The sequence below is a fragment of the Saccostrea echinata genome, unplaced genomic scaffold (assembly GCF_033153115.1).
Source record: "Saccostrea echinata isolate AGI-Se365-2 ecotype Australia unplaced genomic scaffold, CSIRO_AGI_Sech_v1 ptg000060l, whole genome shotgun sequence".
Classification (NCBI taxonomy): Eukaryota; Metazoa; Mollusca; class Bivalvia; order Ostreida; family Ostreidae; genus Saccostrea; species Saccostrea echinata.
Genome location: NW_026889809.1, coordinates 3,069,544 through 3,141,632, shown reverse-complemented (window position 1 = coordinate 3,141,632; position 72,089 = coordinate 3,069,544). Strand labels below are relative to the sequence as shown.

Sequence of the window (72,089 nt, the reverse complement as noted above, 5' to 3'; positions counted from 1 at the left end):
ATTTTAACTTGGTGCATATCCTTAGTCTTGAGGAGTCTCAATACATGACTGCAATCTCTTGTTTTTCTCTATGTGCATATATTTTTTGCCCCATGAATTAATTTTCTGCTTTAAAAGATGCTTAATTAACTTTTGAAGTCAAGAAGGATTTCATTCATAAACAAACTATCTGTGACCTTGTTATTTGTTTCTCATCAGCCTGTCAATCCCCCGTTATCTCTCAATCTAAAGTGGTCCGATGTTTGAATTTCATAATATCCCACGAACGAGACATTGTGTTAAACGATGTTGACCCCATATTACATATGATTGAAACTCATGGACGAACATGGCGTGCAATATGCCTAGTACATATTTTTGTCAATTTTCATTAAAAATAAAATGCCTGGATTTAAGAAAAACTTCTTTCTAAAAATTTACGCATATGTTTGATTTATGTTTTGATTTTGATTGTATGTCCACTGCTATGATTTTTACTCTATTTTTTTTTCACTTGATATCATATGTTACTTTTTATACTTCTTTAACTCCATATCCATCAAGAAAAATATTTTGATCTGAATAGAATTGAAGAAACAAACTCTTACTCCAACAATCTGTAGGTTCTTGCTTTTCCGTTTTTCTTCAAAAGTAAATGACACTCGGACGGGATGCACATTGATTTACTTGCATGCGTGGTTATATGTTTTATCAGGAATTAATAACGATAGTTGTCAATCATGTTCTGTAGATTCGTGATAAGTTTTGGGAAACTCTCTGATCGAGTGTTTTGGTCACCTATCCCCTTGTTATCTTCTTATCTTAGATAGTGGGATGTTAACATCTTTTGTACAATAAAGGTAGATTTACAAGACACAGAGGATCGACATGTATGAGTTTTTGGAAATTGACCGGGCGTCGGGTCACCTATCACCTGTTATCTTATGTTGTTACGTGTTATTTACATTTGATTTTTGTAACAACTCACGGTAGATATAGTAAATACTAGTATATGAATGTAAAAAGAGGCAGAAAACAGGCACGCATCATGGGGAGAACAAAGAGATTTATACTTTTACTGTGGATATACCTAAAGAACATAGAGGTATAGACAAGATATGGCATATTCTTAAAGTACTAAAACGTGTGGGAAAAAAATTCATAAAAATGCGAATTTGATTAAGAAAAACGTTGTGTTAAAGTCATTTAGAAAAAGAAAGCATCTACAATTTGGACAATTTTTTTACAACTCTTTTGATTTACGTTTGAATAATTGATTTTCTAGAATTATGTGTATTAATACAAATTAAAGTCCAGACACTGAAAAGCAGATGAAAATAATCGAGATCTGTCCTTTTATATTTCTGTGAGAATTGAAAATAATTTTTTATTGGTTTATCCTTATGAAGTCTTTTTTATGCAACACAATTTGTGTGAAACACATGTCAAGCACAACATTTATTTATAATGAAAATTTAATGAAAATTACATTTATCAACATTACAGTACAAGATTTATTTTTATTCTTTTTTAAAGTTGATTAAACAATTTTTATTGTCATTATTTCGATAAAAGAAACAACAAATAACAAATAAAATCTACAAAAAGCACTATGTGCAAGGATAACATTATATCAATATTAATATTAAATGTGATGTGTAAAATTCTTTACATTATTTTATTTTACTATTGTGCCATAAAACTACACATGATTGCATAAATCGCCACATTGTATCAATAGATATTAATCCAACTGCATGTTGAAAAATGAAAACATTTGTATAATTTAGATCTTACACCTTACATCTCAGTGGGAAAAATGCACTATCACTATAATCAATACGATAAGAAACACCTTAGGTTAATTTTTTAATAGTATAAAAGTATTCTTTTAATAAAATTTCATGAATATTTTTATATTCATTATATAATTTTGTTTCATTGTAAATTCATTTGGATAAAGTATGAGTTACATGTCATACCAAGAAGCTTTTTTTTTTTCTTAAGCTTAGAATGATACTGACTCGATCTTACAGTTTGCTTTCGGAGACTATGAGGTGTCTGTGAAGCTACTGGAGTACAACAGAGACCCAGACAGGTGCTGTGATAAATTTTTATGGTCCTGTCGTGGCGAGTGTGATGTTTATTTCCAGATCTGTTTACAACCTTTATTACCAACACAAAAGTAAGACTCCCTCTCTTAATTTATCAGATTGAATTCGTTAGAGATTTAAAAAAAAAAAAAATTTAAATTATCTCAGTGATATTCTGAAATTTAAAGATTTTCGATACAATGTAATTGTCTGCCAGTAAAAATATTTTAATGAAAAATTACAAGGTTTTTAACTAATGTTAGATTTAGTTCAAATGATTCTCAGGGTTTTTTTCTACAGACAGATGTGCCAAGGGAAAGATGAAGACCAGCGAGTTGATGACACGCACAGGTTTTTATTTGCGAACGCTCTGAATAACGCTGATAACTACGCGTGGAGGAATATCAGGGGACAAGTAAATGCTTTTTGACTACATATATTGAAAGATCATAAATGATATTTAGCAGTCAAAAATATTATTTCTCATTTTACCCTCCTTGTTCATAGCCCTCATTTCAAATATCGGTGCACACCTATGACTACGATTCTCTCGATGGCAATGATGATCTTGGTGTGACAAGCTATGTGTACAGAGGAAATACAACTACAGGATTGATTGTCAAGACAACAACAGGAAAAAAACACTTATGGTGAGAAACAACGAAATGGATGAAATCTTTTTATTAAAAAATTAAGGGTTATCTACTCTGCATGGGTCAGTCTTTGAGTTTAACACATACTAGAAATTCTTTGTTTAATGAAGTAGCCTTGACTATACCATTTGATGATACATGTACACATCAGTTATATTATTTATCTGTTTACTGAGTGAAAAACCAAGTTACTTAAATTTGAAACCCATGGAAATTGGTACATCAGAAGTTACCATGTGATTTCCTTTTACGAAAATACTGTCCACCATTCCCCCCTTTCCATGTTTCCCATTATCATAACAGTTGATACACTTTATTCAGTCTTAGATCAATGATAAGATTAATTTGCATATCATGCAATGTAAAACACTGAATTATCCGAAATAAAATTGAATCTTTTAAATATTTAGTATGCTTGATAGATCAGTTTCCCATTATCTAGGATAAAACTACAACTGACAGTTTCATGCCCAGCAAATTATTTTGGTCCACGGTGTGATAAGAAAAGAACAACAACCACAACTCCGAAACCAACAACAACATCAAAACCAACAACAACAACAGCAACGGCTACTACACAAATATCAACAACAACAACCATTACACCAAAATCAACAACATCAAAACCAACAACAACATCAAAACCAACAACATCAAAACCAACAACAACATCAAAACCAACAACATCAAAACCAACAACATCAAAACCAACAACAACATCAAAACCAACAACAACATCAAAACCAACATCAAAACCAACAACAACATCAAAACCAACATCAAAACCAACAACAACATCAAAACCAACAACAACATCAAAACCAACATCAAAACCAACAACAACATCAAAACCAACAACAACATCAAAACCAACAACAACGACCATTGCACCAAAACCGACAGCAACGACTGCTATACAAAAATCGACAACAACAACCATTACACAAAAATCAACAACAGCCATTACACTAAAACCAAAAACAACGACTGCTAGGCATAAACCAACAACAACGACCATTACATCAAATTCAGCAAGAAGGACTACACCAACAACAACGATGACTACACCAAAATTAAAAACAACCAATACACCAGAACCAACAATATCGACTACTACACGAAAACCAGGAACGATTACTTCACCAAAACCAACAACAACGACTACTACACCAAAATCAACAATGATTCTACCAACAACAACTGCAGCAATAAAAACAACAACAACCATTTTACCAACAATAAGAACGACTACTACACCAACACCAAACCAAACGACAACTACCTTAATAACAACCACTACACCAATACTAACAACAACCACTTTATCAATAAGAACAATTACCCCAAAATCATTAACAACAACTGCACTAAAAAGAGGCACAACTATTTCACCAAACCCAACAAAAACTACTTCACCAAAACCAACCACAAACATTAAACCAAACCCAACGAAAATATCTACATCAACACTAAACCAAACAACAACTACACTAACGACGACAACTACAACAAAACCAACAACAACAACCATTACCCAAAATCCAACATTGACCACTGAACCAAAACTTACAACAACCACTACGCCAAAACCAACCACAACCATTACACCAAACAAAACAACTACTTCATCAAAACTAACAGCAATGACTACTTCACAAAAACCAACAAATACCACTTCACGAAAATCAACAGAAATGTCCACTTCAGCAAAAACAACGACTATTTCACCAAATCCAACAACAACAACACCAAAACCAACAACATCTACAACACCAAAATCAACAACAACGATTTCACCAACAACAACCATGACAAATACAACAATCACCACACCAAAATTAATTACAATCATTACACCACAACCAACAACTACTACACCAAAACTAAGAGCAACAGCTTCTACACCAAAACCAAAAACAACTGCAACTCCAAAATCAACAACGATTACACTATCAACAACAACAACTTCACCAAATTCAACATCGACCAGTGCACAAACAACAAACATTGTACCACCACCAACCACAACATCTAAATCAACAACGACAACGACCATAACATCAACTACAACCATAACACTAACAACAACCACTTCAACAACAATGACCAATACACAACCTACAAGTACGCCAAGTACACCAACACTATCTCAACCAACAACAATAACCACTAAACCAACATTTACTCAACCAACAATAGTGACAACTAAATCTAAATCAACAAAACCAACAACTACAACAGCTACACAAACATCAACTAAAGCTGCAAAAACGGCAACTTCACCAAAACAAACAAAATCAACCACCATAGCAACAACAACCATTACGCCAATAACAACAACCATACCAAAACCAACAAGAACTAGAAATGCATCAACGCCAACTAAGCTAACATCAATGACTTCTACACCAACATTTACAACAACGACTACTACACTAACAACGACGACAATTACACCACCACCAACTCAACCAAAAGTAACGACTTCTGCACCTAAAACAAAAGTACCAACTTCTTCACCAACACTTACAACAACGAATACATCAACAATAATGACCATTACACCAGCAACAACAGCCACTACGTCTTCAAAGATCATTACACAAATAATCAATGCATCAGCAACAGCAACAACCACTTCAAGAACATATACTACATTACCAAAAACCGTCACAAAACAAACAACATCAGCCATAACTATTTTACCAAAAATATCTGTATCAGCAAAATCAACCTCACCTTCACAACCAACAATTACACTGATGACAAACACATCATTAACAACAACCACTTTACCGAAAACATCACAAACCAGGACTGAATTATTTTATACACCTACTAGTATATCAACGACTACCAGACCAAAAACAATGACAACTCCATCAAGTACAGCGACCACACAAACGAAAAACACTATACCAACCACCACCACAATACAAGAGGCAACCAATGTAAATCCCCCTGGAGGAAGTAGAAAACAAACAATCCGGATACTTGGTCAAGTGTCAATGGACCAATTACAGCAACTCAAAAAGGAAATAATAAAGCATCTGCAGCAACTGAATCCTGATAAACAATCGTTACAGATTGAGTTTCAAGTTGAATTCATGTTCAGTACGAATAAGTAAGTAAAGAAGTATTTTTTATAAGAAATCAATTATGGTACTTTACAGAGTATTAATCAATATATGTCTTATTGAAAACAGGAACATCTCATGGGTTTGATTTTTCCTTTATCTAAAAAAAAAAAACAATACATTAACGTTCCATTTCTTCAGAAAATAAATACAACAAAATATATGTTTCTTTACTTAATACTTTTTGTTACCTTTTTCAGTGACCCAGTAACGGAGATTCTATACAACTACAACTGTTTACAATGTGACCTCGAGGATGATCAGTTTAAGAATGGTGTCCAGTCAGCTCTTCAGACAATGAAGCTTAAACAATACAACGGGGAGGTCAATCCCAAGAAGATAGTTCTGAATAAGAACAAGGTATAGTAAACCTTTATTTTGATTATAAATATTAAAGTTATAAAATACTGCATATGAGAATTTATCAGGAAGTCAACCCTAAAAAAGCACAATGTGTTGTAAACTTTTTTATAAGTCATATTTTTAATTATGAAGTATATAAATGATAAATTGTAACAATGAGGATTCCTTAACAACAAACGATATTTATTTAAAGTTACATCTTATTCTTTTGTAGTTTTAGAAGATTTACTATGTTCGTGTATTTGTGATTGTAAAAATTTGATTTCAAGAAAGAAAACAATTTAACATTTGTAAATCCACTGCTTATTGATTTGATTAATACATCTCCAAACACAATTACTGATGATGATTTTCTGAACTGTTTGTGGTAAAAACAAATCTCTGGCATTAAAATAATTTTCTCTTTAAAGGTTTAAGGTTTCCTTAACTAACAGAATGAAAGAGAGCGAAAATTGTTTTTATAACTTACCATTATATTAAATAATCAAGAGGCGCCATCTACATATTGTGAATTCAAGAGTTATGCTTCGCTCTGATATTGTAGAGTAACACTGGACTGGTTGCTGGGGTTGTTGTATCTGTTGTGTTGCTATTAATTATCGTCACAATCACAGTTACGTATAGAAGGTCAGTTTTTCATTTTTATTTTTTAAAATTACTCATGTATGATTATACTCATTAGTCACATACTGTATAATCATTTTATAGGGATCTTTGGTACATCAGGCATCATTGCTAGTGGTAGTAATTCACGGAGACACCGCCAAAATATGATCAATTTTATACTGTCGTTCATAATTTTTAAATCTGAAGTTGAAAACAACTACACTGATTTGTCATCAGTAAGATTATGAATAAGATTCAACTTCAGTTTGAAAATAATAAATTACAATGCACATACATGCTGAAAGCGCTAAAACATGTTTGCGCGAAATAGGATGTTGCCTACGAAAGCGTAAAATTATTAATATGGTAAATTATGTGGATGAAGAAATTTGTAGCAATTTGTTACGTATCAAATACAAACAATATTTTAAAAAACGTTCTCTGTGATAATTATAGGAAAAAGCAACAGAGATCCAGACGCAAGGAGAAGGAGTTGCACATGAACGGACATACTAACATGGCGTTAAATATACAAGATACAGAAGACGTTGCAACCTTTAAAATACCTACATCTGACACCAGTGACTTATGACCTTAAATTGAAATGATGTCAACAGGAGGCTAAGTCAGCGACGACCGAGGCACCATTAGGTCCGTCACAAAATGACTGCAGGGAATTAATATCGTGAACATATATGTGTGGCAAGTTTAATTATCGTGGTGGCATTTTTACCAGGCAGCATTGAAAAATTGTCTCATTGATATTGAAGTGCCATGTCTTTTTTGTATTGAACATACTCTATGGATTGTTTTACGATATTTTTTATGCCATGAAATATTTTATCACAAATTAATGGAGTAATGAAATGCTCCAATTCCAATATTATCGTGCCAATACCTTGTGTTATTTCATATACGATGTACAATATTCCTTCACTTGATTAATAATGATGACAAAATCGATTCAAGACACATTGTTGATCCTGAAATAACTTCTTACTTTTGAAAGGAAAAAACATAACAACATAGCATATTCGTGTATCTTTTGTGAGGCCTGTATGAACATTTCTGTGTGTGTTTGATACAGACAATAGTATCAACATGTTTATTATTTACTAATTTTTTTTCTGTAAATATTTGTTACTTATCAGTAGCACTGTTAAACAGTAAAATTGTTGAAAAAAGATCAAGAAATGTTGGAGAATAACTTGACAGAGATTTTATACATAATTAAATCATGCAATTGTGTTAATTATTAGTTAGGTTTTGTTGTGGTTCAATGTATAGAGTTATTTTAATTTCATATACATTTGTATCACTTGTTCAACAATTTAATTCAAAAATATGTAAATTAGCCCGACTTTTAATAGGGTCAATATATGATAGGGGAAGTTAGGGGTGTATAAGATACGCACTGAACCAAACAAAATTGGAAAATTTTTATACGAGGAGAGAGAGAATTTTTGCCATATTTTGGCGTTGAAAATAATTTTATCCAACCAGTTATTTATTCTATCCTTAAATTGCTCTCACAAAACGATTGTTGGATATGAATAAGGACAGCAACAACATGGAAGACTTTTCTATAATATATTTTATCGAGCATAATTTCACCATGTCCTTACGCAAAACAGTATTATATCATGAAAAGGAAGTGTGTTTATTGAAATATATATCAAGTGCTAAATTACTTTTATATTGTATTGCCGTCATTTCATTAAAAAATATTGAGGAATTCTACTCTTATTTTTTATGCTTAAATGTTCACTCACATTGTTTAATTGATAGGACATAAAAATAATGGAAAACAAATAAACGCGAATAAGAGATAAACCTGTGATGTAAATATAAACTTTCGGATATTCTCAATAAGCTACATCAAAGTTGATTTAAGTAATTTCTCAATCAACACAACACCACAACCATTGACTTAAATATTTGACTACAGTAATAAGGGATAATTATTCATTTTGCAGAAACATACAGTAAGGGCGAACTGTTCATTTTTTTTCATTATTAACCATGATAACAGAGATAAATGGTTCTTGGAGAATATCAATTTTAACTCGGTTGTATTGCTGAAGTAAATGCAGATTGCATATATTACGGTTAAACAAATAGTCATACATAAACCGTACCAGTGAGACTGATCGGCCACCGATCCCTTGTAATCAGCTGATACGATATGACCTGATGTTGTTTGAATTTTGTAACATCTCAGGTTATACTTGTAGATGTAAATGGGTGCATAATACAATTGCGCATCTTTGAATTTTGGATTGCTTGAATGTACAGGCGAACATCATTGTAAATAACGCTGTAAGATTTACTGAAGATATAAAAGGACAATTTTAATCGGCATTCTTTGTGGATTGCTTGGCATTTGTCTTTTATCTCTTTTATGATTACCCATATTTTTTCCCGATAAATTTCATTAAGGTTGACTTCAAAATTTTGTCTGATAATCGCCCTTTCCTTTTTTCTCTTAATTTCCCTCAGAGTTTATGATATAACGGTGAAAACAAAGAAAGGTGATTGATCATCTCATCAATCCAATAAGCAGTATGAATCGTTAAAAGGGCAAAACACGAACCCCTGTAAAAACCAGAGGTATGATCAGGTGCCTTGGGGGAGTAAGAATCCCTTCTCGACCGGTCAAAAAAGCTGTAAACCTTCTGTTTTAATCAGGTAAACGGAGTAATCAAAAGTAGTGTAAACGATTACCTTATAATGTTTGAAACATGTCATTTAAAAAACGATCCAATGTTGTATTTACAAACTAGGTGATTTTATCGACCATTGTGGCAACGCACTTTGAAAAAATTACGCCCTTTGAAGTTTTTTCAAAGTGCGTTAAATTTGGGACAAAAATCAATGCACTTTGAAAATGTTTTTCAAAGCGCATTGAGAGTGTAAATCGGTATTTTTTTTCCATGGAGACACTTAACGCGCTTTGAAAAAGTAAGTATAAAACAAAAATTCTTGACTTAGTTTTTAGTAATAGACAGTATTATTTTGTTATATTTCTTTCGAAAAACTGATGAATTGATCTACCATCAACGGAAAGGAGGAGAAGACAGGTAGGAGGTCCCTCAGCCAACTCTTTATCTTTCCCACCCAAATATATGTATTTACATAACTGGTATGACCTTGATATGCTGTTTGACATGTCTAGCCTTTTTATAATACCAAATTAAAGATTTAGAAGTAATCTGAGTAATACCTAAAATTTGCAAGAAAACTGACCAAGCAGTGCATATTTTTTTTCGTACTTTGAAGATTTTTTTTCAAAGTGCGTCCCAAATTTAACGCACTTTGAAAAAAAATTCAAAATGCTTAATTTTTCAAAGTGCGCTGTAACAGACTATAGAATTTGCGAAATGCTTACTTGGAAGCTCTGTATATGATAATTTGTCTGTATACTAACTCGATTTAAAGATTTATTGTACTCAGAACTTGCTCGAGGGAACTGAATCGGGTGAGAGACTTAACACCATATGCAGGTGATATTGGAATATTACCGCATAAATATGGGAGGTTTATGATGGAAAAGCTAAAGTCATCATCTCCATCATAAAGTTTATTTTTTAGTTGGCTATTAACGTATTTACTCAGAAAAGCATTTAAATATAAAACAGGTTTGGCAGACTCTGCGGTGTCTGTATTTCGAGTTTACTGGCATAAATATCGAGTCAGCATGTGAACGAAAATAACTTTTGTTAATTGATGCATTGTTGTCGATATATTAAATGTTCAATGAAGACCCCAGCAAGAGTTCTCTTTTCTTCTCATTTAGAGGGTCTATAATAAATTCAGAAGAATTTAAAAATAGGCCGGCTAACAAAGAAGAACAATTTGTGTCCGGTCTCAAAGATAGTAATTGTCAATGAGAAACTCACTTGTGTGCTGGATAAGAAAGATTTTTCAACAAAGTAATTTTGCAAATGATAAATCATAAGATTTGAAAATTTCTTAGTTCCATTTTTATTAAAGAGACAGCTGTCTGATAGTGTGTAAGTTGGTTTAATATTGATCCTTACAAATACAATGTTGTTACAAGATTTGTCAGCTGTAATCTTAACATATTTGAATTTATTCATTGTTATAAGTTTCTATACAAAAGTCTGTCTCATTGATTGTTGAATATTCCATTTGGTGACCTCTGACCATTAACAGAGATTATATCTGTACGTACAGATCATAATGGAAACAACCATCTCTGTGCATTTTGGACAGAAAATGATTGATGCAGAATTCTCCACAGACTTCACGGAATCATTTGATCCCATATATTTTATTGAATATTTCATGTTTCTATTTAAATCACATGCTTTATTATTTTTATATTGTAAAATTTTTGAAAGTATCTCATAACAATGAACATACCATATTTTCACTCTATGTAATAATTAAATTTATTTATCATCCCTCCGTGTCTTTCAATATGGTGGGCACTAGTGAACATGTGTATGACAGTAAAAAACTTTCTCTTCTCCTTCACCTCCCCTTCACATTACATAAATATAATTCTAAATCAATATTTATTAAGCTGATTTGTTCAATAGTAGTATTTAAGCCGTGCCCTTTGCCACAGTCATCCTTAAGACAACAGAAGATAACTTATCTGATCACAGAACAAATTATAAAAGCAAATATTTAATAAACGGCAATGTCCGTGTGAAGAAAAAACCCCGCTTAGCAAAATCATAAAGAGCTATATATATAAATGTTATGGTCACTTAAGAAATATGTTCCGATAGCCCCAATGACTTTTTGACATAGCTTTTAATTTGATTGAAACCCATTCAAAAAAAGTACAAGTGTCAAAATGGTCAATGCATCCTGACCTCATTAACGATCTTTATCTGTATATGTCCGGCATCTTTCAATGTTAAACTATTCCTTATCCCATATTATCAGTGGCCTGATGTCCAAATGTCTGGATGTCTCTACATCCTTTAATAGTGTCGCAAAAAGGGTGATGGCAAACAGGTGTAATTTATGTGAAAGTTTGAAGGGTTAACGGAAACACCATGAAAGGATGTACCTTTTATATTGTAGTGCTGTTGAATTACCTAAGAAATATACAGGTATATAAACAATCTATTGTGCATACATTAATCTGCTTAAACCCCTAAAACTGATTGAAATTTGAAGCAGACAATTGCGAAGAACGCGTTTAAATATTTTTCCCCGTTTCCGTTTTTTTTTTCTTTCTCTAGAACCATTTTATCAAAGTTTTACATGTACTGTAATTCTCTTTGAGAAAACGTCTACCATATGGTATTCAGTATGTTTTACTAGACATGTACAGTAATGATTGTATTTAGGAATAATTTTTTTCCTATACACAGCATTAAATCCCTTAACTTGTAGTTTTTCTTAATTTTCAATGTCTGTCTGTGTTTTTGAAGCAAAATTTTTTCACCCAGATACATTTATTTGTCTCACCAAAGTATCTGTGCCAACAATATATCACGTCGTATTTTGAAACATTTTCTACTTCCTCACAAGAACTACTCGACAATGGCAAACTTGTCTCAAATCGTAGAATAGTAAGGTAGGTTAAATTGCATCAAATGCAGGACTACACTCCTTTACAAAAAGAGAGAGATAGGGGAGAGAGTCATTGAAAAGATAATGTCTAAATATCTGCCAAATACCTCATTGATATCTCAATTCACAAAAAAAGTTATGCCCAAAAAATTATGCTAAAATATCAGGAGTGCAACACCTTTATGTGACATTTTGAAAATTCAATATTTTTTGAAGATCTGTGAAATAAATGATCATGGTTTATGCTGGAAATAAAGACTTCCCTGATAATATTTAAAGCATTGAGCTTTAAATATAGACTGTAGCAACTTTTGTTTGACCAAGTTGTGGTCATGGCTGTTGTTGAAAAAAATGTTATACCATGTCAGGAGTGTAATAGAAAAATGTAGTGTTTTCAAAAAAACATCGATCTTAAAAATCTGAGAGACAATTCATAACTGATATGCAAAACTTTAAAATGTTATATAAATCACAAGCATCGTTAATGAGAGTCAAGGATCTGTGCATACCCAATAATGTCAGGAGTGCAACTTTTGATTTTTTGCTCCCCAGCATGAAAAAAAATTTTATCAGTATATGATTCTCTGATTTTTATTTTGGAAAATAAAGACACAAAGAATATTTTTATCAAATAGATTTATCAATAAGAGGGTCTGTCTGTGTTTCAGATCTAAATTTTTATGGTCAGGAGTGCAACACATTTTTTTAAAGATTCAAGTTATATGATGAGACTTTTATTCATGCTAAGAATTTTTTTTAATTAATAATGATCTATTATAATAATAATTTAGTGCTAAATTATTGAGAGTTTAATTATTAAAATCCTTCTCTTTTTCAATTTTATCAATTCAGATGTGTTTTTATCTTTTCTTTGATTTTTTATGAATGTAAAAAATAAAGACACTGAAAAATTGTTATAAAATTCAAGTAATTCCACCTCAACTTCACTGACACAACGGAACAAGTTCTGATATAATTTTCACTTCACAATTCTACTTTAAAGACTCCCATGCTTTTGGTCAGAAGTGCAACAAATATGTTTGAATTATTGGTGATGAATAAATACAAAGACAAAATTGATGAGTAGAATGTTTCTTGTTGACCTCAGTTGCTTACAGTGTTTGTCCCCTGAAGGAAAATATACTATAAAATATATTTTATCTTCACTTAGCTGGTTTTTTGACATAAATAGGGAATAATTCAGGATATAAAGACAAGTTTAAATACTTTCACGTGTTTAATTATGAAGTGTTGCACAATTTCGTTACCACTTGATGTTGCCAACACTATGAATTCTAGTGTTCTGTGGTTTTATTTTTACTGTAGTCAGGAGTGCAACAAAGCTGTTTTATGATTATTAATGATCTTCATCTATTTTAACGTTTACTAAAAATTAAATTAAAAAAAATGTTTGATACTATTTGATGTTCAAAACATTATGTCTATAAACTAATTACAGACATTTTACAGTCAAGTTTACAGTTAAGAGAATAGTTTTCTTCACTTAACACATATTTAAATATGTTGTATATGTATTACACATTACAAATAATCATATTTTGAAGCCCTCAAAATATGAAAAAAAAACTTGCCGTATATGATAAAAAATATCAAAACGATGAACTGATTTACAAATTAAGAATAGGTTATTTTGAGTTTTAATTTTTAAAACAATGTTAAATGAAATACATATCAGGTGTCAGGAGTGCAACACAATAATGTAAAAATAGGGTCACTTTAAAATCTAGTATTTTGTAAGAAAGCTTGTATGTCAAAAAAAAAATTTGGCTTAGATTTAAAGAATTAACTTTAATGGACAAAAAATGATTTGGGGGAATTTTGCTGTTTCATATTTCTTTCACATTAAAACTTTTCGACCCAGAATTGAAAAAATATTGTAAAATAACAATCAAAAAGCCTTTTCTTTCACATATACAAGAGAAGAAACTCAAGGTTTAGTTCTAATCATTTATATCCCTGATGCCATTTTGAAGCATATAAAAACTATAATTTCTTTTGATTATGTATTTTAGACAGTCTCTTAGGATGTAGTGATATTTTCTTTTTCAAATAAAGTTTAACTATAAAAATTCTTTGTTTTATTGTTTGTCTGTTATTTGTTTTATTCAATTGTCTTTTTCTATTGCAACATCAGGAATTTTTACTAGAATGCATGTACAATTCGATGATATACTTGAAAAATATGTTATAGTTAATTGGATTTTTTTTCAAAAAATTTCCATTTGGTGGTCATTATTTTTTGAGTTCACCCTTATTCAGTAATGATATTATTCATTATATAAAATATGTTGCACAGAACTAGGGAAAAGACAAGAATATTATTTACCCATGAATACGTTATCTATAGTAAAAATGACTTCACATCCAAAGATAGTAATCCATCAAAAGGTCTTGGGAACCGATTCGAAGTTAATATTTTCTAAAATTTTCAGTATATCATGATTTATGATGTTGCTAGAGCATTTTACACCAAAATAATATAAAGGCGTGTTTAGAAACTTTTTACCTGGAAATTATCAAATATACAAATTTAGGGACTCGTTTGATTGGCACACATCCTTGCACTTTCACTAAGTAATCTTATCCCTAATATCTAAGAAAAAATTATAGTATATTAATGAAAAATATTAATACTTTAATACAGAAAATTCAGAGTAGAAAGAAAGCAAAACCAATTCACCAGTATTGTCAGTCCGTTCTAAGTGAAGTGTGCAGAGTGAACAATGCAAATTGAACAACCCCGGTGGAACGTAAAATTAACAATAACAGAGCTAAGTTTACAAACACAGATGTTTGACGTAATGTTATGAAGAATTTTTTTGTCATTGATTCCTAAGAATTCTTGTAAGTTCAATTCAATAAAACTGAAGTTATTTTTTTTTAATTAATATAAAAATCTTAAATTGTAAACAAAACAGCAATGCAACTGTGCCCAGGCTCCTTTAATGATAAAGAGCAGCTTTGATATTTGCAGTGAATTTGCTAAAAAGAAAAAAAACACTATTACTTTTAGAAATTTTTAATTAACTCATATTTATTTATTTATTTTACTAACATAATATATTTATTTCACCACAAAAAAGTATGAAAGAGACAAAAGTCAACATCCCAAAGTTGCTATTAAAATTTGATGAATTTATGGCAAGGAATGAATTTACTAATTTAAATCAATCTCATATGCCCTTAAATGGTACAAACAGTGCATTTTTTAACAATTCAAAGAAATATATTAAAGATAAAGGCTCAAACTGCTATAGATTATATTTATTTATCGAAGCGGCTTTCAAGGAATTGGGAATACACAAATGACCTTATGATGTAATAAACTTTTTACCAAGTCCACCCGTCTAAATGATTATCATAGTGTCAAACGGTTGTCAAAAAAAAAAAAAAAAATAAATAAATAAATAAATAAAATTATTAATCGGCTGATGGAATACACCAATGCTTTCTTGTCCTCACAGTTGGTAGTTGGCGACTATGACGTGTCGGTGAAGCTACTAGAGTACAATAGAGACTCGGACCATTGCTGTGATGGTTTTTTAGGGTTTGGCTGCAGCGAGTGTGATGTTTTCTTCCAAATATGTCTGCATCCTTTGCAGGGGTAAACTCTCTCTCTCTCTCTCTCTCTCTCTCTCTCTCTCTCTCGTAAGAAAATCTCAAAGAAATACACATACGTTATAATTTTGGCAAAGATTGATGAACGTATTTATGCATTATCCCTTTCTTATTTTGAAGGATTGAGTCCTGATGATTAAATAGATTCTTAACTGTATTTATTCCATGTGGTAATTTTTTCATCTTTAGACTTCAGATTCTGAACTGCAAAGGAAAAAATACAGATCAGCGAGCTGATGACAAAAATCATTTTTTATTCCCCGATATTCCTGCATTGAGAGACCATGCTGTTTACACCTGGAAGAACATCACGAGTCAAGTAAATGCTCCACATTTATTAACAATATTGTTTAACAGTCAGTGATGTATTTTGTTTAACAAATAATGTTTATTTATTTTTTATCATTCTACTATAGCCTAATTTCCAAATATCAATAAACGTCTTTGAATATGACTCGAGAAGTTACTATAATGATATTGGAGTGACAAACTACACCTACAATGGAAATAATGCTACAGTACAAACTATCACAACGAATCCTGGAAAGAAAAACGTACGGTAAGCTGCAATGAATAAATTTTCCCATGACATATGTTAACTAAATATTTTCTTTTCCACTTTCAATGGTCTTTTAAGCTTGTTTACTATTCGTTATCGTCATATAATTTAATATCGCCATACATTTAAGACCATGTCATATCTTCCAGCTAACACATATTGTTTATAAATGATGATAAATATGGACATTTTTCATTTATTTTCTTAAATGCTGCTTTCCCGGAGACTTTTTTATATAGTCCCCCCCTTTTTTTCCTTCTCTAATATTCCATCCTAATTTGGTATGTAGCATTTATAGTGAAATATGGAGATAACGAACATTGTTCAAGCTCAAAAGTCCATTCAAACAATACAAATCAGGAGCAGAGCAAACACGGACCTCTAAGACATCAGCGGTGGGATCAGGTGACAATTCAGAGTGAAAATAATGGCCAACAATTACTATGAAAAACGTTAGTCAGCATTTGACTTAATGTTAGATTGTATTTGATGACAAGGTCATTGTATCGACCAGAGGAGACACCCCAACAAATGTTATTGTGATCTAAATTCATGACACGTGGTCTTGGTTGACCCATTCAAAAGTTATAGAACAGAACCGTTTTTATAAATAAAATTCGCTGTAAATAGGACATGTCTATAGTCTGTTTGCTTGAATTAAAAATACAATGCCCAGGAAGCCTGTTTCAGTATATATATTTTTTCTAAAATTCAGGATAAAACTACAATTTACGGTGTCGTGTTCGCTACATTTTCTGGGTCCACAATGTGATCAGAAAAACACTATAGCCATGAATTCAACGACTTCAACAGCATTGACAGACACACCATCAAAACCTTCTTCATTTGCAATGACTACTTTAATTAAAACCACTGCACTATCCAAATCAACATCTGCCAAACCAACAACAACACGACCTAAAATATCTATTTCATCATCAACAAAAACAATACTATCGAATACAACAACCTTTAAAGTGACATCAATACCAACACCAGTAATTACAATCAAAGCAAAGACCACATCAACAAAAGTTACTAAACTAACTGCAACCATACCGACAACAATCAACAAACATATAGGTCCGTCAACAACAATTGCAATACCAACAACCAATAAATCAATAGTGACAACAAAAAGACAACAAACAAAAACAACAAAATCAACTACTTCCATGTCAACAACCATCATACCACCAACGACCAGACCAACAACAACAGCTACAAAACACAAAAACACCACACTGACAGCAATCGCACCAACTACGACCGCAGCTCCGTCAAAATCAACCACAACGAAAACAGACTATAAACCAACAACCACGACTATAATCACTAATACACCATCAACAATCACTGAACGAAAAGCCACAATAACAACCCATATCCAAATAACAACATCTACACCAAAAACAATCACAAACTCATCTAGAATAGACACAATTTCAACATCGACTAGCCAAGAAAAAAGGTCAATAAATCCTAAAGCGACAACTAATAAACCAAAAACTGCAAACACAACAACTACAATAAGAACAGCTTTACCAACAACAACGAGTAAACCAAGAATTACAATTGCTCATCAAACAACAACGAAACCAACAACAATAACTACCCCAACAACAAAATCAACAACAATCACAACACAAACATACACTTCCCCATCAGTAACAACAACACCATTAGCAACCACATCATCAATAACTACACCAACATTCAGTAAACCATCATCCATTGCAACACTAACCATACAACCAACAATAATCGTAGAATCAACGGTAGCCACCATGCTACCACCAGTAACAAAGCCAACATCACCAACATCAACCACATCATCAGCAACTACTACACTTAAAGCAACACCAAAAACAGCAAGAACATCGACAACATCTTCTTCATCAACAAACACAACACAAACAACGACACCGACGACATACACACAACCCATAACAACTGCACATTCAACAGCAGCCACCATTCTTCAGAAAATAACAACGACAAAAACAACTCCAACAAAAGCCAATTCACTAACAACATATGAATCAACAATAACACCTATAACAACCAGACAACTAGCAACAACAGTACAGCCCTCAGCAACCACCATTCCATCACCAATAACAACTACTGCAACAAAAATTTCTACACCCACAACTACTACACCAACGAAAACAAAGTCAAAAGCAACGCCCACTACACAAATTACAACAATCACTTCACCTTCGCCAACAAGCACTACCTCTGCAACCACAATACAACTAACAACAAAAGTTACAAAATCAACCACTCCTTCAACAGTATCAACAACTAACAATGTACCAACATCTACTTCAAGGAAAACAACAATTATGCAAAAAACCTCAACAAGACCAAAGTCTTCGATTTTAACACCAAAGAAAACAAAAAATTTATCAGTATTAGCGACTGCAACATTAGCGACTCCATCAAAAGCTATTGTAACTTCAACAAAACTTATCAAATCCCCAAACACTCTAACCCCTTTATTAAGTACTACGGCACAAATAAGAAATTCCATGTTTTCGAAATCAGTAACAGTAACTAAACAATTAGTATCATCAACAAATGTAAATAAAACTCCCAAACAAGCAAAGAAAAGCACAACGCCTTTAACAACAACTACAAGAACAATTTCGTCAACTCCGACAACAATGACTGTGACAAGTGAAATATTAACAGTTCCCAAAGAGAAAATTACACCACACAGCACTGGAGATCAAAAGCAAACTATAAGGATATTTGGCAAAGTGTCAAAGGAACAACTTCTACAACTGAAAGACAAAATACAAATATATTTGAAACAACTTGATCAAAGAGACATTTCATCTTTGCATATAGCATTTAGAGCTGAACTGGTGTTTAGTGAAAACAAGTGAGTCAGAAATATAAATGCAAAAACATTATTTCACTACAGCATTTAATGAAGTTTAATATAGTTATGATTCAGTCCATCCGTGGAAAACTAATACTTTATTGAACTTTGAGTAAAAGAAGCAAGTAGATATTCTATATTATTCTGTTTAACTTCTTCAGTGACCCAGTGACGGAAGTACTGTATACGTACAACTGCCTACATTGCGACCTTCAGGAAGAACAGTTCAAGGACGGTATTCGATCAGCTCTTCAGACATTAAAGCTAAAACAATATCAGGGGGAGGTCAATCCAAAGAAGAAAATCCTGAATAACAAGGTTTGACATAAAGCTTCGTTCTGATCTGCATTATTCTTTTGTAAACACAGCGATTTCCTGATGCAAGTTTCCCTTTGTTTATAGTAGCATTTATTCTTATGTAAAAAAAAAAAAAAAAAAAAAAAAAAAAAACAGCTATCGTCATTTTAATTCTTTTTCAACTAAGAACCTTTCTATTACGAAAAGATGAAGAAAACAAAATTCAAAACACTGACATTTTATTAAAATTAGCGTCGATTTATGAACTCTGAAGCAATATTACTTTTTTTCTTTCTTTCTACCTTATTTATGATTTATCACTGTTAATACCAATTATATTTGTAGAGTCACACCGGCCTGGTTGCTGGAGTTGCTGTATCGGTAGTGTTGCTTTTAATCATCGTCATAGGAATCATAGTCATGTATAGAAGGCAAGTTTTTTTTTTACCTTTGTTCTTCACATGTAGCTATGCATAGTGTTCAAAAGACCTGAATTAAAAGGCCATCACACTCAGATTCCTTTATTATTTAAACCAAAGCTTGTCATAATGACAATGTAGGTGTAGAAAACATTGTGTTTTTATAACTTTGCGATATACGTTTTGTTCAACAACATTTTTTAAAAATGTATTCAAACGTATAATCGATATATCCCTGTGACCTTTAAATAAGACACTACAAAGTCTGCCACTTAAGTTTTATAATTGTTTATTATACTAACTGTAGACGCCAATGGCCGACTAACAACCATACTATATGAAGAAGAAAAATGGCTTCATTTTGTCCATCGTCAACTTCCCCTATTTATGTAGTAATACTCCACTATCACTTGCATAAAGTATGTCTCCCAAATGATTTCGTATGTAAGAACATGCTCTGAGTATGATCACCTTTTAAACCGAGGCAGTGTACCAACAAATAAGTTGATATTACGAGGCTTTCAACATTTGAAAGTAAGCTCTTCACAAATTCTATGGCCCTTTTAATGACTGTCTGCAACTACAGCGTATGGTTGGGTCGTACTTTGACTGAAATGTTTCCCGTCATTTATTAGGTCATTGTTTTATACAAATTGTGACTTCTGATTACTACTTTTACCTCACAGCGGGTGTGACCGGTCGTCAGGGGATTGGTCACTGTTTGATTTCTTCATCTTTTCTAATATTTTGAGTTTCAGGTTATAGTAAGTATAGAAAATATGAAATAATTAAATTTAAAAAAAATCAATATATGTTTTATTTTGTGGATTATATGGCTATTCTTCATCATAAATTTACAATTTCAATGAATATGGAATACGTTCATCTTAGAAATTCAAGAAAATGACCTCCTATAAATTACTTAAAGTGTACAGTAGTGGGAGTCTGGTAGGTAACTGAAATCGAAATTGTATATGATATCTGGTTCAGGGCATATATTTTCAACTCAAATCAAAGACACTTTGTATTATTTAAACAGGAAGAAGCAACAAAGGTCCAGAACCAAGAATCAAGATTTACAAATGAATGGACACAGTAACACGACGTTAGATATTAATGATACAGAAGACATTGCAACCTTCAAGAAAGCCACGTCAGAAACAAATGACCTCTGATCTTAAGTTTAACATGAACACATGAAATAAAGTTCAGTGAAAATCAAATCGAGGCGCCTTCAGATCCAGCCCAGAATGACAGCAGAGACTTAACAGCTTTCACAAACTTGTTTATTCCCGCTTTGTTTACCATTGCAATGTTGTGTTTTATTGAGTAATACTCTTTATATTCTTATACTCAGATACAAGTATAATCAAGTTCAGTATTTCCGATATGCGTCATATTACAGTTTGATGATGTAGTTAAAATATTTTAAACTAGAAAATATCAGTTTACTATTCCCTGTAAGTTGTCAATTACCAGGTATATAATTTCCTTGTGAAATATATTTTTCATACTAATTGTTAGGCCATTATTTATACATTGAACTGTCTACGGATTTTTCCGGGTTTTTTCGATCATGACAAGGAGTACACTGCGGTTGTGACTGGTCGGCAGGGGATGATCACTCTTCCATGGCACCTGATCCCACCTCTAAATTTTGAGGTCCGTGTTTGCTCTGCTCCAAATATGTATCGTTTCATTGGACTTTCGAGATTGAATACTGTTCGTTATCTTCATATTTCATGAGTTCAAATACGGTAATTTCTGTATTTTTGAATAATCTAGATTTCTTAATACAAAATAAGTATTCTGTGTCATTAAATGACATTTATAATATCTATATATATGCAGTAATGTGATTTCCTTTAAGAATTATCACTAGCAACCTATTTCTTAGAATGTAGGAGAGCTAGCCTTTTACGTAGAAATAGCAGTGTTTGCATTTTTTAATAATTGAGGTCCTCGTAAAACATCTAGCCTTTATGCATATGATTATTAGTTTAATAGGTCAGCACAAAGTCTGCATCAGATGTGTTTTGTATGAATGATTATTTTTCACATAATTTGTCTATTTTTTAAAAAAAATTTATGCCTCCTTTTTTCACCAAGTCAATTAATAATGTTACATGTAAACAATAAATTCATAAAAATCCTTACAAACAAGATACACTGTCGGCTATAGCAAAGCAAGCCCCTATCTTTACTCCTCACAAAAATATTAACTGCTGTGAAGGAGAAAATTCAGACAGACTGTGCTTGCATATTCTAGAAGTGGTGTAAATCAAATGTGGATTGTCAAAAATTCTACAGATCTTTTAGAAAATTTAAAATCATTAAATATTTCAGAAGTCAGTAACATCAAAACGTATTACTTTTCTACACATTATACAATCATCCCTCGCGGTAATTATAAACTATACAAATGCTTCTTCAAAAATGGAACACGGAAGTTGATATTAAAAGGATGCTGGAGTTCCTCACTGGCAACATCTAACTGTTGAAACTCCTCCTTTATTAACGGACCTGTTTTTATGTTCCTATTATGCAAAATTTATCAAAAACTTTTACAGGAGAAGAAGAAAAATATTTGTTGTTGCCTTCATCTCGACATTGAGATATATCGACGACGTTTTATCAGTTAACAATAGTTACTTCCATCCACATGTCGACTCGATATATCCCAGTGATCTCGAAATAAGACATCTCAGAGTATGCCACGTGTTTCATACTTGGATGTTTTACTCTCTATAGATGATAACAGCCAACTAACTTGTATGACAAATGAGATGACTTCAGCTTTTCCATCGTCAACTTTATTTATATAGTAATATTCCGCTATCACCTGCATATGGTGATTACGTCTCCCAACGTATTCCATACTCAAGATTTAAACAGGCATGCTACTGACAGAGAAGTCAGTGGGTCTTAATTTGACTGACATATTTCATACCAATTGTAAGGCCTTTGTTTTTACATTAATTCTGACTACAGAATATTCCATCTACGTGATCAGTACATAGGGCTTAAAAATTAAATTTAAAAAATTAAAAAATAAGGACTACAATTTGCATGATTGCTGTATACAGAAACGCTTTAATATGAGGATTACAGCTTGTTTAAACTTCTACCTCAGTGAAAACGTATCTTAATAATTGGGAATTTTTAGCAATGCAGTGGTAATATATACTTTCTATCATCCTTTAGTATATGTACCATTTCCTATTGCTGTCAGTTTTCGTCCGTAGTTGTGCGTCGTTCGTTAACATTTGAACATTTTCAGCGTCTTCTCTGGAACCGCTGAACCAATTTCGACCAATTTTGGGCATACGGTATCTATGTGTGAAGAGGAACATGCCAACCCCCCTACCCTCCACCCCACGGGCCTGAGGGATAGGTCGAAAACTATCAAAATTAATGCAATCTTTAAAAAATCTTCTTCTTGACTCCTGGACATCATAGAAAATCTTCTCTTCTCTTGGTTACCCAGGAGGCAAACATATTACAATGTTGTAATGAGCAAGGCTGTTTTTACCGGATTTGTAAAATTTTGGACCTCTGGGTCGTGTTCCGGTGCCGGGTAGAGCTCAATTGATATTGTAGGGAAATTTGTACTCTACTGAGAAAAGTTATTCCCCTTTGCTATTCAGCTGTGATAATTAATACCTTCAAATAATTAATTAATAGGTCAAATGGAATAAAAGAAATTATTTAGTATATAACAAAAAAAAGTACATTCGAAACTTTTTTTAGGTCAGGTAGACTTGTCAATAATAAATAAATAAAACAGAGACAAAAAGACCTACATTATATATTCTTTAAAGAACAAGGGAGGCTACTGTGTGAGGGATTGCTAAGGGTTCACTTCACATTCCTAAGCTACTGTATTGTTTAGTTTGCATAACAATAGTAAACAAATGGGAGTGTATTGAAATAAATCTACTTTCTGATCTATTTCTGACTACTAGGCTAACTATTTTGTTGATCCCTGATCATCGTTTTTCTCTTGATTTGGGGCAACATATCTTCACCTCTCAGTTTATTTTATTTCATACTTCAGTGGATCCTTTACAGTGTTGTATTATACTTAGGTAACTGGCCCTTGTGCCTCTTGTTTGGATGGTAGATGTTAAGAATCTTCAGTATGTTGTCTATAATGATATTATCCATTTGAAAAGAAAGTAATTCATGGGAAACAAAAAAAAATACTTTGTGAAACATTATGCAGGTTCCTTTATAAAAATCTAAATCTAAGGAAAGAAAATGGTATATATGATGCAATGTAATATTTTACATATTGTATTTTGATCATTTCGTTGTCATACATGTATCAAATGTAAACTACAACCATAATTGTTTGTCTTGAATAAATACAATGTATATTATTAAAATGATGATATCAATTTGTTGTATCTTTTTAACATACATATGTAATATATCCTTCATCTTTTTTGCTAAACAATTAAATTCTGTACTAAATGACTAAACCACTGCTCTGTTTTATGAGACACGTTTTATTACTGGTACATTCTTCTAAAATGATATATGTTCAATTGCATCCATGTGTTTGTGAGTATCAAATGCATCGGACCTTTAAAATTAATAAATGACTTTATGAAGGAAACAAACATTTTTGAATTTTGTCCCTGAATCATCTAAATGTTCATACATGTACATGTATCATGTGTTTACAACTTTGAATCTTTGAATATATTGCATCAAGCAGATAACATGGCACCATTCAAATGAATAGCAGAGCACCACACAAATCCAACAGGTCTTATTACTGTCAGTATTTAACATACAACAACAATAACATGATGATGGAAAACTTGATAGTAGTGTACAATTACAGCCATAATAATTAATCTCATAAAAAAACATGAGTAATGCATCAGAGTCAAGGAAGTTACTTTAACAGTGGAGTAAGACAGACTTTCAATGCTACTAATGTCAAACTTCCAAATTTTTTCAGATTCTGACTATACATTTAGACTTGAAGAACATTGACAAACACAACCCATACAATGCAAAAATAGAAAAATAATTAAATCACTAGTTATTCTGCAGTATGCACACCAACAACTAACTTGACCTAAAAATATAATAAATCTCATCTCACTTCAATATATCAAGGTCCATGTACATGTATCTCTCTTGAATCATGATTAATTTCTGATAACAATGGAGTTTTTATTTTAGTTTTTGCATCACATAAAAATTTAGATAGACAGACAATGAAAAAAAGTGATTACAACATGTTATATGGCACCTATATTTGACTGGGGGAGGGGGAAGATTCTCCAGACAAAACATCAGTCCTCTTAAAACACAAGATTCTGTAAACTTGCATTGGGTCTAAGATCAAATACAGTGTATTTATCCTCGAGTCTTTGATGTGATATGTATCCAACACCCTGACATATATATATGTTTCAAACACGAAACATTTCCTATTCATTTGAGTACATTCTTGATTATATATAGCTATCTACATACAGTAACAGAAAACCTGTTTTATATAAATACTGCAGGCAATGTAGAGTAGCTTTGGCAAAATTTTCGTATAGTTGAATATGAACAAAAATAAATGAGATACATGAAAATCATTTACAATTCATGCGCAAAATGTTCACTCTTCAATGTTTATCATAATGAATCAGTCACTCACTCTATGATGATGAAAGAAAGGGTTTCATTATAAACTGTAACCTAATCATGAACAGGTTTCCATCAGCAATGTGTGAACAAAAAAATATCATGAATAATACTTGTACTTGTCTGATAGTTGTCAAACAATGAAACCCAAATGCTGGACCTGAGGTTGATATGATAATGGCAAATTTGAACATCATTCCATAATTTATAATAAGTTTTTTTTAAATACCTTTTTTTCAATAGAAAGTTACACATGTTATAAAAGAAATATGTAAGCAAATTTGTGTATGCATAGAGCATAAATGAATAGGGATTTAACTTGATTACCTCATAATTTTTTGGTAAATTGATCATAGCAGTAGCTTAAAAGTAAATTATTTTATAAAAATTTGGTCTTGTATACTTTAAAGTGAAGTTTACAACCAATTTGATAAAAATAAGTTTCATAGCAATCAACCTCTAGAAATAATTAAAACAACAAAAAAATTAATAACTAAAATTAAGCAATATTCATTTTAAAATTATGGATGATCCATCAAATCAAAATATACTGATACTATTCATTTTATTTAAATAACCAAATGTAAAATTAATATAAATAAATAGGGAACTTCTTATCATTTCTTTACTACTTCTTTCATAAAAAAAATTGGAAAAAAATTAACTTCATTCCAACATATGGAAACACACTGCTAACTCTGGATAAAAAGTTTAAGTATATTAGTTAGAATGTTAAAAAATACAATTCCTTATACTAATGAAATTAATGGAGTTAGTCTTTTCTTTGTGTTTGGTATGTTTCCATCCACAGTTGAACAATAATTCTCTTGACTGTGTTTTATTACAGCTCCTCATGCTTTTTACTGTCTTGATTTGGGTTTCTACACATCTTATGGAAGTCACACTTGTCTACCTGACTTTTGTAGAAATCCCTGACTTGGTCATATGGACAGACTTTCTTTCCACATGCTGGAATGTCTACTGGCTTCTCATTCACGTAAAATTTGACCACATACACCGAGTCATCAGTTGTGTCATCCTGATCATCTACAGAGTCACACTGAAACAGAGCCACTGCAAAATTACCAGAAAACGGCAGCACTTTACTGGCTCGGAACTTTCTGTTGTTTTGATGGATTTTGAAATTGTCTGCCTTTAGTTGTGGATCATCCTTAAAGAGACCAAGTGCTGCATAAAGCGGAGCTAAAGTCTCTGCATGTCCAAAGCCAAATACAGCAGCCTCAAAACTGGTAAAAAAAAATATAAAAGAAAACTCTTTCATTCAAGTAAAATTTCTTCATAATTTAAATAAGTTTATCACATACAAATATTATTATAAAGAACAATTAAAGTGTCCAAATTTAGCACTCAATGTTAATTTCACATCTAGGAAGGAAAATATTTATGAATAACAAAGAACAAGTTTTCCTCATAAAGTATTTGGTACGATTTTATATTTCAGTAAACAAGGGGCCAAGACTTCTCAATGACAACATTTCAGTAAATAAGGAGCCCAGATTTCTCATTGACAACATTTCAGTAAACAAGGAGCCCTGATTTCTCAATAAAAATATTTCAATAAACATGCACCACTGTTTTCACTGTCACATTTCAGTAATTATGGGCTCAGATTCATTTCAGTAAACATGGCCTCAAATTTCTCACCATCAACATTTCAGTTAAAATTTCTGTAAACATGAAGGATTTTCTCACCTGCAATATTTTAGTGAACATGGTCTTAGATTTCAACATTAATTAAAAAAAAAATTCTTACTCCTCATCAGCGTTGTTGGCTTGTATGACTTTGTCCAAAGTTGTGAATATGCTGCTCACAAGTGGACAACTCATGGCTGATGAAATATCATGTCCATACATTTTCTTCCAGTATTGCTGCCAAAAATAAAATTCTTAATTTCTAAGTCTTCAAAAATAAATCAACAAAGACTCAGATTAACATGATGTCTCCATGCAGAACTTACTTTGGTACACTTATTCTTTATAAAAAAAAAAATTCAAAAGTTATCATGTTATGATTATTAATTTTTAGGCATGGTATTCTATCGAGCTATACTGACCTTGAGGTCATTCATATACTGAATGACCTCTAGGTTTTCCTCATCAAGAAATTGGCACCACTGAGACCCTGATTCTGTTAGGGCCTCCTCAAAAGCACACAACTGATGTATTGTATTTAAGTCATCTGGAAAGAAATATTAATGCTGTTTTAAAATTTGATGTCACACAAAAAAATTCAATTAAAAAAAAGCATGAATTGGTGCATACTGGCAAAAAAATTCTAAATGACTATCCCAATTATTTCTAATTTTACTATCAAGTCATGTAAACTGTATGTGTTTACTGTCTCTCATTTGACACAGAACTGTCATTTGCACAAATTATTTTTTTTTTTCAATTTAGAATGTAGACTTTAATGCATTTTCCTTCACCAATGATCCAACCAAGATTCAGAACCCCTAGGATAATTGTCTATTAAAAGGATGTACCTGGCGTTACACCTGCTTCTTCAGGTAAACCTAAAACGACACTTAGTTTTTTTGCAATAAGAGCCACCTCAGGTCCATACTTGAATTTAGAGTATTCACTAGTAGCTGTTTTGTTATTGTCAACTGTTTCACTGAAATGAACACAATTGTCATGAAATCGCATTGCAATATCATTAATTTCTGGTTCCATTGTCTTGTCCACTTCCCCAAGAACTGTCCGAGAAAGTCCAGAGTAAAATGCAAGACTGCTGGCATGGCTTCTCTGTTTACTGGAGGACACAACATGAACACTGTCCATATCTTCATCAAACAACAGATTAAATCTACGAGCGAATCTCTCCCCCAGCAGTTCTTGCTCTTGCTGCCCAAGTTCTGCAATAATCTTATCACTCTCCTCTGGAAAAGGATTCGACCAAGATCTCAAGAATGGAAAGCGTTCATCAACACCATTTTCTATTAATTTTTTATGCAATGCTGACATTCTCTTGATCCATTTGAGACTGGGATACCTGGCACCGTGACGTAATACCGCATTTAAATGAATGACTTGGCATGCTTTGTCACCATAGTCAAACCAGGTTTCAGAATCATCAGTGACAATTTCTTTTTCATTGTAAAGCCAAAAATATGGAGTCTTTGTTGAGTAACTCGCTGTTTGAAACGAAGACAAAGAATAAATCACATGAACATACTCCAGGCATAGATACTCCAGGGAAATAATGAGAATCAGCTGCGTCCTTGTGAACGCTGACATCTTGGATCGCCGGTATAAGATAATACTTACGTAAACTGAGTCGAGAAAATATTTACTTATTTTGTTTGTAAGAAAGAAAATTTTTGAATATTTAGCTCTAACGACCAATTAAAGATACAAGGAAAATAATTGATAATATTTATGATTTTACGGTTTTTTTTTTGTTTTTTTTTTTGTTTTTTTGTTTTTTTTGTTTTGCTCCTCGAGGAATATTAATGAATAATATATAGAACAACTTAATCAAATGGAACATTTCACGATTTCCGGTTGTAAATGAAAGTGGTTGTTTGGTTTTCGTTTTGACGTTTTTCAAATCATAGTTTATCATTATGAGTGGAGATAAAGGGAAAGAGAAAAGTCTGCATGTAAGTAATTTCATTTCTTATCGAACAGGACTAGAATTCGCCGTCGTTTGGACTTCTTACAAATAAAAAAAAAAAAAAAAGCATGGACACTGGTCAGGTCTGGTACAGTCACTAGATTTAGCTATGTAGCTTGAATTACCTACATAGCTTTATTTACCTACCTGAAGTAGCTTTATTTAGCTACTAAATGAAACTTAATTTTTAAATTAGCATTTTCCCCAGAAATTGCAGAAAATTGCACTTTGTTGCAGTGATAATTTTAAACTTTGAACTCATCTGAAAACAATTCATGAAAAAAATCACTCTTGGAGATGTTTGTTTTTCTGGGCAATTGCAATCAAAGTTCTAAAAGTTTTGGGCTATATACAGCAGTTAATTTGTGACCTAACAGTTACTTCTTGAGTGAATAACAAAGAAAACCAGTTTTGGTTAACATTAGCAAAATGTGAAGTAATCATACTTATCCATGCCTCATTGCACACAAGGTCATGTACAGTTACTCAAACAATGGAAATACATCTTTTCCTTAAAAGTGTTCAAACACAGCTATGTTAAAACTATCTCTGCTTTAGATTGTTTTCTAAATAATACCTAGAATAAATATTGAGTCCAATCTACATACGTAGCAGTTGATAAGTATCTAGATATCTAAACCTACTAAAAAGTAGATACTTCTACCTACTTTTATCTGTTACCATAAAATAGTAAAAAATAATGAAGGCGCATCTTTAAAACAGGTCAGACTTGTTGTTTATTGTGTGCTCTTGCATATTGCATAGCAAAATTTGGGGTGTAACTTTTATGAGGAAGAGGAGAGGAAATGCATGAAAAAAATCGCCCCAAACCATGCATGAAGTTTTAAATTTAATTTAGATTTGTAAGAAATTTAAAGCTTCTTTCCACATAGCTTTGATCCTTAGCTCCTAGAAAATAGAACTGGGTGTAGATATTGGTGCAAAATTAATAAGTTAGAAAGTAATCATTTTTTGGCCAAACTTTTCATCGTATTCGTTGTCAATGTGACTTTATCAAGAAATTTGGTACTCACCATATTGTGAGTTTCCTGTGTTTGGCCACGAAATGCAAGTAAAGCCAAAAGTAGGTAAAAATAACTACTTGGAGTAGGTTTAAATAGCTAGGTAGCTATAACTAGCTAAGTAAGTAGAAAAAGTCTTTGGACTGGGTCTGATTAGCTCCACTTTTATATTGTGCATGTGCGGGGTAGAGTCAGAGAAGAGACCATATTGAAAAGTAGGGATTTAGGTACACCAGCTTGTCTACCTTTTTACAACTTAATTGTGCTGATCTAACTTCAAAGAGGTGAGAATTAAGTAAGGGAATGATTCTTTTACTACGATGTTTGTCGCCTGGATGGTGCATTTTTAATACAGTGCTTGTTGCCCGGGTGGCACAGTAGTTAGAGAGTCTGCTCTAAAGTCTCAGAGTAGGAGTTGATCCTTACGTCGCAGGTCTGAATCCACTGCGGAACGTGGAGACCAGTCCTTTGGATGAGACTGTACAAACCAAGATTCCGTGTCACAGTAGGTTTTGGCACAAAAAAGATCCCTCACTGCTCAATGGCCCTGAGTGCCATGCATAGGTTAAGATTTGCAGCTCTCCACCGGCAAGTGGTGGCGTCTCCATATGGGTGAAAATTTCTTGAGAGGGACGTTAAACAACATACAAACTAACAATAATATGATGCTTTCGTTGTTAAAATGGTCCTATCACCAATAAATCAAATGAAGCATCTTTTTGAATTAGGTTGTCTCGTCACCATTAATTTCTTTGCACATGACATCATCATGTACAGATACAGAAAAAATTGCAATCGGTATCAAACTAGAGAAAACAATAATGTTTTAAATATTTATTAATCAGGAATGTAAATGCCTAAAATGGTCCTAATGCTTATATGCGCACAAATTTGGCAGCATCTCAACACATGATATGTTCACATGACAGTTTATTTGTGTTTGTGTGCTGAAGTCATACTCAAAGAAATTAAATGGTGAAGAGGCTACTTAATTTAAAATGATGCTTCATTTGTCAGTTATTTAGCAGTTTAAATTTAAACCATGAAAGCATTGTGTTAGTGGCAAATAAGTTGTAGAAGAATCTTAAATCTAAAAGAGTTATGACACCAGATGGTGTCACTGATTTCCCACTTTTCAACATGGACTTAGCTCTGACTCGGGTAGATTAAAGTTTGTGGAACTTTGTTCAAGTCATGCAGAAATGAATTATTGCATCAGGCTGTATGAAAAACATCCACAGTACCCCAAACACCAAATTTGCCTCAAAAATAGTGTCCTGCCCTTCCTTTTAGGTCACCTGAGTCATTCAGGTGACCTATTTCTATCCGTTTTTACTTCACCTGAGCCAAAGGCTCAATTGAGCTTTTCTGATCACATTTTGTCCCTCTGTCTGTAAACTTTTCACATTTTCGTCTTCTCAAGAACCACTGGGCCAATTTTAACCAAACTTGCCACAAAGTATCCTTGGGTGAAGGGGAATCAAGTTTTTTCAAAAAAAGGGTCATGCCCTCTTTCAAGGGGAGATAATTAAAAATTAGTAGAAAAAAATTAATAGCATCTTTTAAAAATCTTCTTCTCAAGAACCACAGGGCCAGGAAAGATGAAACTCATGTGGAAACATTCTTAGGTAGTGTAGATTCAAGTTTGTTCAAATCATGACCCCTGGGGTAAGGTGGGGCCACAATGGAGGATCAAAGTTTTACATAGAAATATATAGGAAAAATCTCTGAAAATCTTCTTCTCAGGAACAGCAAAGCCCTGATTGGTCATATTTATAAGGAAGCATCCTTAGGTAGTAAAGATTTAAGTTTGTTCAAATCATGTCCCCCAGGGGTAGGGTGGGGCCACAATGGAGGATCAAAGTCTTACATAGAAATATATGTAGGAAAAATCTTTAAAAATCTTCTTCTCAGGAACAGCAAAGCCATGATGAGTCATATTTATATGGAAGCATCCTCAGGTAGTGTAGATTCAAGTTTGTTCAAACCAAAACCCCCGGGTTTAGGGCGGGGCCACAATGGACGATCAAAGTTTTACATAGAAATATATTGGAAAAATCTTTAAAAATATTTTCAGGAACAGCAAAGTCCTGATTGGTCATATTTATAAGGAAGCTTCCTCAGGTAGTGAAGATTTAAGTTTGTTCAAATCATTATCACAGGGGGGTAGGGTGGGGCCACAATGAAGGATCAAAAGGTTTACATAGGAACATAAAGGAAAAAAATTTCTTATCAAGAACAGAAAAGCTATGTTCAGTCATATTGATATGGAAGCATCCTCAGGTAGTGTGTCAACTTTGTTCATATGATGACCCTTGGGATAGGGAGGAGCCACAATGGGGGATCTAATTTTTATGAAGGAATATATAGGCAGAATTTTTAAAAATTTTCTCAAGTACAACAAAGCCATTTGTTATATTGACATGTTAACATGAAAGCATCATCAGATAGTTTAAAATTCAAGCCCCCCCCCCCCCCCCCTGTAATCTTTTCAATACTGAACTGATTTGTGCTTTTGCCTAGCCAATGTGCTCAGGTGAGTTGTCATGCATCGTCCCTTGTGCATCGTGCGTTAAGTTGTTACATGTAACATTTGAACATTTTCAACTTCTTCTCAGGAACCACTAAACCATTTTCAACCAATTACAACCAATTTTGGCATATAGCATCTTGAGTGAAGAGGAGCAAAAGCTGTGAATTTCATGATCCCTGCCCTCCTGGGCCTGAGAGGTGGGGCTAAAATGACCAAAATTAATTCAATCTTTAAAAATCTTCTCTACTCCTGGACATCAAGCAGTCAGTATGTTGGCATGATTGTAAATAAGCATTGAGCCCTCTACCAAAATTGTGAAATTCATGACCCCAGGGTCAGGGGTTCTGGTGCTAGGGTGCTTCTATACTAATTTGATTATTAATATGACTAATCATGGATTTGCTGTTCTGGAGAAAAAGATTTTTGAAGATTTTTTCCTATGTATTCCTATATAAAACTTTGATTGCCCATTGTGTCCCCCCATAGGGTCATGATTTGAAACTTGAATCTACACTACTATATGGAAGAATGCCTCCATATAAATATGACCAATAATGGTTTTGAAGTTCTTAGAAGAGTTTTTTTAAAGATTTTTCCTATGTATTTCTAAGTAAAACTTTGATTGCCATTATGATCCATCTCTACCCCTGGGGTCATGATTTGAACAAACTTGAATTTACACCATGTCAGGAAGCTTTCACTTAAGTTTCATCTTTTCTGGCCCAGAGGATCTTAAGAAGATTTTAAGGTCACCCGAGTCACTCAGGTGACCTATTGCTATCCGTTTTCGTCCGTCGTCGTGCGACGTGCGTTAACATTTGAACATTTTTAGCTTCTTCTCTGAAACCGCTTAACGAATTTCAACCAACTTTGGCATAAAGCGTCTATGGGTGAAGGGGAACAAAAATTGTGAATTTCATGGTCCCTGCCCCCCTGGGGCCTGAGGGGTGGGGCTAAAACCACCAAAAATAATGCAATCTTTAAAAATCTTCTTCTTTACTCCTGGACATCAAGCAGTCAAACTGTTGGCATCATTGTAATTAGCATTGAGCCCTCTACCAAAATTTTGAAACTCATGTCCCCAGGGTCAGGGGTTCTGGTGCTAGGGTGGGGCTATATAGATCATATAGTGAAAGTGCATTATTTCTTTGAAAATCTTCTTCTCTGCTCCTGGGTATCAAATAAACTAACTAAGTACATAGTTATGAAGAGCAAGAGTGCCTCTTCAAAAATTTTGAATTTCATGGCCCCAGGGTCAGGGGTTCTGGTGAAAAGGGAGGGGGGCTCTATTGATTATATAGTGAAAATGCATTAATTCTTTTAAAATCTTCATCTCTGCTCCTGGGTATTAAATAAAGTAATAAAGTACATAGTTATGATGAGCAAGAGTGCCTCTACATAAATTGTGAATTTCATGGCCCCAGGGTCAGGGGTTCTGGGTTCCTGGGTATTAAATAAACTAAACAAGTATATAGTTATGAATAGCAAGAGTGCCTCTTCCAAAATTGTGAAATTAATGGCCCCAGGGTCAGGGGTTCTGGTGTTAGTGCGGGGCTCAATTGATTATATAGTGAAAATGCATTAATTCTTTGAAAATCTTCTCTGCTCCTGGGAATTAAATAAAGTAACTAAGTACATAGTTATGATGAGCAAGAGTGCATCTTTCAAAATTGTGAATTTCATGGCCCCAGGGTGAGGGGTTCTAGTGTTAGGGCGGGGCTCTATTGATTATATAGTAAAAATGCATTAATTCGTTGAAAATTCTGTTAAATAATCCTGTCTGCTCCTTAGTGTTAATCAGATAAACAAAGTGATTACTTACATGTATGATGAGCAAACTTCTGGTCCCAGGGTGAGAGGCTCTGGAGTTTCTCGGTGGGGACAGGGAGGGGGGGGGAGGTAGGGCTCTATTGATAATATAGTGAATCTTTAGTAAATAATGCATTATTTCTTTGAAAATCTTCTCTGCACCTGGGCATATCAGAGGCAAAAAGAGTAAAAGTTTTAATAAAGATTTTTGAACATCTGGACCATTTTGTCAAGTGTTCTGGTCCTGGCCAGGGCTCTATTAATTTGTATTCTACTGAGAGGAGTTATTCCCCTTTGCCATTTACTTTTGATAATTAGTAACTGTAAATAGTGTACTCGAAAGGTTATTAGAATAAGAGAATTATGCAAGATTTTTTATCGTATAATACAAGTACTTTCATAGTTTTTATGATCAGATAGACTTGTAAGTAATAGATAAATAAAAATGAGACAAAAATAACTTGTCTTATTCAATGCTCATCAAAGACCAAGAGAGTCCAGTGTAAGAGATTTCAACAAGGAATTAAAATAGTACAGAAGCACTGATAGTTTGTTAATATACTGTATGGTGTTAGTGATAAATGGGGAACAGATCAGAACCTAAGTTATGAACTTTTAATAAACACTAGACTAATTATATTGTTGATCCTGATCACCCTATTTTTCTTGCTTTTGGGCAACAAAGCTTCACCTTTCAGTTCATTTTATACTCTATGGATCCTCTAAATTATATAAGTATTATACTCAGGTGACCGTTAAGGCCCTAGGACCTCTTGTTTAATGACCCCACCACATTTTCACTATTTCATAATTATCTCCCGTTGGAAGAGGATACCGTATAAGTGGAAATTTAAGCGAGACACAAATTTAGTGATTTATCCTTAAAATTTGGTATATATTTTTAGCGAGATGTAATTTTAGCAATTTTTTTAAATGCTCATTAAAGAAGCTATTGCAAACGACATGGAATTAATTGTTAGCGACATTCAGTTTTAGCAATCTCAGCACCTCGGTAATAATGCCAAAATTGAATCCTCGCTAAAAATTCTGCTTTTACGGTATGTCCCTTTATTTGAACATTAACCTGAATGCCCATCACCCAAGGATAATTTGTGCAAAGTTTGGTTGAAATTGGCCCAATGGTTGTGGAGATAAAATGACATTGTAAAATGTTTTAAAACCTTTACAAAGCTTTATGAGACACAGTCTATACTGTGATGTAACATGATGTATTTATTAATAAGTTGCATTTCCATATCAGCATCTAGAATAAACAGTCCAATTGTCAATTAAACAAAAGGCTTTATGTAAAGTAGATCCAATTATTTTATGTTTCTTTTTAAGCTCTCTACAAGATCTTCACAATAACAGTTGGCCTGTTATATTTGCCATTATGCATAGAATCGATTCATGGTAGCTTAAGAATTCTAGGAAGGTTTCAAACAAAGAAATTGCCTGACAAATGTACAGTTTTCACTCCAAATTTCCTCTGTTCTTACATGTTAGGCAATAGAGCTAGCTTTGCTTACTTTAAAATGCAAGATGGAAATAAAGTCAACTTTTTGTAGCTTTTGAGCCTTTTTTTTACTGGATTTAAGACTTGGTGTATTTTCTCTGGCAAATGTTTTACTTTTAATATCAATTGCTATTGTTTTGCTGACCAATCAGAATTTACTTTTAAATTCACATCAGTTTGTAACTCGAAATAAAGCAGCCCAGCAAAATTCTGATACATTGGAGGTGTAAAAAGAATTAAGAATTACCTCAATGAAATGTTTCACACATCAACATCAATCTGCTATATGTACCTCATGATTCTTGTCATTACTGAATTCAACCCAAACATTCAAAATTAATGTTTCTAGATGTTTAACACTCTGAATTGATTTCTGATTTTAATGAATGAAAAATAGAGAATTTTAATATGCAGGTGACACATCACATTGTACAAGAAATATTTTTACAAGGCATTGTTTTAACATTAACATTTTAAAATTATTTTAACAAATGTCACAGTGAAACCTGTCTTATCGGACATGCTGCGGGAAATAAAATCAATGTCGAATTAGACTGTGGTATTAATACCATCACACGACAAACAGGACATAACTCTGAATTTGAACAGTTGTTGGATTGGACAATTGTTGGATTGGACAGTGGGCACTTTACAAGTGTTTTCTGTAAATTTAAGTTCTTAATATGTATAGTGAGTAAATGTGTTTGTCAGATATAATACAAGGAAAGCAAGGAAAGAGCAGAAGAAACGTTTCTTAATGAATGATGAAATTAGATTCTCAATTATGATAAGAGAAATAGACATTTATAAGAAAATTAGGGGTTGATTATATACATTCATAAATTTAAAACAAACAATGAAATTTCCTTTTTTTATTTGATTATAAGAAGGAGTATTTGTAACTCAGCTTCACACTCTATCAGTCGTCAAACATAACTATTATATGGCATAAAAATCAATAAATTGTGCAATGGTATTAAAGAGCTAGGTTCACTTTATGCATAAAATGGCCCTGTCCTTATATCAATTAATTGACTAATCACCCTCTGTCCCATTTCATATATCAAAATAAAGTAGAGACTTAGTGCTTTCATTTCCTATAACAAAATTTCTTTTTGGGAATCCAGGTATTGGAAAACAATCTTTGAGAAAATGGAATGTTCTTGAATTTTGCAGAAAACATGCGTATTTGACTACCTTCAGCAAAGAATTAAAGTATGAGCATAGCCCACAATCCAAAAATTAAAACATGTTTTGTGATCTTCAGAAATAGATCTTTCGTTATGTAATTGCATATTTTGAATCAGAGCTTGTGCTCTATATGAAATATTGAAAAAATACCTCAACTTTTGGCCATTTTTAAGGGAATTTACAGGATATGGGAAAAATGACGCATTCTATGACATCATAATGCATTGACTAGAGAGAAAATTACGTCATGTTCAATAGATACACGGTCACTAAGGGTCCAAGTAATACTGCATTTTCAACCAAAACAGAGCAGTTTTGATTTTTCAGAAATTCTCAGGGCCAAAAAAGGCCCCAAGTGGCTCTTGCTCTTTTAAAGAATATCCATATATGAACTAGAATTCAGATATAAATGAATCAGAGCATCATCTCTGACATCTATGCCAGGTCATACCTATATAATGTTGATTGATTAATGGTCCATTTACAAGGTTAATGCTGGAAATAAATGTGACTGTAGGAGACATCTGTTACTGAATGCCAACAAAACTTACACAAACTTATATCAACAAATAAAATGAATAAATTACAAATATAAGCTACTTATCCAGTGTGTCGCAGACAAGCACGAGAGATTTTGCCACGTTGATGTATAATATGTCAGCGTACAATCTACAATTTGCTTTTAATACGGTAAATATGTTTCGTATTGTCTTAGTCTTTGCTCCATTAGTAGTACTGCCTCAGGCAATAGTAATTATTTGTCTGAAATGGGAAAAAATAGGCTTAACTATACATAGAGTGTAAAATTTGTGTGCATACGTGTGTGTTTTCTCTTCATTATAATCATCATGCTAAGATTATAAAATTAATATGAAATTATTTGTTAAAGTAAATCTATACAATTTGAGGGAAGATTTTTAGATATAAAACTTGATCTCAGTGGAACAAAAATATACATTCTGTCTTTTGTTTAAGGCTTTTTGGAGCTTCATTTAATACAGTTAAACTTTGGTATCTCGAACATGGACATCTCGAATACCATAATATGTCGAACTGACTGGGAAGCCATAGCCACATATTTCTTGAGTATTTTACCCTTGATATTTTGAACCCTCAGATATCTCAAAGTTTTTCCTTGGTCCCTTCGAGTTCAAGATAATGAGGTTTGACTGTATATATATATAACAGTGAGATTTCCTCTTAAGATTAATTTCATTGAAAGAAAGAGTTCCTAATCCTCATGAACTACAACTGATAATGAATAGGAGTTATATTATATTTAAATGGTACAACTCTAAAATTAGGAAATAAAATCAGTGTATGAATGAATGTCAACATGGTCAAAGGGATTGGGCACAAAACCTATAATTAGCCACAGTACATATAGTTTTTCCCAGTGCTTAATAGTTTCAGTTCTGAATCTGATGAATTAAAATTTTATTTAAATTGTCAAGATCTTGCAGTCAGTTTTCAACTTTTGATGATCGAACAAATAATGTGTAACCCTGAATCATGCAGCAGCCAATATATATGTTTAAAAAATTCAACAGTTGCCTCCTAATGTTTTATGAGAAATTGAGGAAATTTTATAGAGTAAGGCAAGGAAAAATTCTGAAATAAATATTGTGGTTTCAGCTATAGTAGTAGTTCAGCACTGATTATTTTACTTACCAGGGTAACCTTTGATAACTGAATAACTGAACACCACCAGGGTAACCTATTATGATGAGCATAACTGCATTTTCTGATTTTATGATAAATAAACCAGGCTTAGATGTAATATTATCAGCCATATGATTTGAGCATTGTCCTCTGACTATGAAATTTCTAAATAACACACATTTCTTAGCTCTGTTATTAGAAACTCTCTCTTTTTTGGGGGCAATCTTGATTTGATTCAAAGTAGGTTTTTTTCATTTGGATTATGCCCACAGTCTTTAGCAGTTTCTTACTTTCTGTATCGTCGCCCGCATGGCACAGTGGTTAGAGTGTTTGCTCTAGAAACGTGGTGTAAGGAGTTATCCTTACATCACAGGTTCGAATCCCATTGTACGCGGGATGTGGAGAGTCTGGTCCTTCGGATGAGAGCATATAAACTGAGGTACCATGTCGCAGTAGGTGCTGGCACAAAAAAGATCACTCACTGCTCAATGGCCATGAGTGCCAGTTTAGGTCTGAATTTGAAGCCCTTCACCGCAAGTAGTGGCATCTCCATATGAGTGAAAAATTCTCGAAAGGGAAGTTAAAACAAAAAAAAAACCAAACAAACAAGCTTTCTGTATCATTCTTTTTAGAAAGTAAGATTTTGTATTTAACATAATTAGACGAAAGGATCAGTTAAATATATGTCTATTAGAAACAAATCAAGCAATATCATGAAAACAAAAATTTCTGTTTAAGTTATTTTACTGGGACTCGAAAGTTTGAGTGGAGAAGGTATTGACTGTTCTTTCATCCCCTGCATAGCCTGAAAGACTTAATTCACAGTAGAGAGAAATTAAAGCCTGTTTACAAAAGCTAAAAAAGCTGTTCCATATTGATCTCTAAATGGACCAGAAATAATGTTCTTACACACACAAAGATGCTGTAGCTGCTTGCAGTTTGTTGGTGTGTCCCCACTATAGGCCTCGAGTGTGAGATAACTGTGTGTATTGTGTGTCCAGCTGATCAAGACAACAGCTGTATAAATTCTGTCATGGCATTTAACTTATCCTATGTGAGTATACAATAGCTGACACAATATTTAAAAGTTGGCAGTTTATTGTTACAGTGATATGTTGCCTTTTAAAATCTTTGGTCCACTGATTTATTTTTGTAGTTATACTTTTAAAGGTAAAAAAAAATCCAGCCCATGATAAATTTTTGTCTGTAAAGACATATATACTATTTGTACTGTTGGACATTTTTTAAGCTGTGCTTTGAATACCTTACAGTTAGTTAAAAACACATAGAGTACCTACCCCTTCTCTTAACCCCCCCCCCCCCCCCCCCCCCCCCCGAATATCAGGCATAATTTGGACTTTAAAGAAAGTGGTGATAATGCAATTACAGTTTTCATATATTTATTGTATACTTCTTATGTAAAATCAAAGTTTTAATTTGGATCTGCTTACACCATACAAGATGCACCTTAGCTGTCTTTATTTTCTAGGTGAGGATGGGGTCAGAAAATAGACTTGTTTCCAGATTTGAGAGGTGCTCAGTCATGTTCTAGATTTTGTTCCACATTTTACTTTTAGGTCAGATAACACAGTAAATTAGTCACTCACTGGGATCATTGTTCTTATTTGTCTGTGCAAATATCCCAGGTCATTCAATTTGTAAAAATTCAACAATTTTTACCTAATTCTCTGGAATAGATGTCTGTATACTTCCCATAACATATGATATGGGGAAAATCTTGCTTTATTTTATTTTATGATATTAAAAGATATTTTGTGGTTCTTCTTAGAGTATTTCAAATCCTTGAATTTCTGTTAAAGAAATTACATTCACATTCATCAAGCAAACACTGTTTATTTTGTTGTTGATTTTGGGGTGACTTAACAGACCGTGAAGTTGTATTTAGCGTTTCCTCATTTGTCAAGGTATGACAGGTTCCTGGCCTCGCATTAAAAAATGATGTAAGCTTAAAACAGAAAATTAAGATTACAGTTATACAATCCTTTTGTTTGACCAGTATGTATTCTAATTATGCAGTGCAGCCTTTTTACCCTGGATTGTGAAGACAAACATTTTTAAAGATAAAAAAAATTGACTGACTAGGAGTTATATGACTTAACCACTGTACTTCTGTGGTGTGACATTTGTAGTATGATTTAGGACACACTAATGATGTAATAGGTAGAGGGGAGGAATTAGACTGCTTACTCAGATATTAATGGAGAGGTTCTGAATAATTGTCATCAGGTATAAATAGTAGGGAAATCTGTCAAAAAACCACACAACTATCTAGTTATACCATAAAAACTTCATAAAAGCTGCAAAAATATTGTGGTTCTTCCAGCATGGATTTCCTCAGATTTAATGTAAGTCTCCACTGATTTGTTCAGTTAGTGTATTTGTCTTTGTTAGATTATCTTGTTCAAAAAAAAAAAATAGGGCTCAAAGGAAAATGATTGATACGTCTGTCTATGTATTTACTGGTCAGAATATGAGACAAAATCCGGGATTGATAATGTCTGTCCATATTTGTGTATTCTGAGCTTTGTAGTGTTTTGCTCTTTTGTTAAGCTCTGTTGTGGGTTATCTTCATATTTTAGGTGTTTTTTTATCAGCATTTCTTAGCTTTGTTTGTCTCTGATATTAACTCATGAGAGACATTTTTAAATACCTGAATGAGGTTCTCTTCATTAATTTTCTAACATTTAATAGGTAAATTTGGATGATTTTTATACATAATAAATTTGTAATACCACTAAATACATTGATATTTGCTTTGACTTTGAAATTGTCATTGAAAGTAAAAATTATTTCTGTTTAGGATGATCATCGTTGTCTAAATTCACACATAAGCAAATTGAGAAGATCCAAATTGATATAGTCATGCTAACTTAAGATATGAGTTTGACCTTGACCTTGAGAGTGTTTACCTTTCTTTAGGATGACCTATTCAATTATCTGATATCAAATTTATTTTACACATATGTAGAGCAGGAGAAGATGATTTATTAAATATTATCTCATATAACTGTACATTTGGGTTAAGTAGATGATTACAGTTGTATGTAGCCATTAGAGCTGATAAAGACCTTCACCTTTGATCTCATTAATGATTATTCAAACTCTAGGTATTCACTCCACTTATTGCTTTTATTGGTTATTTCAAAAAATGATCAAAAAAGTGTTTCCTGATATGAACTCAATGATACACACTGTTAATAGCAGAAATGTGACTGAGAGTGGCAAGATTGTACATTCTTTTTTTAAGCCCCCCCCCCCCCCCCCATTGATCTTTGATTCACCCATGGGGAATAGCTATCTATTTAAAATTTTATTCAATGAGTGATAAAATATGCAAACCAATTAACTTTTGCAGACATATTTATTTTTAGGTACAGTAGGTCTAATAAGCATTCAGACTTCTTAATGATGAAAGAGAAGAGATAATCAGGGCTCTCAAAAAGATTAGAAACAGGTGGTACTTTTACAAAAATAAGAGGTACCTTGTGGAAGCCATTTTAATTAAATATGCTATCAAATTTTTCTCCATCAAATATTTTAGCCAGTACAATCATAATTTCAGCCGGGGGTTAAACTACCAGGTACCAGCAGATTTTGAAAGGCCTGTCTTAATGCATTCAACTTTTCATATTTATTTTTCACTTATATGACTTGTATAATGCATACACACATTAAGAATCAGCTGATCAGGGGATTTTGTAAAAATAGGTGTAAAGGTTATCATGTTTACATGCATTGCAAATATGCACAGTCTATTTGACTAATTAGAATTTACCAAAGCATGACGACCAATTGCAGTATATTTCTTCTCTCAGATGTATACATTACACTGTATAAACATTTAGTCATGTGTAAATTGAGGTCATAGATCTCCCACAGAACTCCTCGTACCTCCCGCGTTTTTCATTCACTTGACAGCTTGTGTATAAGTGTTGGTGTAAAGTTGTATTCGTGGCATTCCTTAAAGTTCATTCAGTGTGGGATAGATCTGTCTGACAATGTCGGAGAAAATATCTCAAAACGTAAGTCCTGTATCTCATAGCTATCTTAGGGAAAAATCAATACCTCTATTTCTCACCTTTACAAGTTTTATTAAATTGATTTGAGGAGTCTGTAGAGTTTTTGAGTTTTATACATATAATAATGTACCTATTGATGAGGAACACTGCGAATTTCACTGATATTTGTTAAACTTTTGTATATTACTTTATAAGGGCAGGCTAAATATGTTGTTTATCTGAAGAACTCAGTTGTTCCATTAAACATTCTTTTTAATGTATAATGTGTGTATTGATTACAAGGTAATGCTGCAACTAGTGGGGCTCCCATAACATTTCTTCAAAGTTCTCATAAAAGCTACCTGTAATGTAACTTTTTTATAGAGATTTTTAAAAGTACACTAAATAATAATCATTCTGTTCCCTCTGTTCACAGTTTCTATTGTTTCACTTTATTTTACCTCTTTATAAGTGGTGTGTGTCTGTGTATGTGTTTAGGGAATGTTCTCTTTCTTAAAGATCAGTACAGGCTCTGGGGTTGGATTTCATTTTTTTACAGTTCTCCTCCTGGTCACGTGTGTAATGAATTTAAGGTAATATGTGTGTTAGATGTATTAAGATGGAGACCAGTGTTTATTTTGTATTCAGCTCAAGCAGGAGCAGTTTCCAGATCATTTGTTGAAAGTCTGTATAAATCCATGACCTCTGTACCACATCTACACTTTGAAGTCTTAGTACAGTACACTTCAAAAGCTTAAACGATAAAAAGCTCGTTCAAAAGTATAGTTCAAGGGTATGATTAAACATTATGTACTTTCTAATTTAGGCCATACAGAGAGCCACAAATGTGGCGTTCCAGAAACACCACGTCACCAGAGACAAGCGTGGGAAAGTCCTCGGAGCTAAGAAGGGATTCCGGGGCTGTACAATATGGCTGACTGGTCTGTCGGGGGCAGGGAAGACGACCATCTCCTTCGCTCTGGAGGAGTATCTGGTTAGTCAGGGCATTCCTGCTTACAGTTTGGATGGGGACAACATCCGAACAGGACTCAACAAGAACCTCGGCTTCACCCCTGAGGATCGCGAGGAAAACATCCGCCGTATCTCGGAGGTGGCCAAGCTGTTTGCTGATGGTGGCATCGTTTGTATCACCGCCTTCATCAGCCCCTTTAAAAAGGTAGGTCATGGTAAAGTATTTATTACATGTACTGGTATTGGTTTGCACATGTAGTAGATTGTACTTGATCATATATTGCCAAGTTCTGGTTTATTGAGGACCCATTCAGCATTACTAATGCCAGTGGTTTGTTTATTGAACAAATAAAATGTAAAGCTGTTTATAAAGATTGGTTTGAGAAAAAATATGTTTGTTACCATGCAGAATATGGGATGAAGTGGAAAAAATTTATCTAAAAGAAGAAAAGAAAGCTCTTTGGTTGCCATTGTAATTCAAATTTAAAAAAAAATAAGCTACAAGAATAACTTCCATCATGAATGTTTCAAGTGGCTATTAACATCAGTCCAGTCCATTAGGAATATTACAGCATCTAATAATGAGAAATGATGAATCATTTCAAAGTATGAGGACAGTATTAAAATTCAGCTGTTGTGCAGATTTGAAGATTAGGTTTTGTTTGTTTGTTAATGTTCATTGCTTTCTTTATAGTTTTTGTTTTTTGAAAATGGCATTGGAGCATGGGAGATTACTAAATAAGTAGCAAATTCTATAGGTACATAATAATTGAGTAATTTACAGTAAATTTGGGGAAGTGAGTCACAGATCCCAGTACTCTTACTTCTGTTTAGATATTCATCCCAGCCGAGTAGGCAATGATTGTAGAACTTAGATGACTACTGTTCAGATATTCATCCCAGCCGAGTAGGCAATGATTGTAGAACTTAGATGACTACTGTTCAGATATTCATCCCAGCCGAGTAGGCAATGATTTTAGAACTTAGATGACTACTGTTCAGATATTCATCCCAGCCGAGTAGGCAATGATTGTAGAACTTAGATGACTACTGTTCAGATATTCATCCCAGCCGAGTAGGCAATGATTGTAGAACTTAGATGACTACTGTTCAGATATTCATCCCAGCCGAGTAGGCAATGATTGTAGAACTTAGATGACTGCTGTTCAGATATTTGTCCAAGCAGAGTAGGCAATGATTGTAGAACTTAGATGACTACTGTTTAGATATTTGTCCAAGCAGAGTAGGCAATGATTTTAGAACTTAGATGACTACTGTTCAGATATTTGTCCAAGCAGAGTAGGCAATGATTTTAGAACTTAGATGACTACTGTTCAGATATTTGTCCCAGCCGAGTAGGCAATGATTGTAGAACTTAGATGACTACTGTTCAGATATTCATCCCAGCCGAGTAGGCAATGATTTTAGAACTTAGATGACTACTGTTCAGATATTCATCCCAGCCGAGTAGGCAATGATTGTAGAACTTAGATGACTACTATTCAGATATTCATCCCAGCCGAGTAGGCAATGATTGTAGAACTTAGATGACTACTGTTCAGATATTCATCCCAGCCGAGTAGGCAATGATTGTAGAACTTAGATGACTGCTGTTCAGATATTTGTCCAAGCAGAGTAGGCAATGATTGTAGAACTTAGATGACTACTGTTTAGATATTTGTCCAAGCAGAGTAGGCAATGATTTTAGAACTTAGATGACTACTGTTCAGATATTTGTCCAAGCAGAGTAGGCAATGATTTTAGAACTTAGATGACTACTGTTCAGATATTCATCCCAGCCGAGTAGGCAATGATTGTAGAACTTAGATGACTACTGTTCAGAAATTCATCCCAGCCAAGTAGGCAATGATTGTAGAACTTAGATGACTACTATTCAGATATTCATCCCAGCCGAGTAGGCAATGATTGTAGAACTTAGATGACTACTGTTCAGATATTTGTCCAAGCAGAGTAGGCAATGATTTTAGAACTTAGATGGCTACTGTTCAGATATTTGTCCAAGCAGAGTAGGAAATGATTTTAGAACTTAGATGACTGCTGTTCAGATATTCATCCCAGCCGAGTAGGCAATGATTGTAGAACTTAGATGACTACTGTTCAGATATTCATCCCAGCCGAGTAGGCAATGATTGTAGAACTTGGATGACTACTGTTCAGATATTCATCCCAGCCGAGTAGGCAATGATTGTAGAACTTAGATGACTACTGTTCAGATATTTGTCCAAGCAGAGTAGGCAATGATTTTAGAACTTAGATGACTACTGTTCAGATATTCATCCCAGCCGAGTAGGCAGTGATTGTAGAACTTAGATGATTAAAAGTTTTTGGATCACATCTACTTTCTTTGGGGATTTTTTTTATGTTCCCTGTATAAATTGTCATCAGGCCCAAAGACCACAAACTGAGAACAGACTTAAGTCAAAATTTCAAATATGAACAGATGAATAACTTTTGAAACAGTTCATCAGATGATTCCATTAATTATCATTAAGTGTTTTTATTTGAATACTTTACAAACTTGCAACTTTTCATTCTTTTTATTCAATAAATCTTAAAATACTGAAAATCTGAAAATTATGACTTAAATCTTTTCTCAATTTATGGTCTTGCCTCAAGCCTGATAAGTATTATATTTTAATATTAACATGATCATTTGTAATCAGTCAGATATCATCTGTCTTTTTTTTCCCAAAGCCTGTTACTTGCTCAGCTATAGTGACAGACAATCTGTTAATGATTGTGTAATGTAGTAAGTGGGAAACAAAGGAGGATTAACACATGGTCACAATTTATTTTTTAATAGAAGTACCAAACAGTTAATGCAAAGCTTAAAACTTGATTTTATATTAATTGAATGTTCAGTAACAGAGTATGTCCTGGTTAAGCTCAGTGATGTAAGGACAGGATAATCAAAGAGAAATTTTAACAGAAATTTGAAAAACAATTTGCTAAAGCATATTTATCACAAGGATTTCCTGGAGATTTTTGTATTTCGGTATTTATGATTGACCTACATTGTTGTGTGATCACATAAAGGGAAATTCAGTGTTTATTCATAGAAGTCCAACTTCATCTGATGCTTGGTGTATTTTTTTTCTATGAATTCTATTTAAAGAATTAGAATAGCTTTTAGATCTTGTGATAAATATGTGTTTCAGCAACAATGAAGCATGTACAAACTCTCCTGTCCTTAAGTTGGTTTATCTTTAATGATAAACTGTCAATCAGATGGTGAATGCCAGTACATACAGTGGGATTTAAATTGGTTTTTTTTTGCCCATGGCTTACCTTTAATAGTGCTATTTTTACTAAATTAATGATATTTTAAAGTAGTTTTAATACTCAAACATTTTCATATTTACAAAGGCTTTTTCTTTAAATGTCAAATAAACACATGCACATTTAACCCTCCATGAATGATGCTTATTTTATAAAATCACCACCTCTGAAAGATACCAGCATAAGTGATTTGATTTCTAGTGACACAAATGTCACAAGAATATGTTGTAGACAGATGGATTTATAAACTATCTCAAAATTATTATCTGGAAGCTTTGGTTTGAAGCAGTCAGCATATTTATAGATATTGAAGATGTTTAATGTATGTTTCAGATGTTAAATTAAAAGAAATTTTATTTGTCTTTTTATAGGATCGTGAACGTGCTCGTGAACTCCACGAGGCAGCGGGACTGAAGTTTGTCGAGTGTTTTGTAGACACTCCGATCGAAGTCTGTGAGAAACGTGATGTGAAAGGACTGTACAAGCGGGCAAGAGCTGGGGAGATCAAAGGTCAAATAAATTATGTGTATATACAGGCTTCTTTACAACTAGCTGATAAAAACTGTAGATGAACAACCATTTAGAAAGCGTTAAGAACTTAGGGAACTTACATCAGTAAATCTCTCTCTCTCTCTGAATGGCAGATCAGTGTTTGTGTTGTAGGGTTTACTGGAGTAGATCAAGCTTATGAAGCCCCAGATGATCCCGAGGTAGTTCTGAAGGCAGGCAAAGATACCGTGGACGAGTGTGTACAGAACATTGTGTCTCACCTGGTGGATATTGTGAGTATCTCTTTATAAGAATCAAAACTCCAGATCTAGCTGGGGATCACTGGCAGTCAAGCGACTTTGAAAGTAATAATATAAAGGAATATATAGAAAGGGGGGGGGGTATTAAGATGTCATAGAATAGAGAATTTTTGACTGTTGTGAGTTGTTCCACTTTATTAGGACAATGAATTTTGATTTTTTTTTTTTTTGGTAGGAAGTGGTACCAGCTGGGGCTGTACAGAATGTGAGGGAGTTGTTTGTCCCTGAGAATCGGATTGAGGTCACTAGGGCAGAGGCAGAACAACTGCCAGCCCTCAATATCAACAAGGTAGGGGGACAGGTCAACATCAACAAGGACTTTGATTATTAAAATACATCTAAGATTCTTTAAAATAGTACAGGAAACACATTCTAGACTACTGATATTTCATATGTACAGTGCTTAACTATTTCAGCTGGATTTGGAGTGGACCCAGGTTTTATCAGAGGGCTGGGCCACACCCCTTAGTGGCTTTATGAGGGAAAGAGAGTATCTACAAAGTCAACACTTTGGCTGTCTGTTGGATGGTATGTCATAATAAAAGTACAAACAAACTAAGAGAGTGAAAAGTAATTTACAGAGATAAATGAGAAAGGACTTTTTTTGAAATGAAGCCAGTAATTTCATGTATTATGTAATTGTTCTGGATTTTTTTTTTATCAGGTTTTTTTTGAAGTCTCGGTTTAGGACCATGTAGTTTTGTAAATTGGTACGTTCCAGACATTTTACATTGAACACAATATTAACAGCATCCTCCCTTTGTTAGGTGGAGTGACCAATCAGTCAATCCCAATCGTTTTACCGGTGTGTACAGAGGACAAAGAGAAGCTAGATGGATGTGCTGCCTTCACCCTGAAGTACGAGGGCAATAGTGTGGCCATCTTACGTAATCCAGAGTTTTATCCACACAACAAGGAGGAACGTTGCTGCCGACAGTTTGGGACCAGTCACAGAGGTCATCCATATGTCAAGGTCAGCTGAAGGACATTTATAAAAATGGCAAATACTAAATTTACAAATCAGAAAAGTATGAATATTAAAGTTTTGAAAATTCCTCTTTGAACTGAATTTAAGTCCAGTCCTATTTGGAATAGGAATTGCACATGAAGGTGAAATAAGTTACTAGTTGCTCATGAAGTAATGAATTATTTTTAAACAAATTGCTCTATGAAGAGCAAATTTCAATAACAAATAATTTTGAACATTTTATTTGACATACGGCAGTGAAAGTTGCAAAAATAATTATTTAACACTATATATTTTTCAATAATTATGCCCAAATTTCATCATTTCTAAATATTACATTGTATTTCTTCCCTGTAAGAGCTACATGTATTTGATAATGCTACTTTAATAGACGAATCTCAGTTTATTCCACTATGCTCCATTAATGATGGGCCATGCAATGATTTGTAAATGTCAAATGTGAAATGAAACAAATATATAATAAGCTTGAAGTATAATTATTGGGAAAATAACTTTGGAATGTAAATCTTTAAAAAATCCTTATGTCTACCACATGTGTATTTGTTGTATACAGATGATCAGTGAGAGTGGGGATTGGCTTGTTGGGGGTAAATGATATCCTTATGTTTATTATTGTTGTGTACTTGTTGTGTATAGATGATCTATGAGAGTGGAGACTGGCTTGTTGGGGGTGATCTGGCTGTGATAGAGAGAATAAGATGGAATGATGGACTGGATGAATACAGACTCACCCCAATGGAGCTACGCAACAAGTTCAGAGAATTAGGGGTAGGTCTTCATTTAACTGTTAACAGGATTGTTATATTGTTACATGTATATGACATAAGAAGGAAGAAGTGCTGAGTTAACAAACATTTTACTTTACAGGCTGATGCAGTATTTGCTTTTCAACTACGCAATCCTATACACAATGGCCATGCATTACTGATGGCTGACACTAAACGTAGGCTGTTAGAGAAAGGCTACAGCAAGCCTGTGTTACTCCTACATCCACTGGGTAAGTCCATATCTATCACCAAATGTAGACTGTTAGAGAAAGGCTACAGCAAACCTGTGTTACTCCTACATCCACTGAGTAAGTCCATATCTATCACCAAATGTAGGCTGTTAGAGAAAGGCTACAGCAAGCCTGTGTTACTCCTTCATCCACTGGGTAAGTCCATATCTATCACCAAATGTAGGCTGTTAGAGAAAGGCTACAGCAAGCCTGTGTTACTCCTACATCCACTGGGTAAGTCCATATCTATCACCAAATGTAGGCTGTTAGAGAAAGGCTACAGCAAACCTGTGTTACTCCTACATCCACTGGGTAAGTCCATATCTATCACCAAATGTAGGCTGTTAGAGAAAGGCTACAGCAAGCCTGTGTTACTCCTTCATCCACTGGGTAAGTCCATATCTATCACCAAATGTAGGCTGTTAGAGAAAGGCTACAGCAAGCCTGTGTTACTCCTTCATCCACTGGGTAAGTCCATATCTATCACCAAATGTAGGCTGTTAGAGAAAGGCTACAGCAAGCCTGTGTTACTCCTTCATCCACTGGGTAAGTCCATATCTATCACCAAATGTAGGCTGTTAGAGAAAGGCTACAGCAAGTCTGTGTTACTCCTATATCCACTGGGTAAGTCCATATCTATCACCAAATGTAGACTGTTAGAGAAAGGCTACAGCAAGTCTGTATTACTCCTTCATCCACTGGGTAAGTCCATATCTATCACCAAATGTAGGCTGTTAGAGAAAGGCTACAGCAAGTCTGTGTTACTCCTATATCCACTGGGTAAGTCCATATCTATCACCAAATGTAGGCTGTTAGAGAAAGGCTACAGCAAGCCTGTGTTACTCCTTCATCCACTGGGTAAGTCCATATCTATCACCAAATGTAGGCTGTTAGAGAAAGGCTACAGCAAGCCTGTGTTACTCCTACATCCTACTGGGTAAGTCCACATCTATCACCAAATGTAGGCTGTTAGAGAAAGGCTACAGCAAGTCTGTGTTACTCCTATATCCACTGGGTAAGACTGTGAAGATACAATCCTGGCAATAAATACATGTTTAATCTTAAATAAAATATGATATTAGAAGAAAAAAAAATGCCAATTAATGTGCATAAATAATTGCATGACCTTTTTGCATCAATAAAATACATGTGTATCATACTTTTGGTCTTAAAAATCTTAACTCTCAATATAATAATATTTTCTTTTATGAATTTATTGTAAAAAAAAAAAAATAAAAAGTTGGGGCCAGTGGCGTAGTAAATTTTGAGATATAGGTTATACAGATTGCAGATTAGGTTAATTCTTGTTGACTTTTTCAATATATATGCAACTTTTGGCAAAGTATGTTTAAAAAATTGTAAAAATTTGTTCTAAAAATATCATATGAACCTACATTGAATATTCCTTGCACTTAACATGAAATTTCCTTTGAGTAAACATGTAGGGTCAAAGTTCCAACATATTGAATACTGGTAAATCAAAATCTGTACATTTGTTACTACGAATCTCTGTAGTTCATTATCCATTATCCTTTGTGACTATTGATCTCTGTGGTCCGTTATCCATTATCCTCTGTGACTACTAATCTCTGTGGTCCGTTACCCATTATCCTCTGTGACTACTAATCTCTATAGTCCATTATCCTCTGTGACTACTAATCTCTGTGGTCCATTATCCTTTGTGACTACTAATCTCTGGTCCTTTACCCATTATCCTCTGTGACTACTAATCTCTATGGTCCATTATCCTCTGTGACTACTAATCTCTATGGTCCATTATCCATTATCCTCTGTGACTATTAATCTCTGTGGTCCCTTATCCATTATCCTCTGTGACTACTAATTTCTGATTCATTACAGGTGGATGGACGAAGGATGATGATGTGCCATTACCTACACGCATGAAACAACACAAAGCTATACTGGACGAGAGGGTCCTAGATCCAGACTCCACAGTTCTAGCCATCTTCCCATCTCCAATGATGTATGCAGGGCCAACAGAGGTAAGTTGTGCCTCTCAAAGAAGGACATTGTTAAATACACCTGTATACACAGGCACTTATATAAATCTGAAGTTCTTTAGGTATTAAAAATTACCTCTTACAGGTATGATAGGGCTTACCAAAGGTTTGATCAAAATTCTAATTCTTTGACCAGGTACAATGGCATGCTAAAGCTAGGATGTCAACAGGGGCCAACTTCTACATTGTGGGTCGTGACCCTGCTGGTATGCCTCACCCTGATGGTACAAGAGATTTATTTGATCATACACATGGGGCAAAGGTGAGATTACCATTAAAAGTGTATTAGTTGATGTTAGTTACTCAGAGGATCTTTTGCTATCTGTTCACATCCATCATCATCATATCTCTGGTTGATCATCATGGAAGCTCATCCGGTAGAGCGCTTGTGCCATGATGGGAACATCATAGGTTCAAGCCCTGGCTGCAACAAAGCTAAGTTAATATAAAATAGGTAGCAATTGTTCCTCCCCCAAGCACTCAACACATGAAGTGAAAGTTATGGGTTTTTCGGATGAGACCTTACAAACATCAGCCCCATGTATGGCAGGTGTTGGCACACTTAAGAACCCTCACTACTCTGACAATGGCCTTTTGTGCTGAATAAAGTTGTAAATTTGAAACCCTTCACCAGTATATGGTGATGTCTCATATAAGTGAAATCATCCTGCAAGGGATGTTTAACTGCAAAGAATCATTCATACAACATTTCTTATTGAAGGGAAACAAAACTGACAATTTAATGGTTTCCAGCCTCCATTGGGCTGGAGAAGTTGGTTCAAGACCATGAAGAGTTATAGCATTCTTCAAACAATCTTTTTTAATCATGGTCATCTAGCATCCTTACTGTTTATGTGATAATAATGAGCACTGAGCCTGTACCAAAAATTTTATCTAGGGCTCAGTCCAAAGAATGGATATTTGTTGGTCATATTTTAGGGATTCGTTAGACATGGATCTTACTCCTAGATATCTTGAAGGCAAAATTTAGGTGCAGATTTTAGGTTCCAGGATTGGGCTTAATTTGTCGTATATCAAAAAAATTTGTGGATCTTTCAAAATGTTCTCAACTTCTTGGACATTAAGCAGGGCAACTGATTATGATTATAATGAGGAACATTCCAAGTACCCATGTTCTGAAATTCAAGTTCTCTGTCCACTGCTCAGGCCCCAGGACAGGGCTTAATTAGTCATAACTGTAAATTCACTATACCTCTGAAAATCTGAACTCCCTGACATTAAGTTGGCAATCTCTGTTTGCATACTTGTAAAATGTAATGAAGTGTTAGCATTTTATCAAATTTGTAAAATTCTAGTTCACAGTGTCCAGGTTTCATATTACAGGTTGTCTTAGTTGATTGTGTATTGAAAATGAAGATTTGAAAGTCTTACTTTGAGGGCAGCTGTATGCATAACAATCAAATATGAACCATCATCATTTAAAAGTTTGTTCCTCTGGGTCGAGAGTAATTATTGAAAATACATTGTGTTATTAAGATTTCCCTTTGTTGTACTGAGATTTTCAACAAGACATTCTGGGTAAACTGATCGAAAGTCGAACATGACCGCAAGTCGAACGCATTTTTAACCTCACCTACACCTTTTGGTAAACAATAAATGGTAGGCAACTCTTAGTTATCTGTCTTCTTTTTTTATCCATTTAATCAATTAGAGTTATCTTTTCTAAGTCGAACTCTTCTGTTAATAGTTCTAGGTGCCGGGAAATTTGAAGGTGATTTCTCCAAATTTTCTGTCGTAAATGAATTATCAAAGTTGTTTCAAAGCTCCAAACATTTACCTAATGAGCTAAGCAATACCTTAAAAGGCAAATTTATACCAATCATTATTTCAAAAACCTGTTTTCATATGATTTTGGATACATAATTCGCAAAATAATCAACCAAAGTTCATTGAATTAATATCGGAAAATCATATGGAGTCGAACACCGAAAATGATCGCAAGTCGATCAGTGTTCGACATTAGATACAGCGATAAATACCTCAAAATACCACACAAAAAAAGAGAAAGTAAAAGCTTTTTAAGATAAGAAAAATTATTATATGAATATATAAGATAATGAATTAAATTTTTTCCCTTAAAAAAACCTTTGCCACCAATACTTTAATTATTCCATGATTCAAACCACAATTTACGCGATCCATATTAACTTTAAACATCTAGTCGTAATATCAAATTTAGAATTACATGTAGGCTATTTATTTTGGTAATGACGTCTAGAATCTTTTTTTTTTCAAACTTTGTGCTAAAATCCTCCTGTTGGGGAAAGGAGTTTCCTTTTTAGCTCACCTCAACGAAGTTGGGGGAGCTTATGTAATACCCTCGGCGTCGGTGTCGGCGTCGGCGTCGGCGTCCCAGGTTAAGGTTTTTGGAGCAGTTTTCTTTTCAAGTACTTCTATGGCCTATATTAGTCAGAGATGCATGGAGGATGCTTCTAGTGTGTTTCATTGTACCAGTCAAGGTTTCAGATGCTGCAATTTCAGCTAAAGAATGACCAGGTTAATGTTTTTGGAGCAGGTTAAAGTTTTTGGAGCAGGTTAAAGTTTTTGGAGCAGGTCTCATTTCCAAGTAACTATAAGCCCTAAATTGACCAAACTTGCATGGATGATACATCTAAGGATGCATACTACTGAACTTGCTTTGGATGCTGGATCTGACCTACATTTTCCGGATGAGTGACTAGGTTAAGGTTTTTGGAGTAGATCTCATTTCCAAGTAACTATAAGCCCTATATTGACCAAACTTGCATGGATGATACATCTAAAAATGCACACTACTTGACTTGCTTCAGATGCTGGATCTGACCTATATCTTCCGGATGAGTGACCAGGTTAAAGTTTTTGGAGCAGATCTCATTTCCAAGTAACTAAAAGCCCTATATTGACCAAACTTGCATGGATGATACATTTAAGGATGCACACTACTGGACTTGCTTCGGATGCTGGATCTGACCTATATTTTCCGGATGAGTGACCAGGTTAAAGTTTTTGGAGCAGATCCCATTTCCAAGTAACTAAAAGGCCTATATTGACCAAACTTGCATGGATGATACATTTAAGGATGCACACTACTGAACTTGCTTCAGATGCTGAAGCTGACCTATATTTTCCGGATGAGTGACCAGGTTAAAGTTTTTGGAGCAGATGTCATTTCCAAGTAACTATAAACCCTATATTGACCAAACTTGCATGGATGATACATCTAAGGATGTACACTACTGGACTTGCTTCAGATGCTGGATCTGACCAATATTTTCCGGATGAGTGACCAGATTAAAGTTTTTGGAGCAGATCTCATTTCCAAGTAACTATAAGGCCTATCTGAACCAAACTTGCATGGATGATGCATCAAGGGACGAACAATCTCAAAACTTCGGATGCTGGATTTGACTTACATTTTCTGAATGAGTGACTAGTTTTTTAAGTTTTCAGATAAGTCCACTCCCAAGTAACTGCAAGCCCTATCAGACCAAAATTGCATAAATGTTGCATCTAGGGATGCACACTCCTAGATTATTAGTTTAGTGTGGGACTTTGCCTTACTTAAAGACAACATTCGTTGAGGTGAGCTCTGTAATCTCTGATTACCTATGTTTTCTTTTTATCAACAAATTTCCGAGTTGGATTTTTTTTTTTACTGTAGTGCCCCCTCCCCTTTCTCTGAAAAAAAAAAAACAAACCTGGGTCTGCTCCTGCCATGTTTTCGGTGCTCTCCAGAGCCGAATACATGTAACAGTTGGTAATGCTTTGTTTATTTACCACGACAGTGAAAAGGCAAACAAAGCTAAATGTTTTTAAGATCTGCAAATCCACAAGCACAAAGTATATTTTCGAACAATATTTTAGTGTAAATTTAGTTGGAAAATGTTCATTGAAAAGACTAGCTGCAACCCCTCCCCTATTTTTTTTTTTGGGGGGGGGGGTTTGTTTGTGTGTGTGTGTGTGTGTTTGTTTGTTTGTTTTTTATTTATTTAATTTTTTTTTGCAGCGTGGTAAAATCGTTTTGTTTTTTGTAGCCAAAAAGTTTATTGTTGAAAAAAAAGTTGGATACCCCCCATGCAGGGATCTAGATGGGGGAGGGGGTCTGGACCTTCTTGGAATTTTCAGAGTTATTTAAAGTATATAATGAAACATATAAAAAAATGACTTTGGACACCTCCCCCCCCCCCCCCTTGAAAACATTGACCCCACCATCACCACCACGAAAAAGGATTTTTTCACATTTGGAAAATAGATTTTACCCTTTCCTTTTTTTTCTTTTATTCTTGTCAAGAAATTTATGGGCTGGAAATTTCTTGACTGGGGGTGGACCCCCCCCCCCCCCCCTGGAAAAAATTCCTTGATACGTGCCTGCCCTCCCCCCCCCCCCCCCCCCCCCCCCAACTGCATAGAAGTTTCGAATTGGATAATTACTTTTTTGTTTTGCTGGCTCATTGCGGGTGTGACATGTCAACTGGGGGTGCTTACTCCTCCTTGGCATCTGATCCCATCTCTGGAATTTCCGGAGGTTTGTGTTTTTTATCCTGTTTACAAATTTATTTTGAGATCAATCCCGTTCCCCATCTTCACCTTTTTCAGGTAAGTTGTCTTGATTCTTTTTCCAGCTGCCCCCCCCCCCTTAAATAAAAACAACAATCTTCAAGTTTGTTTTCTCCAGTTCCAGGAAAAAAAAGAGATCTGTTGAGGTCTCAAGAAAATCGGGGCCGTAACAGAGGATTAACGCTTGATTTAAAGAAAAACAAAAGCTAAGAGATATTTTATTTTGAATGATCTTAAAATCTGTATGAACGATTTAAAATTTTTTCTGAAGAAATAAATATTTCACATTAAACTTCTATGCAATATTGTAAATCGTTTTATGTCTTCTGATTTAAACAAAAATATGTCCAATTGAATTTGTTTCATGGCAAGATTGTAAGATTTAAATTATTTTGCATTGAATAATGTAATTGAACTATAATAAAATTATTCCTACCAAAGAAAGTTGTGGAAGTTCAAAGAAAAAATTGAGTCTTGACCACTGAAATTCGTCTGAAACGAACACTTGAAACATTCGAAATGTTACATTAGCAAAGACTTCCTATTGTAAAAGGTCAAGATAACGAACAGTGATCAGTGTCAAAACAGAAAGGAAACAGAAAGCAGAGTTGTTGTTTTTTTTTCTTTTTTGCGGTAACTTCAAATTAGGCTTTCAAACATGATCAAGGAAGGATAAAAAAAAGAGAGAGAAAACATAAAAATATGAAAAAAGAATAGAAAGAGAAATAAACCAACAGAAAAGGTGGAGGTTGAATGAAAAATTTTGCAATTTGATGATGTTGATTAAATTTTACATTATTACTTTCCTCCTTCAATTTATTGTTTCCAATATTGCCAACAATTAACGTTTAACAATCTTCCTTGATATTAAGATATCTTAATGAAAATCTTAAAAATGTTTGGTATGAATCAAAATCTATCTATAAAAAGAGAAAGACGAGAGTGATTTGAAAAAAAAAATATCTTCAGAAGTTTGTCTATTAAATATGTTAATGCCATGAAAAGCATTTCCTGTCAACAATTATGTAATTCGCGACTCAGAATAAATGGCGTTCGACTTCATATCTAGCCGTTCGACTTGTGGTCGAATGTGTTCGACTTGCGATCTATTTAGTATCTCGGGCTTTTTCCTTTAATAATAGTTGTTTCATTCAGTTGCCACAGTAAACAACACACTAAAATGAGGCTTTGGGTACACATTTCGATACATCTCTGGGTTCATGACACGCATTATGTCCCCTGTTGTCAACATCGTCGGTGAATATAAATAGGCGTTCGACCTGCGATCAGTTTACCCTACCAGAATGTAAAGTTCATTGATGCAGTGTTTCAGTCCTAGTGAGGCTAAGTTTGTTCTGTGCTGAGAAACTCATGATTCATGTACATGTACAATCAAGGTCTAAGGGCCTCTTGTGTAGATTTATTTGGTAAATTATCATTTACTATTCCTCTTTTTGTATTTCTTAGAAGAAAAAGATTGGATATTCTTATATTTTTCTATTTCAAAAGAATTCTGATTTGGAAATTTAGAGTTACTTTGTTTGCTTTTGTTAATCTGTTTCTGGGTGCAAGTATTAGAGTAAATCAACTATTATTCCTGACAACTTTTATTTGTGCATATTGTTTGAATTCCATCCTCGATGATTAATTTTCATGACTGAGGAAACATTTAACATAAATACACAATGAAAATAATGGTTTGCTGCGAGAAAAAGAAAGTCGCAAAACTTATATATCTTTCTAGCATGTAGATAAGAGTTGGTTTATAGTATATATTTGAAACTTTTGCTTAGATAGATTTCCAAAGCTACATTTGTATTGAAATAAAGAGAAAGTTAATTTTGTATTTTCTGCACAGGTTTTGACGATGGCACCAGGGCTAACACAATTAGAAATTGTTCCCTTCAGAGTCGCGGCATATAACACTAAACTAAAACAGATGGATTTCTTTAACCCAGAACGCAAAGAGGACTTTGATTTTATATCGGGAACTCGTATGAGAAAGCTTGCCAGAGAAGGCCAGAATCCTCCTGATGGATTCATGGCTCCCAAAGCCTGGAAAGTGCTGGCCGAGTATTACCAGACTCTCAAAGAGTAACAGGAAGTGACATCATCCCAGAACAGGAAGTGGTGGACCTCCTCAGCTGAAGTCTATAAACTAGTTGTTTCTTCCTGTAGGGACCAATGTCTATTTTAATATTTACTTATTTTGTTGAATATATTATATATTTTTTATTTTTAATTTATGAGCAAATTATAGATTGACATTTTTTTTCTATTTACTTATACCACAATACAGATACTGATGAAAAACATGAATTTAAAAAAGCACTTTTATGAAATACTTTTCTTTTCTCTACTGAAAGTTGAAAATTACTGTTATTGGTTGTTAATTGTAAGCAAAGTCTATTATTTGTTATTATTTATAAATTTATTTTTACATATTTTTGATGTTTAATGACACTCTGCATGTGGCTACTGCATGCACAGTTGAAAGGGATTGGGTTGATTTAGAAAAATGGTAGATTTTTTTTTTTAGTATGAGGGCATTTTTATGTATTTATTTTTAAACTATCAGAATTTTTCTGTTAGTTAATATTTTTCAGTATGGGAAACAATATACATACGGAGTTTGTAAATGGTATTTTATCTTTTTGTCAGATATGTCTTACCTGAGTATTGTACTGTATACCTGACCAATGTCAATTGTGTGTTTTAAATAGTATTTGACCTGTTTACCAGGTATACCTTATTGTACTATATACTTGACCTAATGCTGTTATTTACCGGTATACTGCTGCTGGGGTCGACACATGTTACAAGACAAATACATATATTAAACCAGAGGGATCAATAAAGTACTTAAAATAATATGTTTTGTCTTTTAATTATTTGCCAAAAAAGTTGGAAATAGGTTCTTCATTCAACGTCATTGACCTACTTTCATTCTATTCTAGTTTTATGAACTGTAAATTCTCAGAAAATTACAAACTTTTTCAGCGTGATTTATTGAAAGGATTCTGAATTAATTGAAGATCAGGCTCCAAGACTATAAAAATGAGAACATAATTAAGTCAGATTTAGATTTTGGGTACCTATATTGATGTTTATTTAGCAAACATAGTTAAGCAATTACAAGTTAAGTAAATGCAATGCATGAGTAAAGTTTTCTTTTGTTTTATAAGTTGTTTCTCATTACAAGTTTTGCTAATTTGAATTCTTTACAAAAGTAACTCACACTGAATCATAAAAACTGAAGTTAATTCTGGTAAAGATTTAATCACAAGGATTTTCAGTAGGTTGTAGATTTATTTCTAATTAGTACTCCAGGTAGAATTTTCAAATACTGACTCCAAAATACATAAGGATGAAATCATTTTGAAATTGAATTTTTCACATAGAATCGAATAAAAAATTATCTAGCACAGTGAAGCATATTATATCTCATAAACTAGCAAACAATGTAAAACATCATATACAGGACTGAATGCAGTCTGAAACCTCTTCAGATCATATCTTGCTCATTTTGAGGCTGATAATTTTTATATGCCCACAAACTAAGTTTTTTTAACTCACCTGAGCTGAAAGATCAAGTGAGCTTTTCGGATCACCCATCGTCCATCTGTAAACTTCTCACATTTTCAACTTCTTCTCAAGAACCACTTGGCCAATTTTAACTAAAGTTGGTACAAAGCATCCTTGGGTGAAGGGGAAGCTAAATTGTTAAAATGAAGGGCCAAGCCCCCTTACAAGGGGAGATAATTAAGAAAAGGAAAAAATAGGGTGGGGTCATTAAAAAATCTTCTCAAGAACCACTGGGCCAGAAAAGCTAAAACTTATGTGGAAGCATCCTGGAGTAGTATAGATTCTAAATTGTTAAAATCATGACCCTCAGGGGTAGGGTGGGGCAACAATAGGGAATTCATGTTTTACATTGAAATACATGGGGAAAAAATTTCAAAATCTTCTTCTCAAGAACTACTTTGCCAGAAAAGCTGAAACTTAAGTGGAAGCATCCTGGGTTAATGTAGATTTCTAAATTGTTAAAATCATGACCCCAGGGGTAGGGCGGGGCCACAATAGGGAATCCATGTTTTACATTAAAATATATAGAAAATTTCAAAAAAAAAAATCTTTTTCTCAAGAACCACTGGGCCAGAAAAGCTGAAACTTATGTGGAAGCATCCTGGGGTAGTGTAGATTCTAAATTGTTAAGATCATGACCCCTGGGGTAGGACGGGGCCACAATAGGGAATCCAAGTTTTACATTGAAATATATAGAAAAAATCTTTTAAAATCTTCTTCTCAAGAACCACTGGGCCAGAAAAGCTAGAACTTATGTGGAAGCATCCTGGGGTAGTGTAGATTCTAAATTGTTAAAATCATGACCCCCCTTGGGTAGGGTGGGGCCACAAGAGGGAATCCAAGTTTTACATTGAAATATATATATATATATACGAAAAATCTTTAAAGATCTCCTTTTCAAGAACCACTGGGCCAGAAATACTGAAATTTATGTGGAAGCATCCTGGAGTAGTGTAGATTACAAATAGTAAAAATCATGACCCCTAGGGATTGGATTGGGCCACAATAGGTACATGTATTACATGGGGGGAAAGTCTGGTGAAGAACAGCAGGGCCAAAGTTACTCAGGTGAGCATTGGCCTCTTTTTTTTTTTTTTTTTTTTTTTTTTTTTTGGGGGGGGGGGGGGTATATAGGAATCAACTTGTCTGCCTGTTTGTCCTTCTGTTCAGCTGTCTGTCCATCTGTGCAATCATGTCCAGGCTATAACTTTGTAATGGAGAATCATTGGAAGCTCATACTAGGAACAAAGATTGTTTATGACCTGAGATGTGTCACTATTCTAACCCAAGGTCATACCAGCAAGTTCAGAGCCACTGGCAGAAAGTATAAAATTTGTTCGTCTACAATTTTCAAATGAAAAACATTGGAAGTTCATACCTCATACAAAGATTGCTTATGACTTGAAGGTGCGTCATGACCTTGGCCCAAGGTTCAAAGTCACTAACAGATTTAGCAAAATAATTAAATTGTATATACGTAGGCGCTTTTTAAAAAAATCTTAGAAAGCAGCAGGTGTATAATTTTGTGAGCTCAATATCTTTAGTTTAATTTGACTTTTTTTCTTTAAATTTAGAATTTTGAGGGGAGGGAAAAATAATGATCGAAAAAGTTAATTTTGATTTTTGGCTCTTCTGAGCCGAAGGCTGCAAGAGCTAATGTAATGGCCATTTGTGAGGTATGCGTAAACTTTTTGAAAAATGGGCCATATCTGAAGAACCCCTTGGCCAATTTTTGTCAAATTTGTCACAGAGTATCCATGGCCCAAGGGCTTTCATTTATACTAGGGATGTGACCCTTATACAAAGATAGGGAAATAAAGACAAAAGTAGTGGTTGCTTAAAAATCTTCTTCTCAAGAACCACTGGGCAGATTATCACCAAACTTATGCATAACGATGGAGATAAGCTGTAAAATAAAAAAAATTGTTCAAGGCATCACCCTGGGGCAAAGGGCAATGGTCTCAAAGTTCAAATTTGACCTAAATTATGTTTTGTTAAAATTTTAATATTTTGCTCTCTATAAGAACTAAGATCATGAAATCTTGTCATTTGATGCATCTTAGAACCTCATATCATGTTGTATTTCGATTTATGTGCATTTCCTTTATTTGAAGATTACCTCTTGGCGATGATTTTAAAAGATATTCATAAATTCAAATAAAAATAGTCCAGTCTGAGATATTACAATGGTTATTAATTAAGACCCCTTTCATTATCGGAAGGCTTGCTTTAAATCTTGAATTACTCAAATTCTCTAATTGAGCATTGTAGCAAAGCCAAACAGCAAGGGATCCGCCTATTATCTCCGTATGATCTAATCCTATTAATAACTTTGTTATATATCTCTAATCTCCCAGAAAAAACATTAAATAAAGAGAGAGAGCCAAGTTATATGATATATCCGTTGTACAAGAAAATTTGGAAATACCTGAGAGGTAGGATGAACTATACTTTTTTTTTTTTAATTTAATGAGTTTGAGAAAAAAAAATGGCACATCCATTGTGAACCGGTCCAGTAGGCCCTATTCTTTAGAAAAAAATATTTGTAATTTTACTAAAGTTTTACTAAAATATTACCAATTTCCTTAATGTTTAGTGCTCCGGCATATAACACCCCGATTCATTTCATCAGTGAATGAATGATAACTTCACAACTCGGGTTTTGTAAAAGGGAATAATTTTGTTTTCGAAATAAATAAGATTTTTTTTCTCCAAAATATTTTCAAGTAATACTGCATTAAAATAGGCATGTAATTTAGCTTTTACCTCTTTAGCTAGCCTGGATATACCGGCGTTGATTTCTGTTGAATTATCGAGTGCAATTTATTTTAGATTTTTGGTTGCCAAGACCATTGAATAATAATTTCACGAATTATATGTTCAAAATTCCTGGGTCATGAGATTAAATTCCCCAAAAGGTAACTTTGGAAAAAGAGCTCTGTTCAGTCTTCCGTGAGGCCTTTTCCTCTATTCGTCTGGACTAGAAAACATCGGACATTTCCATCATTTGCTTCCCAGCGAAAACGAAGTTTTAAAATCAAGAACTTGAATTCTGCAAGTCTGACAAGATTTTCGGCCTTACTTAATGGTTTTGTCTGATCTCGTAATATATATATCACTTAACTACAGACGGACAGTGCAGTAAATTATATACTTTCGAATCCTTACCTTTCCTTACCATGACAGAATGAATGAAAACATACAGCAAAATAGTCATGTCAATTTATATGAACTCATCATCAACTGCAAGCACGTTCAGTTTCTTAGAAAAGGTTTATGTACTTGAACTTAAATAATGATTTAACATGGAAATGCATTCAACTATACTTGATTTCAAAAAGAAATAAAATTGATACAATAAGAGAAGAAACTCGGTAAAAAAAAATCCATGCAGCTGATTACTAATTTCCGTTCTTCCTATTTACATAGTGCATGTATACAGGGAAAAAAATCTTCTCCAATACAGCAAGACATTGTTAGTCATATTGATATTAAGCATCCCTACTGTGTGGATTCAGAGACCCTTTAGAGTTAGGGTGGGTTACTCAGTAAGCGTTAAGGCCAATGGGCCTCTTGCTCAAGAAGAACCCCATAAAACTTACTGCCAAGGAAGTACGCTTAATATATTTAGTATGTAGTTTTGCAAGAACTTCATTTTACCGTCTTTGTTATGCTTAGATAGTGAAATGCAAAACTATCCATTTTAAGAGCCAACGATTATATTGTGTCCTTTCAGAATGGAACCATGTAGAATTGTAGTAGTTCATTTCAATGTGATACAAACTTGACAAAACAGTCAGATATTGACATATATATCTGTTGTCAATCTTAAGTATATACTTCATGTAGATATATCTATAAAAATCCTAAATTCATTTTTTTTTTCAATCATCTGCTTTAAAAATACTTCCAGGAAGTGAAATGTTAGGCTTAGATTCAACATTCTCTCATGAATGAGGTTTTTTGTTTTGTTTTGTTTAACTGACACTGTTGTCGGACGCTCCACACTGTCGGACATTAAATAATGTTTAAGGTAGGTTGATCAGTGTGAATAATTTATAGTTATCTCTCTTGGCACGGCAGAGGACTACACCGTTGGTATTTTGGGTTGCAAGGGGGGGGGGGTCCAATTTTTTTATCCTTTTCCACTACTGAATAAATTTACAAGTAACTTGGCTGAGAGTAAATACTCTGCCTACCTTTGATAAATCATATACACGTAACATTGCAAATGGACGCAACAGTCCTTCATAAACATTTTATAATAAGGAAAAGTATTTAGATTTTAGTCTCTGTTGAACTGATCTTATATTGAACTGATACCTAAGAATACGGTACACATTTAAATTGTTGTAAGTCCAGACTCCGGTGTGACAACTTGTAATTATACATTGATCTATAAAAATCCTTCGCCTTAACCTACGTCATCCCGTCTTTCCCCCTTTGATACAGTTGTTGCGCAATGAGGGCGATCAATCCCCTCGTCTGATTGTTTGCCCTTCCTTGTTTTGGGGGACCCTTCTTGTTTAATTAAAATCTTCAGCAAGAAAAATTGACGGAAAACAAATACGCACTAACTATCTGATAATATAGATAGCAGGATAGTTCTAAACGTTGTTGAAACGCTTTATTGTTTGTTTTATCAATAGATGCATAGAACACTACTCAAATAACGATCTTTTTTTCATTCTACAAATGTTTGTAAATGCAAACACATTGTTATCTTAAAGGATAATTGTTACAAGATTTTCATATATTGTGCACAACTCTCTCTATTCCATTTATTTCTTTAAAAACAAAGTCGATTCTTATCGACAAGATTCCCACTGTTATAAACTTTATATATATAAACTCTCAGCGATAGCTACCCTCTTCATTTTTGTGTGATTCCCTGGGTTCGAATCCGTTTTTTTCTCCCTGTGTCTTAAGTATTCAAAGCCACTGGTCCAGCAATATCTATTTTTAATTTACCAGGAAGTTTGTAATTGTTGATATTAGAATGGTGCAAAATCTTTCTGACTATTGTTTATTTCGACGTCAGGTCCCTATCAATGTTCCACGACATAATCGATAATTTTCCCGCTGTCCGCCATTTCTCACACCATGTGACAAGAAGCGCCGTGATAGACGACAACGACAATTCCACGCTAAGAACGAGGTTAATAACACACTCTGCTCGGTGGGCCATCGCCGTCTTATTAGTTTCATGAATTATGTACAACATGTAATTTGCACATGGTGTTAAATTACGCCACAGGGCCATAATATACGAACAAACAAATCGAACGCGGGCCAGCAACAAAACGTCGAGATAAATCCAGATATGCAATTTAAAACGGAAGTCTTGAATTATTTTAATCTCTTTCTCAACAAAATGCTATTGGTTAGCGTTCATTAGAATCCTTCATGATATTATGACTATAGTTTCCAAGGGCTATTTTATATGCCTACCTGACTTCTGTATACATCATGTTAAGGTATTGCATGTACATCTCCTGATCAGCCTGTCTCTAAACAGGCGCGGACACGCCAGATCTTCTTAACAAAAAACTGTGCTGTCTTAAATTATGAATTACCTGCGTCATTTAGTTTTGTGTCCTAAGACATCTAATTTATTGCATAGCACCAGCTTCTGAACTATAACCAACAACATCAACGGATTTTTGTTTGAAAGAAAGTAAAACAATTTTAATATATGAGCCTTAGATTTCAACACCGCATGCTTACAATGGGTTGAGTTTGTACAGCTGCGCTTTTCATATAAATCGTACTTTGGTGAACTGTCAATTCTCATTACACTGCCTCTGTTTGTTGTGCTTTTTATGTGATGTTTCATGATTTTGAAAAAAATATAATGCAGAATAGCATGAAAATGGATAGCATATTTAATGCACGATACGCCAATGCAGCCATTTTTAATGTTTCCTATCAACTAAAAACTGAAGAGAGCAGTAAATACAAAACAGCATGACAGTTACTTAGTTTCTCTTATTGTTGGAGACAGCAGACACAAGAGCAAAAGACAAATTCAAGCCATATCATCTATAGACTATACGAGTATAACCATCAAATCACTACCGGTATTCGTTATCGAACACTCTCGGTGTTTATCATACTTCTAGTTTTGTTTTGTTTTTCATGAAATCTTTTTTGTATGGTCAAAATTTTTATTTAAGAATCTAGATTTCCCCGAGTTTACCCAAGTAATCGAACACCCACCGTGGATTACATTTTTTCCCCAAGAAATCTACTTTGTTCACTCAATTGTGATTGTATCTGGGCATCTTATCATTTATTGGATGTGACGAATAGGTTTATCCACAAATTCTTTAAAATCACAATGATTTAGATATGAAAAAAATATTTAACGTTAAGAGTGGCTGATATATATATATTTCATTTGTTCTGGTGATCGAATTCCTGGCCAATCCTTAACGAGGAAGGCGAGTATAAAACACTTGTATCTTCTATCAGCGTTAATGGATTCACTAAAAAGTGAATGAATTCTCTGTCCGTGTTGCTGGCACAAGACGCCATGTTACTGTCCCGGGCAATAAAATTCTAAATTGTGCATGGAATCAATGAATGTCGGATGACCACGTGGCTTTGACGTTTGACACATGTTTTCGCGTTTTGGGGAATGTGTTACCTGGCCACGCAGAATGCTTTATTTATCTCACGGGAAAATACCCTAGATAAGCCAAAGGATGGAATGCTCATAAGTCAGAATCTGCATTAATTCTATCAGAGATTAGATAGCTAATGTGCACTGTGTTTCACAAGGCGCGAGTGAAGAAAAGGCCAAAGCTCCATGAGCCGAAACAGAGCAATCCTGTATAATGTGGATCCAGATAAGAAATGTTTGTATGTTTGTTTGTTAAGAATTGTAATTAAAAAAAAAAATAATGAAGAATCCTCTTATTTGACTGTGTTTTGAAATGAAAAAGAAAGAAAATGAAAGATCGCGCTCTTTTTTTACGATGACATTATATTACGTGAGACCCCTGCAAAACCAAAGATTTCATTTCTGGACACTTTAGACCCGTGACTTCTTTTTCTATGGAGATTGTCGTGATAAGAGAGAGAGAGAGAGTTATTCTTTGAACGAAAACTAAAATTTGTCAACTGCATGGCAGAAGTGATCCTCTTGAATATATAGAATTCAACTTTAAATCATAAAATTAGGTAAATGATAAGATACGTCACACGATTTTACATCTTTCTGTCATGTTCTAAATTATGAATTTAACGGGTATTATAAGTAACTACAAAATTTAGAAGATGACAACTTGTCATGTTCTAAATTGAATTTTGTATTTACTCCCACCCGGTTAATTCAAAATTCGGAACATGACATTTCTCTAAGTCAGGCAATCACGTCTCGCAATTTTGCTTATAATTTGCATTTCTTGAAAAACATCAACAAGAATAAATTACCCTATTATAGTGCTACAACACATATATATCATTATCTTTGTATTATTTTTCGTTTTATGCATTCTACAGAATTTGATAGCTACAGGTTAGAAGCGAAACATTAATCTCTTATCGACAAAGAAAAGATATCAGACTTGAAAATGTCTCTTAAGAGAACGAAATTATCTATTACGAAACGTCGAAAGACGTCACCGCTGCAAATGTGCCGTCGATCACGGTCATTTTGTAACCCTGAGGAATGCGAGCAAAATCATTTAATAAACGAACAACTGATTCCCTGCACGAAATACTTTAACCTCGAACACATGATATATACAATTACATGTACAATGTATTGCTGTTTTGGAGGATTTAGCAACCCGAGGCGTACAGTATTCACCGTGCCCGAAGGGCGATGTGAATATTGTATTCCGAGGCCTGGGTTGCTATAGAATTGTCGTATTGACTGAAAAAATAAATAGCAATATATTTTTTTCAATGATTAAATAATACAACTTCGTTAAGCAAAACCTTGCTATCTCTCTTGATTGTTTGCATTTGTTCAAATCCTAGTCGAATGCAATGATGAGAGATAAACATACCAAGTAATCAGTTGTAAAAATTTAGAATTTCTTAATCTTTTTTTTTTTTTAGGTCCGATTTAGACAAAATAAATTGATTTATATGTTCACCTGGAAGGTCGGGTGAGATAAAGATAACTTTTCATAACTAATTTTATCAATTTGAAAGTTATCGGTCAATTTTTTGGTCCAGTGTTAGAGGAATAAAAATAAGTGCTTGGTTCACCAGGAAGGTCTCGTGCAGGTGAATATTAAAGAATTACTGCTGTTTTTTTTTTTTTTTTTTTTTTTTTTTTTTTAAGGTCAATACGATGATTTAGACACTTGAGGAGTACATATTCCTCGAGCCCGAAGGGCGAGGTGAATATTGTACTTCGAAGGTGTCTAAATCATCGTATTGACCTAAAAAAACAGCAATAACTGTTTTATTATATGATTATCTATTTTTGGTCCAATGTAGAATAAATAATTCCTTATATTGACCTGGAAATAATTCCTTATATTGACCTGGAAGGTCACGTGCAGGTCAATATAACGTAGTATTTTTCTAACATTGTTGGATCTCAGCCAATTAGAGAGATGGGAATTATTTAATCATATAATAAATATTATACAATTATTGCTGGTTTTTGAGGTCAATACGATGATTTAGACACCTGAGGAGTACAATATTCACCGAGCCCGAAGGGCGAGGTGAATATTGTACTTCGAAGGTGTCTAAATCATCGTATTGACCTCAAAAAACAGCAATAACTGTTTTATTATATGATTAAATGATAGCAAACTCCTACAAGACTGTTTTTTTTTGTTTTTGTTTTTTTTGCTTTAATTGAAAGTTTTAACGAGAAATTTCAACAAGAACACATTGTAACATGAAAAAATGGAACAGGAATAATTCATTATATTGACCTGCAATAATTCCTTATATTGACCTGGAAGGTCACGTGATTCATTATATTGACCTGCAATAATTCCTTATATTGACCTGGAAGGTCACGTGTAGGTCAATATAACGTAGTATTTTTCTAACATTGTTGGATCTCAGCCAATCAGAAAGAGGGAAATTATTCAATCATATAATAATATGATTTCTTCAATGTTGGATATCGGCCAATCGCAGAGCTATGGTCAATCATACACGTATAATAAAACAATTTGTATATAAATCAACATTTTCATCCACCAATACATACCATGGCCGTAGGAACCGGGGGGGGGGGGGACCCCCCCCCCCCAATAATTTTGCCGATATATAGAATACTTTAGAAAACATAGCTACTGTATGCTTGTGCCCCCTAAATATTATAATAACGTCCGATGACTTTTTTTTTGCTTGTCAATGAATTTTTGGTAGTTGATAGTGCCCCCCCCCCCCCAACTGAAAATCTGAAAATATATGGTTGTGCCCTCCATACTGAAAGTGCTTCCTACGGGCCTGCATACAAATGTACATATATACCCCCCCCCCCCCAAAAAAAAGGGAAGAGTAATAAATTACATTACAAAATAGGGAAATATTTAAACAAATAATATAATTAAATAAATAGAAATTAAATAAATATAAAAGCATTATATGTACACAAATATAGGTTTAGCTGACCCTCCGCAGCTAGGAAACCATTTATTAGATAGGTAATTAATGGTGTCCTCATACAGAGAGCTGCTGCTCTGCGCACTAAACTTTCGCAGGGAAGCGCTGTATATTCTGATTATTGTATTTTTTATTATTTTTAAATAAATATCTATGGAAACATTCTCAGTTGACTGTTCTGGGAAACTTTTATAAAAGAGATTAATTCCTGATTAGTTGCTTAAAAATTTCTGAAACCTGATCAGCAAGTAACTCATTTTTTCTAGGGCGTTTTTTATATGCTGTAAATTGTACGTGTTTGTATATTTTGAAGTGTGGCGCTCTGGTCTGGTCGTCTATCCCAGTACTGAGCTGCAAAAAGTTAGTCAAAATTTCCGGATTTTTCCCCCTTTAATATGTTGGTCTGGTTCCTGTAAATATAACCCAACAAACATTTCCCGTTCATACATCTGCCGGGATTTACAAACTTGATTATCATATAATAATAATCACTGTGAGTAAGGGTAAAATTATTATTTTTAATTTTTTAAAAATATATACATACATGAAGTTTAAATGTATATACTTGTAAATAGAGCCTGTGGCTGTTTAAGATGATAAAGAAGCCCAGAGAATGACGTACATTCCGATTTTATCTATAGTTGATACATGTATGTATTTGTTACACAGCAATTAATTGATTCTGAATTCCTCATAATCCTCCATCTTTTTTTCAAGTGTACATCTGAGTGTACATTTCAAGTGTGTATATAAGAAGTGTAATATATCAATAAGATAAAAGCGTGAATAGATGCAACTCTTTAATACAACTTGTAATATCACATGATCACGTGCTCAGATGCTTTGAATAGTACTCTTAGATACATTTCTAAATGTTGTGTTTGTGTTGCATACTTGTACGAATAAATTTATCCCTTTATTTTTGATTAAAATTTCTTTCTAGACGTCGACAATTCCAGAGGCAGCTATAATAAGTATAAAAAGCATAATTAAAACCTATTCCAGTACAATGTTAAAATCGAAGGAAAGAAAGAAAAAAAGAAAACTTTATGTATAAGGGATTTTTATTACAACCAATGTAAAGATTGTCGACATTAACGAGAGTCAAACTGAATTAAAGTTATATTTTTGTTATATCAGATTTATTATTTCATGATACTTTATGAAACACATTTAAATCGGTAAAATAATTAATCAGATAGTATATATATATATATATATATATATGATCATTGAAAGCATTTGAAATATTGGAAACTTACCTGACGTAAATAACTTCTGCGTCAGACAGATAGAACATGTACATACATCAATATACTTCATTTGAAACGTATTCGTCATACCTGTATTCCTGACCAGGGTAATTGTACTCTTACTTTATATCATAATCTTGTATTATTAGTATATGTTCTCCAGTCCTGGAATTATAGCTTTCAATGATCATACGACATACTGTGACGAGCTGGTAAGCGGTAATTAGTACCTTGTATAATACTAATAAATAGCATATTAAAAATAGGTCCACTTCGGATATGAATTTTACCTTTGAAAATCACTAGTTTCATGTTACAGTTATAAATACTTTTAAAGTAAAAAATTGCCTAAATATAGGTATAGAGAAAGCATTAGAATCCAGCCCTGGGAAAAAGATTCTCTGAATTGTTTACAAGTTAGTGAATTTTTATTTTGTTTAGTCAGAATATGTTTCACAACACTTTTTGCTTCTTTTTTGTTTATTTTTTTTTTAGGTGTAAATCCTCTTTTAAAAAATGGATCCCTTTATATGGCAGTGATCCTAGCCGAAGTCCTCTCATTTCTTACACAATAGTGTGAAACAGAGGTGAATATCTGGCACTTTGTCATTTAATTAATACCAAAATTCTGTGACTGTACTCGGCGTCAAGTAATAGGTTCTTAATGTGCGCCTGTAATTGCGCCAAAGTAAGCCTGATGGCCCTCTAAATCGCTCGTTAGTGGTCCCTCGGTCGCCAAGTCAAACACAGCTACATCGGCGCCCCTTGCGAACGTCTCGGAATC

The 72,089-nt window shown here is 33.8% G+C and overlaps 4 protein-coding genes across 8 annotated transcripts; 3 read left to right on the top strand and 1 right to left on the bottom strand.

The window, feature by feature from the left end:
- Positions 1–1,027: 1,027 nt before the first annotated feature.
- LOC133174930 (mucin-2-like) lies at positions 1,028–7,423 on the top strand. The gene is made up of 9 exons (XM_061310023.1): positions 1,028–1,084; positions 2,016–2,164; positions 2,373–2,487; positions 2,580–2,722; positions 3,168–4,331; positions 4,437–5,849; positions 6,063–6,222; positions 6,770–6,852; positions 7,288–7,423. Exons 1-9 carry the CDS (start codon positions 1,028–1,030, stop codon positions 7,421–7,423), a joined length of 3,420 nt encoding a protein of 1,139 aa, XP_061166007.1.
- Positions 7,424–15,839: 8,416 nt separating this feature from the next.
- On the top strand, positions 15,840–21,366 carry LOC133174929 (mucin-2-like). The gene is made up of 7 exons (XM_061310022.1): positions 15,840–15,955; positions 16,216–16,345; positions 16,443–16,585; positions 17,301–19,475; positions 19,637–19,793; positions 20,118–20,203; positions 21,231–21,366. The coding sequence occupies exons 1-7, from the start codon at positions 15,840–15,842 to the stop codon at positions 21,364–21,366; spliced, it is 2,943 nt and encodes a 980-aa protein (XP_061166006.1).
- Positions 21,367–26,682: 5,316 nt separating this feature from the next.
- LOC133175119 (multiple inositol polyphosphate phosphatase 1-like) lies at positions 26,683–29,104 on the bottom strand. The gene is made up of 4 exons (XM_061310254.1): positions 28,351–29,104; positions 27,922–28,046; positions 27,621–27,736; positions 26,683–27,093 (listed from the first exon to the last, which is right to left on the bottom strand). Exons 1-4 carry the CDS (start codon positions 29,102–29,104, stop codon positions 26,688–26,690), a joined length of 1,401 nt encoding a protein of 466 aa, XP_061166238.1. The 3' UTR covers positions 26,683–26,687.
- A 279-nt stretch (positions 29,105–29,383) lies between these two features.
- Positions 29,384–59,750, top strand: LOC133174854 (bifunctional 3'-phosphoadenosine 5'-phosphosulfate synthase-like). 5 transcript variants are annotated; one of them, XM_061309956.1, is made up of 12 exons: positions 29,384–29,469; positions 44,062–44,412; positions 47,879–48,017; positions 48,171–48,289; positions 48,492–48,605; positions 48,733–48,844; positions 49,084–49,289; positions 49,941–50,072; positions 50,172–50,301; positions 52,162–52,304; positions 52,459–52,584; positions 58,738–59,750. In XM_061309956.1, exons 1-12 carry the CDS (start codon positions 29,434–29,436, stop codon positions 58,975–58,977), a joined length of 1,848 nt encoding a protein of 615 aa, XP_061165940.1. In that variant the 5' UTR covers positions 29,384–29,433; the 3' UTR covers positions 58,978–59,750. The 5 variants fall into 5 exon arrangements, with proteins under 5 accessions (XP_061165940.1, XP_061165939.1, XP_061165943.1 ...); XM_061309955.1 differs by lacking the exon at positions 29,384–29,469 and adding an exon at positions 38,175–38,244; XM_061309959.1 differs by lacking the exon at positions 29,384–29,469 and adding an exon at positions 40,235–40,270.
- Positions 59,751–72,089: the final 12,339 nt, after the last annotated feature.

What these genes read in the sequence shown, in the direction of transcription:
- LOC133174930 (XM_061310023.1), top strand. Translation starts at nt 1,028, where the DNA reads ATGGGGAGAACAAAGAGATTTATACTTTTACTGTGGATATACCTAAAG. An exon ending in CCTTTATTACCAACACAAAA is followed by an intron (nt 2,165 to 2,372) that starts GTAAGACTCCCT and finishes TTTTTTCTACAG; the next exon opens with ACAGATGTGCCAAGGGAAAG. An exon ending in TAGTTCTGAATAAGAACAAG is followed by an intron (nt 6,223 to 6,769) that starts GTATAGTAAACC and finishes CTGATATTGTAG; the next exon opens with AGTAACACTGGACTGGTTGC.
- LOC133175119 (XM_061310254.1), bottom strand. Translation starts at nt 29,104, where the DNA reads ATGTCAGCGTTCACAAGGACGCAGCTGATTCTCATTATTTCCCTGGAG. An exon ending in AGAAGCAGGTGTAACGCCAG is followed by an intron (nt 28,047 to 28,350) that starts GTACATCCTTTT and finishes ATTTCTTTCCAG; the next exon opens with ATGACTTAAATACAATACAT. An exon ending in GCCAACAACGCTGATGAGGA is followed by an intron (nt 27,094 to 27,620) that starts GTAAGAATTTTT and finishes TTTTTTTACCAG; the next exon opens with TTTTGAGGCTGCTGTATTTG.
- LOC133174854 (XM_061309955.1), top strand. Translation starts at nt 38,200, where the DNA reads ATGTATAATATGTCAGCGTACAATCTACAATTTGCTTTTAATACG. An exon ending in TACAATTTGCTTTTAATACG is followed by an intron (nt 38,245 to 44,061) that starts GTAAATATGTTT and finishes TTTCTAATTTAG; the next exon opens with GCCATACAGAGAGCCACAAA. An exon ending in TGTATGCAGGGCCAACAGAG is followed by an intron (nt 52,305 to 52,458) that starts GTAAGTTGTGCC and finishes TTCTTTGACCAG; the next exon opens with GTACAATGGCATGCTAAAGC.
- LOC133174929 (XM_061310022.1), top strand. Translation starts at nt 15,840, where the DNA reads ATGGAATACACCAATGCTTTCTTGTCCTCACAGTTGGTAGTTGGCGAC. An exon ending in CCTGGAAAGAAAAACGTACG is followed by an intron (nt 16,586 to 17,300) that starts GTAAGCTGCAAT and finishes TCTAAAATTCAG; the next exon opens with GATAAAACTACAATTTACGG. An exon ending in AGAAAATCCTGAATAACAAG is followed by an intron (nt 19,794 to 20,117) that starts GTTTGACATAAA and finishes TTATATTTGTAG; the next exon opens with AGTCACACCGGCCTGGTTGC.